Source organism: Neomonachus schauinslandi, chromosome 5 (assembly GCF_002201575.2).
Source record: "Neomonachus schauinslandi chromosome 5, ASM220157v2, whole genome shotgun sequence".
Taxonomy (NCBI): Eukaryota; Metazoa; Chordata; class Mammalia; order Carnivora; family Phocidae; genus Neomonachus; species Neomonachus schauinslandi.
In genome coordinates, this window is record NC_058407.1 from 103842740 (window position 1) to 103906718 (window position 63979).

The 63979-nt window shown below is 41.5% G+C and overlaps 2 protein-coding genes across 5 annotated transcripts in view; both read left to right on the forward strand.

Moving 5' to 3' along the window:
* The window catches only part of PEX26 (peroxisomal biogenesis factor 26), a 10442-nt gene extending 2269 nt beyond the window's left edge, over positions 1–8173 (forward strand). Inside the window, exons 3-6 of one of the 2 annotated variants that reach the window (XM_021690687.1) lie at positions 362–502; positions 965–1260; positions 2867–3013; positions 5930–8173. In XM_021690687.1, the coding sequence (XP_021546362.1) occupies positions 362–502; positions 965–1260; positions 2867–3013; positions 5930–5988 (643 nt within the window). In that variant the 3' untranslated portion in view covers positions 5989–8173. The remainder of the gene's footprint in view (positions 1–361; positions 503–964; positions 1261–2866; positions 3014–5929) is intronic. The other variant, XM_021690689.1, reaches the window with a different exon arrangement.
* A 16999-nt stretch (positions 8174–25172) lies between these two features.
* TUBA8 (tubulin alpha 8) lies at positions 25173–45293 on the forward strand. Of its 3 annotated transcripts, XM_021690472.2 has the most exons (5): positions 25173–25353; positions 35694–35916; positions 37448–37596; positions 39033–39713; positions 42927–45293. In XM_021690472.2, the coding sequence occupies exons 1-5, from the start codon at positions 25351–25353 to the stop codon at positions 43218–43220; spliced, it is 1350 nt and encodes a 449-aa protein (XP_021546147.1). In that variant the 5' UTR covers positions 25173–25350; the 3' UTR covers positions 43221–45293. The 3 variants fall into 3 exon arrangements, with proteins under 3 accessions (XP_021546147.1, XP_044771421.1, XP_044771420.1); XM_044915486.1 differs by lacking the exon at positions 35694–35916 and having other exon boundaries at positions 25250–25353; XM_044915485.1 differs by lacking the exons at positions 25173–25353; positions 35694–35916 and adding an exon at positions 36470–36617.
* The last annotated feature ends 18686 nt before the right edge of the window (positions 45294–63979 follow it).

Genomic DNA, 63979 nt, shown 5'->3' on the forward strand with positions numbered 1-63979 from the left:
CTTCCTTCCTTCCTTCCTTCCTTCCTTCCTTCCTTCCTTCCTTCCTTCCTTCCTTCCCTTTCCTTTCCTTTCCTTTCCTTTCCTTTCCTTTCCTTTTCTTTCTTTCTTTCCTCCTTCCTTCCTTTCTTTTTTAAGATTTTTATTTATTTATTTAGAGAGCTTGTAAGAGCGGGGGTAGGGACAGAGGGAGAGGGTAAGAATCTCCAGCAGACTCTGCACTGAGCTGGAGCGCAGAGCCAGATGCAGGGCTTGATCCCACAACCCCGAGATCATGACCTGAGCAGAAACCAAGAGTCACCTATTAACAGGTGCCCCTGGAGGGGAACCACTTCTAAACCTGAATTGGTTTTTCTGCTGGCAGCTCCTTGGAGGTGAAATGCTCCCTGTGTGTTGTGGGGATCCAGGCCCTGGCAGAAATGAATCGGTGGCAGGAAGTCCTGTCCTGGGTTCTTCAGTATTACCAGGTCCCTGAAAAGCTACCTCCCAAAGTCCTGGAACTATGGTAGGTCCTTGTTCTGGCTCATTGGATCAGTTCAGGAACAAGAGGATTTTCATGTCCTTTTTTGAATCAGTGCCTAATATCTTCTCTTTCTCTCTTCCCTACCATTTCCCTCTATATCTAATTCTTTCCCTGTTTGTTTTGTTTTGTTTTTGACCTCAAAACCTAGCTATAAAAGATGAGGAAGGGGGAATTTAGGAGTGGGGTAGAGGGAAAGAGGAGGAGAGGGCACAGTGGGAATAGGAGATGTGAAGTGGGATGACAGAAGTGGAGTATGTCCTAGCTGAGAGAGCTTCTTGCTACTTCCTAGGAATTCCTAATTCTTATCAATGTCCTCATCCCATAGGGAAGGCCTGGAGGACACAGGGGAGGGATTGGGTGGGAGAGGGTGGTAGTTATGAGAGGTGAACCAACCATGGAGCACTGACTGTCTTTTTTTTGAAATTGGGTTATTTGGGGCTGCAGTGTTCTTTTATACAGCAAAATGCAAGAGCCTGGAGCTGTGCTAGAAGTGGTCAGTGCTTGGCTACAAGACCCCGCCAATCAGGGCCTTCCAGAATACAGAGCCTTGGCAGAACTTCACCTGCAGCGGGTGCTGCTGCCTCTGGGCTGCTTGTCAGAGGCTGAGGAGCTCGTGGTGGGCTCTGCAGCCTTCAGTGAGGAAGAGCGGCTGGACGTACTCCAGACCATGAATAAGGCAAGGCAACAGCAGAAACACCAACACTCAGGCTCTGAGGAGGCCCAGAAGCTAAACCAGGAAGGTAGGACATTATCCTTCTATCCCTCTATAAAGTAGAGTTGTGGGCTTTCCCTTATACCTTGGGGTTTGTCATGACATTCCTGGGAGCTTGGGAGCAATTATTTGTATGAGCAACTCCCAAATCGCAGAATAGGAAACCTGTTAATTGATTAAAAAGCCAAGCCCTGACCCTTTGTAGTTGGCAGTGGAAGGAGAATCTCTGGGAGGTGTCACTGAATCTCAGAACCTTAACTCTTATCTCTTGAAAGCCACCTTCTTCTTAGGGTCCTCTCACTAGATCTCTTGTCTCTATCATGCTGGCCTGAGTGGGATGTTATTCCTCCTTTAAAGGCTGGCCCAAATACAGACACAGCTGAGGTATGCTGTGGGATAGCCAAAGGAAAATAAGCTGACACAATAACTTGGTAACTTGACTTAGATAAAAATTACTTATCTTCAGCTTGGGCCCCACTGCCCAGCCTCCTGTCTGCCTTTACTTACTAGATCTCCTGGGTATGTTCTTCAGTGTTTGATGTCCCCCTTTAAGGGGCAGCCCACCTCTGCCCATTGGAGTGCAGTTTCACACAATGGCTTTTTAGGGAAACTATTTTAAGACCCAACATCGTACACCTATTATCCTACAAGGGATGCCTACATAGGGGTGGGTGTAGGTGTAGGGGTTATTTCGTTATAAGGGAATTTAAAGATCCTCTACTCCAGACCCTTCCCTGGTCTTTGAATCCTTTTCATCCTCTTTTCCTCAAGTAATCATCTAGTCTATGCAAGGATAGGAAATTCACTGTCTCCAGAAGCAGCTCATTCCATCTATGGACAGTTCTATAGGGAAGTTCTTCCTGATGCTGAATTTAAGTTTTTTCTTAGTAGTTTTTAGCCACTGTTCTTTGATTTTTCTCTTGGTACATACAGAATAGGCCTGATCCTTCTTTTTTATATGGAGTTCTTTAACCAACTATAATCCTTTTCTCCAAAGTGTTTTTTTCTTTGTGTGCTAAAGAGGATGAACCTCCTGAGGTAGAATCACTTCTTTGCAAACAGGTTGTTGGCTTTAGGAATTGACTGTGGCTAACCAAGCCCTCTGCCCCTCCATCTCCTGGGGAAGAAAGGATGGGGAAAGGGTTTGATGGCAAGTTCAGAGTGTTCTATCAGGACTTGGCACCACTTGTTCTTGAGTTGATGGTGTTCATATTTAAAATCTAAGACTTTTGAATTCTTTATTATATATATTAAGTGCCTTTCGTTTTCCTGCATTAATGTGATAATCAAGAACTATTGCTCTGTGTAACTCTCTGTACATATCTTAGGCCAAAATATAAAGAATGCTATAAAATAATATTTTAAAAGTACACTAAATATGCCAGGTTTACCCAGTTGAGTAGATATTGTCTTTTAAAAGTCTCTCCTAAGGAGATCACATTCTAGCGATGTAGTCTTTCCTTAAAACATTTTTGGGGCTTTTGGAATCTCTTTTAGAACCACTTTATGAACTACAGGAGTGAACTAGTCTTGTTACCTTTTGCTCAACTCTCATAATCCAGCTCAAAGCTCAGAGTCAGGGAAGCTGGTTCTCGTGGAGTTACCCTGCAGTTATGCTCTGTCTCCCTGACCAGGCTCCTCCTCCCACAAGTTCCTGTCACTAATGGTGTTGCTTCGCCGGCTTTGGGATTCTACAGTGAGCCACTTCTTTTCCATGCCCTTCAGAAAGAGCCTCCTGGCCGCCTTGATCCTCTGCCTCTTGGTGGTAAGGTTTGATCCAGGTGAGTAATGAAGCCTGTCTTCTCTCCTGCCCTTCCATGGAGGCATCTCTGGTGCCACTTCTCCCTGAGTCTCTTCTATAAGGAGGGACTGTTAGACCTCAGTGAGAGCCAGCTCAGCCCACCTAGGAGAGAATAGCCCTGGAGTCCATGAGAGCAGTCTGGAGGAAATTCACTCTACTCTGTTGACCCTTGAACACTGACTTTGAGTCATTGTCATCTACTTTATCCAAGGGTGAACTCTGACCAGAATGTGAGAATTTAAAAAAAAATTTTCTTCGTCGTAATACCTAAAAAATTGTGCTAAAATGTAAATGAAATACATGTATATTTTAGAAAATGTGGAAAATAGAGAAAAGTATAAAGAAGAAAACAGAAATCACCTATAAGTTTGTTATTGTAATGGTTGTACTGTAGTCTTTTTCTATATGGATACAGATGCAATTTTGCATATTATAAATATCTTTTAAAAACATGGCTTTAGATGGCTAAATAATATTCCAGTTTATAGAAACTTCCATGATTGATTAATAACCCCCATTGTTGAACATTTTGATTATTTCTTTTTTTTTTAAGATTTTTTTATTTATTTGACAGAGAGAGACACAGCGAGAGAGGGAACACAAACAGGGGGAGTGGGAGAGGGAGAAGCAGGCTTCCCGCTGAGCAGGGAGCCCGATGCGGGGCTCGATCCCAGGACCCTGAGATCATGAACTGAGCCGAAAGCAGATGCTTAATGACTGAGCCACCCAGGTGCCCCACATTTTGATTATTTCTTACTCTGTTTTCTACAGTGCTATGAAGGAGACATGAGCTCCCTGAGTGCTATTTGGGAACAACCCTGGTTATTTCCTGAGGATTAACTCCTCAAAACTAAGTGCTGGACCAAAGATTAGGAGCACATTCTTTTAGATTTTTATGTTCGTGTGTTACTCTATGTGAGTTATGATCTAATCACTACTCTTCTCATGAATTTAGACTTAGAATAGAATTATATAACTTTCAAAACTGCAGGGAAAACTGGAAACCCTTATTCCAGTCCCTTCATATTCTTTTTCTTTCTTTTTTTGATCAAGAAACCTAAGAACTACAAAAAAAAGTAACTAGCCTAGGGTCATACAAATAATTTGTCTATTTTAAAAACTGCCAGTTCTTGGAACACTTAGGTGGCTCAGTTGGTTAAGTGTCAGATTCTTGGTTTCAGCTCAGGTCATGATCTCAGGGTTGTGAGATCCAGCCCCACATGGAGCTCATGTGGGCTCTGAGCTCAGCGGGGGAGTCTGCTTGAGATTCTCTCTCTCTGACCCTTCTCCCACTTGTGAACGTATATGCATGCTCTTGTGCATGTGTGCTCTCCCTCAAAGAAATAAATAAATCTTTAAAACAAAACGAAAACGAAAACTGCCAGTTCTTGTCTTAATCTTTAGGTCTTTCCCATTTTCCCCATTCCCCTTTCTCTTATTCAGTGAGCTTTTTTTGCACAGCTCAAAGTTGTCCTTTTCACTTTGCTGAACACTGAGCCGGAATTCCCTCTGAATAGCTCTGTTTGCTTAAGGAAAGAGTCCTGAGTTAGTTCTCAGGAAAGCTGAGGATAGTTTGTGTTCATTCCAGTCCACTCTCTGACTTCTTTTTTTTTTTTTTTTAAAGATTTTATTTATTTATTTGACAAAGAGAGAGAGTTAGTGAGAGCAGGAACACAGGTGGGGGACTGGGAGAGGGAGAAGCAGGCTTCCCGCAGAGCAGGGAGCCCGATGCGGGGCTCCATCCCAGGACGCTGGGATCATGACCTGAGCCGAAGGCAGATGCTTAACAACTGAGCCACCCAGGCGCCCCCACTCTCTGACTTCTACTTTGTTCCAGAGACTTGATAAAAATTTAGAATTTTTTTTTTTTTTTATGGTGCTTGTAAGTCCTGCTCTTCTGAGTGGGGACAGCAAGAGGCAGTTTGAGCTTGCTGCCTCCAAGGCTGCGCAGAGCTTCTTCCCGGTGTCCTGGCCTGGCACTGCTCACCCCTAGTGGCGGACTTGACTCATTGCAGTGGTGGTGCGGTGGGAGAGGAGAGCCCATGACCAGGCAGCAGCTAGAACTATCTAGGAAGGATATAAAAAGAGTAGATTGTCAGTAGCTTTCTTTAAAAATAACAGTTTTCTGGGCGCCTGGGTGGCTCAGTTGGTTAAGCGACTGCCTTCGGCTCAGGTCATGATCCTGGAGTCCCGGGATCGAGTCCCGCATCGGGCTCCCTGCTCGGCAGGGAGTCTGCTTCTCCCTCTGACCCTCCTCCCTCTCATGCTCTCTGTCTCTCATTCTCTCTCTCTCAAAAAAAAAAAAAAAAAAAAAAAAAAAAATCTAAAAAAAAAAATAACAGTTTTCTTTTTAAGAAAGAAAAAAAAATCAGTTAAAAAAAAATCAGTAATCAAATAAGGAAAAACCAACCAATCAACTCAGCCCTAATTCCCAAGAGGTAGATTGTACTTTATTTTCAGTATGATTAACTTAGGATAAAAATAGGTAATACTGTCACTTGGCTCCAGGTTGAGAAGGTATGAAAAGAAATGTAGTGAAGTCTCTTCTCAAATTTATCTTCCCAGAGACAGCCACCATTACCAGTTTTTTGTGTGTGTATCATAAAGCTAGGCTAAAACATAATAAGTTTGGATCTTTTTCTCAGCAAACTTAAGGTCACTGTAATCCAAGTGAAGAAAATATATCCCAGAGAATATATCCTAGAGAAAATGAAAGTTTTCTTTATTGTTGAGAAGGGGAGGAAGAGCAAATAACATTAAGCATCAACATATGCTTTACAAAGATCACGCATACTCCCAAAGTGGTAGGGTTTCCAAGGGAAGGGACTTGAGGCTGAGGGGAAGAGGAGGGGAGTAAAGGCAGGCACACTGACAACAATCTTCCTTTTTCCTGCAGCTTCTCCTTCTTCCTTGCCCTTCCTCTACAAGCTGGCTCAGCTCTTCCATCGGATCTAGGAGGCCATGTTTTCGCTCTACCGGCTTCCTATCCACGACTGAGTGGTCTTTCCCATTCCACTCAACCTCTCACTCACCAGGTTGGCTGTGACAGAAGCAGAGTAACTCATCCATGGCAGCCCACCTGTTGCTGGCTGGGCCCCCTCAGGAGTGGGGCCAGCCCCAATTCTAGAAAGACCTGATCCAGTCTGGTGAACTGTGTTTTGCCACCTGAATGTTATCCCCCTTGCACCCCACTTTGGCTGGTATTGGTAGGTAATGTGGGAACAAAGTGGGGCCAGAGAGCACAAGTCCTCCAGAATAATACTCCCTTATACCCAGAGGCCCCTTCTAAAGGAGGGGTTTGGGAAAGGAGAGTGTGTCCATGAAATACTCCTTCTTCTTGGCAAAGGCAAGGGATTGATTTTTCAGGTCAGGGTGTTAATGAAGCTGGAAGTTCAGAAAACTGATAGAATGACCGTTGGCCTTTCACTTCTGTGGAAAACTTACCTCTGAAAATTGCCTCACAGGGTAGGCCCTTAATTAGGCAAAGTGAGGATCTGAGAGGGCCTTTTAATTCTCCTCTTTATTCTCCTTTCCACCAAATCTGTGCATAGAGAAGTTATTTATCAATACACCATTCCTGTGGTTTTGCAATGGGCTTGAAACTGCTTGGGCCCTCTCTTTTCAGACCAGGATGTGGCTTTCAGAACCACCCAGGTAACTGTTGAAAGCAAAATAAGGCGGCTCTGCTCTTCTCACTGGGTAAAGTAATCTTGTTTGGTGCCTCTTGGGCTTCAGCTCAATTTTGCAGGTTGTCAGTGGCCAAGTCCTGCTCTATTACACACTCAGTATTCCTGTGTTCTCTTTCTTCCTGTCAGTTCCTTCTCACTGCCCTGCAATAGTACTTTTGTACTTTGTCCAATGGCTGTTTCACCAGGTTCTGCCCTCCATCCTTGCCTCCTTGGTATACACCGTTGCTGGTCCCCCTCCCCCTTCTATGTCCTGTTGTTCTAGCTATAGTCTATTGTTTGTATAATGTACAGGTTTTTCCGCTCGTGTGGCCTTGAAAAGTAGGCCAGGCTCAGAGGCTGATGAGCTGAAAATGGAACTGGGTAATCAGGTGAGCTGGAAGGGATGTGTAGAGGGAGTTGGGCAGAGGGGAGATATGGGTTTTGAAGGCAATAAACAATTCATTGTTAGGGGGAGGAGGCACTGGGGCCATAGCATTTGGGTATTTGAAATGTTTCAGTGTTTTCTGTCACTAGCCGCAAGAATCTTACATGTTACTGTGCAAGTAAACGTAAAACACTACTATGCTGTCGGAGTTGTAAAAGGCTTCCCGAAGGGGCTAGCCTTTTTGAGGCTGAAGGCCAAGCAAACTGCCCCCAGCTGGGGTTTCAGGCAGTGTTGATGCCAGGAATAGAGGAGGTGCTTAGTAGTTTCCCAGAGGTTGGTTTTCAGGAGTTCCAAGTGAACAATTCTCTTTAGTGAAGTGGGTAGAAGGAGTAAACCTCACAGGCCCTTGGGAGGTAAGTCCCTAGGGTGTGGTCCACCTCTGTAGGAAACAAATCTGTGCTTTTACATATGGGCTTTTAAATAGAGTTAAGAACCCTGGGGAGAGGAGAGGAGACAGATAAGCTTTGAGATCTGTTAGAATGATTTCTCAAAATGAAAATCCGGTCCTTCGCTACCCTAGATAAAACTCTTTAATGTCTTCCCATGCCTCGCATGGCATTTCTTCTTAAATTTGTCATGGAATTTAAGGCCCCTTATGCACTGGTCTTGGCTAACACCTCCACTTTGATACGGGGACTCTGTTCCTCATGCACGCTGCCCTCCAGCTGCCCAGCCAGTCAGTTTTCTGAACGTTTCATGCTCCTTCACACCACTGTAACTTTAGCACCTGCTGTTCCCTCTGGAAGGCCCAGCTTCCACTTTTTGCCTGGTTAGCTCCTCGAATTTCCGGACTTACTCAACGGTTACCTTTGGGAATCCTGTCCTGACGTCCTCTGCTTCCACCTTTTTGTGGTAGTGACCCCATGGCCTTATAATTGTGAAGTCCTTTGTTACCTCCAGTAACTGTGAGCTCTTTGAAGCTGGGGAATGTGGCTCATTGCAGTGTTTAAGAATCAGGTTTGGGGGGCACCTGTGTGGCTCAGTCGTTAAGCGTCTGCTTTCAGCTCAGGTCATGATCCCAGGGTCCTGGGATCAAGCCCCGCATTGGGCTCCCTGCTCTGCAGGAGGCCTGCTTCTCCCTCTCCCTCTCCCCCTGCTTGTGCTCTCTCTCTCGTTGTCTCTCTCTGTCAAATAAATAAGTAAAATCTTTAAAAAAAAAAAAAGAATCAGGTTTGGATCCCTGCTCTACCACTCCTGAGGCATGTGACTGTTGGAAAGTGACCTATCCTTTCTCAGCCTCAATGTCCTCATCTGTTAGTGAGTTATTATCTTGTAGGGACTTTTAGGCCTAGCCGAGGACATATGAAGGTATTAGAGGTGTTTAAATGAATGAACTGATACAGCTGCCATGACAAAAGATCCGTGTGCTTTTGGTGTATTTTGTATTGTGAAAAGTCTGAGTAAAAAGAAGTCTGTCTGTCCCTTGAAGTTCCTCCATATTATTCAGCTTGTAGGCCTCTTGGTTCTCTGTTTGATGTTTGTCTTGAACTCTGCAGTGCTCTCTGGTCACCAGCCCCAGCTACCTTCCTAGTGAGTCAAGGAACTCAGAACCAAAACTGCTCTGATGACTTTGACCTTTTCTAAGAATGGAGGCAGGTATTCATATCAGTCTTCAAGTCTGGGCTTAAGGAGGTCGGAAATGAAGGGAAGGCTTCCTTGTTAGACTTAGAGCTGTGCTGTCCAATATGGTAGCCATTAGCCACAGGTGGCTTTTGAGCACTTGAAATGTGGCTGGTCCAAATCGAGATGTTCTGTAAATGTAAAATACTCACTGGATTTTGAAGATTTAGTACTAAAAAAATGAAAATTCAATAATTTTTATATTGATTGCATGTTGAAATGATAATATTTTGGGTATATTGGGTTAAATAAAATCTATTAAAATTAATTTCAGCTGTTTCTTTTTACTTTTTGTGAGGTTACTAGAATGTTTAAAATGACATATATGACTCACACTATATTTCTTTCGGGCAGTGCTGTTGAACACACACAGTACACATCAAGTTCAGAGGGGATGGCAATCAGCATTGTATGATGGGATTTTGTAGAGTGTTAGATCTGGGAAGATCATCTCTTATAGCCCCCCCCCCCCCTTTTTAAGTTAAGGAAATTGAGACCCAGAGAGGTGAAGTGATTTGCCCTGAGTAGAATAGCCTGAATAAGATCAAGGTCTCCTGGGGGTGCCTGGGTGGCTCAGTCAGTTGGGCGGCTGCCTTCGGCTCAGGTCATGATCCCAGGGTCCTGGGATCGAGTCCCACATCGGGCTCCCTGCTCTGCGGGGAGCCTGCTTCTCAACCTCTCCCACTCCCCCTGCTTGTGTTCCCTCTCTCACTGTGTCTCTCTCTGTCAAATAAATAAATAAAATCTTTAAAAAAAAAAAAAAAAAAAGATCAAGGTCTCCTGATCTCAACTCCGGTATTCCTTTCACTGGCGCTATGATTCTGTCTCACTTGCCCTAAAATCAGTCACTCTCTGGCTGAAATTCACTGTTAATATGCAAACATATCCTGGGAGGGGTAACTTTAGCTGGAGTTAGTTGATTAGTTTTACAGGGTTTTGAGAGAATACAACATAGAACATATTTTAAAATATAGGGATGCTGAGGAGAGCAGCAATGGATAATGCTATTCTGTGGTCAGAGAGGAGGCTGGGGAGGTTGGGGTGAGGTGGAGAGATGGAATTAAGCTACTGTGGGCAATCACAGGGGTGGAGGTGGATGGGCCAGCGAAGGACATAGTTGTTCTAGAAAGCAGCTTTAAGGGACTGAGGAAGTATGTCATAGCTTTTTGCAGGTGATCTGCACTCTTGCATGTATGTGTTTGTACCATGTGTGCATGTAGACCATTTAAAAATGATACTGAAGTTTTATATATATGGTACAGAATTCAAATGTTTCAAAAGGATATTCATAGAAAAGAATATCCTTTTTTTGCACCCCCAGTTTCCTGCCCAGAGGCCACCACCGTTAATTAATTAATCTTGGATGATTGTTCCTCATCAGCTCATTCTTACTAGCTATTCAGTATTCCATTGTGTGATAGGATCACAGTGTAGAAAACCTCCATGCTTTCCCTTTTTAATATATTGAAACCTCTCAACCCTCTCCTAAGCCTAGAAACACAGCAACTCTGAGTTTGAGATTAACAGGTACTGGTCCTGCTTCTTTACTGTCACTTCCTTGCAAACATGGAGCAGTCTGCTCAGCCTGTCTGGTAACTACCACAGCCACAGTGGGCAGATAAGAGCAGGCCCTTGCTCACCCTGGACATTCAATTTTTCTGAATCTGGACTGGCACTCAAGCATCTTCTGCCATCTGCTGGAAAGAACCAGAGGAAATGGCAGAAAGAGAAAGGCCTGACATGAGTTGCAAATAGACACCTACTCACTACCTTGCCCTCTTTCCCTTCTGGCGTGGAGGAGTCCCAGGGCCACTGGAATTCGACCTCTGACATGCACAGGTGAGGCCTGTTTTAATTCTGCTAATTTTACTCTCCGGCTTAGGCAAGCTCCCTGCCATAGCACCCCTTTGGAATTTAATACATGAAGTGTTTACTAGAAGAAAGTAGGGCCCTTTTGCTTCCCTCCCTCTGGAAACCTTAGTTTTATGGACTGGTAAGAAGTGAAGTTAAAGGCAGTGTGCACAGTGCTGTCAGCAGCCTATGAAATCCCTCTCTGTGCCATTCCTCCAATAGTAACGTAGGGATCCAGATATTGTTTGCTGGCCTCTAGGCCTCCAGGCCTCCTGATAAAACAATGACTATATTGTTCTTGTGTTAAAGCAATGCATATATATTTTGGAAAATTTTAATAATTGCATAGAAGCAAATATGGGACTCATGACCCCACTACTCAGAGATAACCACTGTTAATATTGATTGATTTTCTTTGTTGTTTTTTTTTTTAAGATTTTATTTATTTGTCAGAGAGAGAGCAAGCACAAGAAGGGGGAGCAGGCAGAGGGAGAAGCAGGCTCCCCGCTGACCCAGGAGCTGGATGTGGGGCTCAATCCCAGGACCCCGGGATCATGACCTGAGCCGGTTATATATATATAACGCTTAACTGACTGAGCCACCCAGGTGCCCTCAGTTTTTTTAAGCATCTAACCCTCTTGGTAGCCCAGGTGCTTGAAAAGCTGTGAAAAAATGGAAATTTCCAGACAGAATGGTTTGTGCATGAGTGGGACTAACTGGCTCAGCTGGGTTCCTTCTTCTTTTTTTTTTTTTAATTTTATTTTATTATGTTAGTCACCATACATTACATCATTAGTTTTTGATGTAGTGTTCCATGATTCATTGTTCGCGTATAACACCCAGTGCTCCATTCAGTACGTGCCCTCTTTAATACCCATCACCAGGCTAACCCATCTCCCCCCACCCTCCCCTCTAAAACCCTCAGTTTGTTTCTCAGAGTCCATAGTCTCTCATGGATCATCTCCCCCTCCGATTTCTCCCCCTTCATTTTTCCCTTCCTACTACCTTCTTTTTTTTTCTTAACATATAATGTATTATTTGTTTCAGAGGTACAGGTCTCTGATTCAACAGTCTTACACAATTCATAGCGCTCACCATAGCATGTACCCTCCCCAGTGTCCATCACCCAGCCACCCCATCCCTCCCACCCCCCACCACTCCAGCAACCCTCAGTTTGTTTCCTGAGATTAAAAGAGTCTCTTATGGTTGGGGCGCCTGGGTGGCTCAGTCGTTGAGCATCTGCCTTGGGCTCAGGTCATGGTCCCGGGGTCCTGGGATCGAGTCCCACATCCGGCTCCCTGCTCGGCAGGAAGCCTGCTTCTCCCTCTTCCGCTCCCCCTGCTTGTGTTCCTGCTCTCGCTATCTCTCTCTGTCAAATAAATAAATAAAATCTTTAAAAAAAAAAAAAAGAGTCTCTTATGGTTTGTGTCCCTCTCTGGTTTCATCTTGTTTCATTTTTTCCTCCCTTCCCCTATGATCCTCTGTCTTATTTCTCAAATTCTACATATGAGTAAGATCATATGATACTTGTCTTTCTCTGATTGACTTATTTTGCTTAGCATAATACCCTCTAGTTCCATCCACGTCGTTGCAAATGGCAAGATTTCATTTTTTTGATGGCTGATAATATTCCTGTGTGTGTGTGTGTGTGTGTGTGTACCACACCTTCTTTATCCATTCATCTGTTGATGGACATCTTGACTCTTTCCATAGTTTGGCTGTTGTGGACATTGCTGTTATAAACATCGGGGTGCACGTACCCCTTCGGATCACTACATTTGTATCTTTGGGGTAAATACCCAGTAGTGCAATTGCTGGGTTGTAGGGTATCAGCTGGGTGCCTTCTACTAAAGAGAGTAGAAATGATCTAGGAAAGGTCAGGCTGGGGGAGAAGAGGCCACGCAGCCAATTGTTCTGTGGTGGCTAAATAACTTGAGGCATAAAGGAATGGTGAAATGTCCACTAATGCGTGCTTTCACCAACACTGCCAGATCCCAATAGGTAGGGTTGGGATCTTATTACCTACTTCTAATTTTAATACTGACCCAGGCTCATATTTAACACAATTTCCAAGCTCCTATTTCTCTGAAACACTTAACATCCCCTTGTCCCTATTATACTATCTGAGGTAGGGACTGACACACATAAGATAGTATTTAGAGACTTGGTTGAAAAAAGGAGTTTTGTAGAAGTATGTCACTATAGAAAAAAGTCACTTTATTTTATTTTTTTAACAACATATTGTTTTTTTTTAAGATTTTATTTATTTAAGAGAGACAGAGAGCACAAGCTGGGGGAGTGGGAGTGGGAGAGGGAGAAGCAGACTCCTCACTGAGCAGAGAGCCTGATGTGGGGCTCAATCCTAGGACCCTGGGATCATGACCTGAGCTGAACTCAGATGTTTGACTGAGCCGCCCAGATGCCCCAACAATATATTGTTTTTAAGATTTTATTTATTTATTTGAGAGAGAGAGAGAGAATGAGAGGAGAGTGTCAAGAAGCAGACTCCCCACTGAGTGGGGAGCCTGATGCTGGGCTCGATCCTGGGACTCTAGGATCATGACCTGACCAAAGGCAGACACTTAACCGACTGAGCCACCCAGGTGTCCCCCAAAAAGTCACTTTAATAATAATAACATCAGGGCACCTGGTGGCTGTCGGTTAAGCTTCTGCCTTCGGCTCAGGCCATGATCCCCGGGTCCTGGGATGGAACCCTGCATCGGGCTCCTTGCTGGGGCGGGAGCCTGCTTCTCCCTCTCCCTCTGTGTGTGCTCTCTCTCAAATAATAAAATCTTAAAATAATAATAATAACATCAATATTATTTATACGTAGAAATACCTTGGGCAGAAAACCAAATTGATGGTCCTTAGAATGTAACCAACAGGTTCTCATCCTCAGAGATAAGTTACATTCTAAGAAAAAAAACATTCACACTTATATGCAAAAGGCTTATTTTCCAAATGCAATAGAGTACTATCTCTTGGTTGGCTCCTTTATCTGTCTCTAGCTTCTCTGACTCCACCTTTGTTGTTTCTTTGGCTGGTTTCTCTTTTTCTTTTGGCCTTCAAACTTGAAGTGAATGTATCCTCAAGGCTCTGCCCATAGCTCTTCTCTTTCTACATATTTTCTCTTGGTGAGTTTTTCTACTCTCATGGATTCAAGTACCTATCTGAATGACCCCCAGTCTCCAACTCTGTCTCTGATTTTCAGGGTTTGTCTAATTATATTTCCAACTGCAGAGAAAACCTGGACCCACATTACTTCTCTCCTCCTCCTCAAGTCCCCCATCCAGACTCTTGGTCTTCATTCTTATTGGTGGAGGTGGAGGTAGAAAGAGAAGTAAGGACACAGGACTTTGGCACCTGTTTTAGCAGTATCATTGCTCAGCTCACTGCAGAGAGAAAGAGCAGGAGGTATTCCTTCTCAAGTGTATCAGTGATGACAAAGACAGTCTGGCAGGTGTCCTTCAGTGTAGATATAAATACAAGCTTGTGGTTCTATCAGATAACTTATATGGATAAGCCAGGCTCTTGGTTACCAGCAGACTCAGCTGGATCCCAAGGAATGGGCTGCTTTCTCTGAAAGGAAGCTACTCTGTTTCTTTGATCCCTTTCAAAGTGTTGTCTGAGAGTTTTGCTCACCCTTCCTAATCCATTGCCAAGCTGGAATGCTGCTAAAATTGACTTGTTACCCTAAAAGAGTCACCCTACCCACTCCAGATCTCCAGCATTTAGTCTCTTGACTGGATGGCAGCCTCCTCCCAGCAGGTACCTACTGCTCTGGAACATTCTGAAGATCCTACCCCCTTCCCTCTTAGTATTCATTACAATTCTGTCCTATTTGTGGATTTCATCATCTCCTAGGTGACAGCTGTTTTAGAGGTGCTAAAGACAATGGTTAAAAGATATGCCCCATGAATCCTCCCAAGAAACACAGGGAATTTTACAAAGCTTTTTTTTTTTTTTTTTTAAAGAGATCAGACTTAAACCCAATGGGATAATTTTGCTGTATAAGTGAGAGGCAGTGTGGGATGGTGTTTGAGAGTGTGGGCCCTGCGACCCTAATACCTGAGTTTATATCTTGGTTTCCTAACTTTGACCTTGGGCAAACTGTCTTTCCTGTGCCTTACTTTCTTCATCTGCAAAATGATATAAATTATATTTACTTCATTGGTTTGTTGTGAAGATTAAATGGTGCTAACATGTAAAAAAATTCATAGCATAAAGTGAGCAGGTGCTTGTTATTCTTACCATTACCATTAATTAAGTGTGAGATGTGGGAGGGGAGAGTCAGTAGAGTTAGATCATCCATTCATTCATAGTGTTAAATCATTCATCATCATCAAACTGTGAACAGGTAGCCTCCCCCAATTCCTGGTTCTCAGCTCAGGAACTAGGCTTTGCAGGTGACTCTAACTACTTAAAGAAGAGCCAAGCCTTTTTTGTATGTTTATTTAAGAACATATTTAGTTTTCTGAATATGCAGTATAGTCATACAGTTTTTTAAAAAGTATGAAAAGGCCTAGTGTGAAGAACCTTCCATTCCTGTCTATCATCCAGCAAGTTCCTTCCTCTCCCAAGTACTGGCTACTGCTATTCATTTTTGAATTTCTTCTAGAGTTTCTTTGTACATATATTAAAAAATATATGGGTATAGATCCTATTTTTTCTTTTTTTACAAACACAGTAGTAGTATGTTATATACACTGTTTTATTCCTTGTTTTTTATTTTTTCAAAGAATTAGAATGATTTTGAGGGAGATAAAGGAAGATATGTTACTATAATGTGGATCTTTGGAAATAGGACTAGGCTGGTTTTGGTTCTGGCTCTGCTATTAACTTGCTCTATAACTGCAAAAATCACTTAATCTTGGGTCACAATTTTCTCACTTCAAAGATGGCAATAAAAATTACCTGCCTTAGGGCGCCTGGGTGGCTCAGTCGTTGAGCGTCTGCCTTCGGCTCAGGTCATGATCCCAGGGTCCTGGGATCGAGTCCCACATCGGGCTCCCTGCTCTGCGGGAAGCCTGCTTCTCCCTCTCCCACTCCCCCGGCTTGTGTTCCTGCTCTCGCTATGTCTCTCTCTGTCAAATAAATAAATAAAATCTTTCTTTAAAAAAAAAAAAAAAAAAAAAAAAAAAAAAATTACCTGCCTTATAATATTTTGTTTCAAGTGATCAAAAGTCTATAAAAACTGTGAAAAGTATTAAGTGTTATACATGGGTGGAGTACTGAAAACACTACATAATATTTAATATTATAAAATAGGATGGTTAAGTCTTTTTACTAAAATAGGTTGAAAATTTTTGAGCTTGGGTCGTGATCCTGGCGTCCTGGGATTGAGTCCTGTGTCAGGCTCCCTGCTCAGTGGGGAATCTGCTTCTCCCTCTCCCTGGTCTTCTGCTCCTGCTCTCTCTCCCTCCCTCTCAAATAAATAAATAAATAAATAAATAAATAAATAAATAAAATCTTTTAAAAAGAGAAAATATTTGAAATAGATGCATGAAGTAGGAAGGCTAAATAGATACTGACTTTTCATATAGGCCCATTTAGTTGAATTAAGTAAGACTTAAATGATCTACTAGAGAACTGTGTATAGTTACATAGGCAACTACAAATTAACACTTTCTCTGAACTATTTAAAATAATCAGGTAATAGGGAAAAAAATAATATGCTGTCTGCCTTACCTTTACTTAGGAGAGTGAGGACTGGTGAGTGAGGAGGTAATTGAGTTTGTGAGTGAATTTTTTTTTCAAACTAGTACTATATATATATACACATATATATATTTCCATTTTTTTTAATTGAAGTATAGGTGACACACAATGTTATATGAATTTCAGGTGTACAACATAGTGATTTGACAGCTTATGCTATGGTTATGCTGTGCTCACCACAAATGTAGTTACCATCTGTCACCACACAATGCTATTCAATACCATTGACTATATTCCCTATGCTGTACTTTTTATTCCCATGACTTATTCCATAACTGAAAACCTATATCTCCCACTCCCCTTCATCTATTTTGCCCCTCTCCTCACTCCCCTTCCCTTTGGCAACCATCAGTTTGTCCTCTGTATTTATGGGTCTGTTTTTGCTTTTTGTTTATTCATTTGTTTTGTTTTTTAGATTCCACATATAAATAAAATCACTCTAGGTCCATCCATGTTGTCACAAATGGCAAGATCTCATTCTTTTTTATGGCTGAGTAATATTCCATTGCATTATGTATGTATGTATGTATGTATGTATGTATATATACCACATCTTCTTTTATCATTCACCTATTGTTGGATACTTGGGTTGTTTCCATTATCTTGGCTATTATAAATAATGCTGCAATAAACATAGGGGTACATACATCTTTTTCAAATTAGTATTTCCTTTTTTTAAAAATTTTTTTTAAAGATTTTATTTATTTATTTGAGAGAGAGAGAATGAGAGACAGAGAGCATGAGAGGGAGGAGGGTCAGAGGAAGAAGCAGACTCCCTGCCGAGCAGGGAGCCCGATGCGGGACTCGATCCTGGGACTCCAGGATCATGACCTGAGCCGAAGGCAGTCGCTTAACCAACTGAGCCACCCAGGCGCCCCTTTTTTGTTTTTGTTTTTTTAAGATTTTATTTATTTATCTGAGAGAGAGAGAATGAGAGACAGAGAGCATGAGAGGGAGGAGGGTCAGAGGGAGGAGCAGACTCCCTGCCGAGCAGGGAGCCCGATGCGGGACTCGATCCCGGGACTCCAGGATCATGACCTGAGCCGAAGGCAGTCACTTAACCAACTGAGCCACCCAGGCGCCCCAAATTAGTATTTTCATTTGTTTGGGTAAATACCCAGTAGTAGAATTACTGGATCACATGGTAATTCTGTTTTTAATTTTTTGAGGAACCTCCATACTATTTTCCATAGTGGCTGCACCAGTTTATGTTCCCACCAACAGTGCACAAGGGTTCCTTTTGTGAGAGAATATTTTGTTTGGCTAAAGACAAAGGCTGGGGCATCTGGACCAAGAGGGGTAAATCTACTTTATCTTTATAAACAAGAGTCCATGACAGGGAAGCAGGTACAGGTGGATAAGGTTTTGGTGGGTACTTGAGTTTTAAAAATGGATTCATGAGGCAATATTGCTGGGGTCAAAAACCAAAAATCAAATTGACTGGAGTGAAAAATAGCCTGGGTCCTCACCTGGCTCTGGTGCTACATGGAATGGACTTAATTTTTAGGTTTGTTTTTTTTTTTAAGATTTATTTGTTTGACAGAGAGGGACATAGTGAAAGAGGGAACACAAGCAGGGGGAGATGCAGATGGAGAGGGAGAAGCAGGCTTCCCACCGAGCAGGGAGCCCAATGCGGGGCTCGATCCCAGGACCCTGGGATCATGACTTGAGCTGAAGGCAGATGCTTAACGACTGAGCCACCCAGGTGCTCCTAACAGTCCGTATTACTTATTATATTTTTAACATATCAAATATTTTCTATTTATTCAAACAACTTTACTAAAAAATACCCATGAAAATTAGTCTAAATCTTCTCTGTGATATACATTCATATTTGTTTATCATAAGCACATACGGACTACTTTGAGTTCTGCAGCTTTTTCATTTAATATTATCATCTACTCAGTTTCCAACATTATCTACTTCCTTTCCATCTGTGTTTGTTGCCTAGGGTGGCTGTCACAGACTACCACAAACTGGGTAGCTTAAAATAACAGAACTTTATTCTCTCATAGCTCTGGAGACCAGGAGTCCAAAATTAAGGCGTCTCTGTCTCTGAAAGCTGTAGGAGAGAATCCTTCCTTGCCTTTTTCAGGTCTGAGTGGCTCCTCACATGGAGAGGGAGGAAGATGGTGGAGGAGTAGGGGACCTTAGTTTTGTCTGGCCTTTGGAATTCAGCTAGATAGCTATCAAATCATTCTGAACACCTGTGAATTCAACTGGAGCTCTAAGATAATTGCTGCAATTCTACAAATAGAAAAGGGACCACTTTCTGCAAGAATGACAAGATTGAAAAACTCGCCCCAAAAAAGAGAAGAAGAGGCAGTACTGACTGCCAGGGACCTAATTAGTATGGATATAAGTAAGATGTCGGAACTAGAGTTCAGAATAATGATTATAAAGATACTACCTGGGCTTGAAAAAAGCATAGACAACACTAGAGAATCCCTTTCTGGAGAAATGAGTGGCTCCTCATGTTCACTGCTTTGGGGCAGCATAACTCCCATCTCTGCGTCCATTTTCATTTGGCCTTCTGTGTTTCTATCTTCTTTTCTGATGCTTATAAGGGAACTTGTCATTGAATTTAGGACCCACCCTAATCCAGATGATTGCATCTTGATACATCTTAATTGCATCTAAAAAGACTGGTATCCCAAATAACAGTGTGAGGTTCCGAGTGGACATGTCTTTTGGGGACCACAATTCAATCCACTGCTGTACATTAGTAGCCATATAGTATTCCTTCCTATTTTTTTTTTAAAGATTTTATTTATTTACTTGAGAGAGAGAGAGAGAGAGCAAGCACAGAGGGAGAGGGAGAAGCAGACCCCTGCTGAGCAAGGAGCCCGACATGGGGCTTGATCCCAGGACTCTGGGATCATGACCTGAGCTGAAGGCAGATGCTTCACCGACTGAGCCACCCAGGTGCCCCGTATTCCTTCCTATTAATATGTTGGCCATTTCAGTTCTTTCTGACTTTTTTGCTAATATGAATAGCTCTAAACGGATGCATATGAAAATGCCACGTGACAGTACTATTATTTTCCTTGTCTGTTATTTTCTTGGGATAATTTTCCAAAGTCAATTTATAACGTCAGTGGTGAGAACAGGTTTCCAGCTCTTTTAACATACTGCCAGGGTGTGGTCCAGAGAGATTGGATCACTTTGCAATACTCATGGCAATATGTGAAATAACTGGACAAAAAAAAGAGATAACTAATTGTTTCAGTGTCCAACAGGAGGCAAATATCTAACAAGTAAAGAATTAACTATAGACAGAATAGTCTATAGTTAAGACTCAAGAAGGTAATGACTCAACTGCCTTATCTTTCCTATGGTGCCACTTTATCCCACACAGATCTGTTGATGCTTTTTTAGGGGCTGGCAGCTGAAGAAAGTGGTTACCTGATCTGTAACAGAACCTTAGCTGCAATGAGGGTAAGGGCTTCCACATTGGCCTCTAATCAGCTTGAACCCACTTGTGAGGGAAATTAGTTTTTCTTAGTTTCCCATCCTCAGTGTTCTTTCCAATTTGCTAGTCTGTCTATGACCCCCAGGCCTAAGTGCCCACTGCCTCACATTCTCACTGCCTCATCTTTCTGCTGAATTCTATGTGGCTGGCTGATGTTAGCCTAAAAGGCTGCCCACTCCCAGGACAGCTAAGTTTAACAGGGATTAAAAGCTAAAGTTATGGAGATGATGCACTGAAAGGTGCTATTTCTGGCATCAACCAGTTGGGAGAAGTGTGAGCAGGGGAAGAATCAGGGCCAAGAGGAAAATACTGCCTTCCCCAGCTTAAAACAAAACAACCCAGACTCTAAAGTTGATTTTGAAAGGAGACTTGCCCGGGAGAAGGTAAGCTGGATTGTGTGACTCCAAATTTATCCTGAGACTCACCTTCTTGATGGTCTCTTGATGATTATGGTGGCTGCAACCATGCAGACCTCAAAGGGACCCACTTCATCTGTGATTACTGTGGCCAAAGATTCCCATCCTTCTTTTAGTACCAGGCAGCAGAGGAGAAACGGCTTGGACTATTAATATGTATGTGCAAGTGTACTTAAGGCTAGAGGATAACCAAAGTTAAGTAAATATGGTGAATACCTAAATTTAGATAATCTGATGATAAAATCTAATCTTCTCTCTGGAATTTGTAATCTCACATCAGTGTAGGTGCCTGGAAATTAACAGATCTTTTTTTATATCTCTTCCTCTGGGTTCCCAGTCTTCCTCCACATGGGAACTCCATCTTTAATACATGACCCCTGGGAGCACCAACCTAGATATGTGGACTCTCAAAGTCTAAGCTAAGAGAATGAGGAGAAGTCCTCTCTACCTGCAGTTTGCCCTTCCAATTCCAGTTTATAGGTAATGATGGAACATTTGAGCTTAGCCTTTAGTACCAGACTCCCTGAGTACAAACCCCAACTCTACCTCTTAAGAGTTGTGATCAGGATTCAGTTAACATTTCTTTTTATTATTATTATTATTAATTTATTTGAGGGGGGAGGGGCAGAAAGAGAGAGAGAATCTCAAGCAGACTCCCAATGAGCAAAGAGCCCAACGCGGGGCTCAATCCCACGAACCTGAGATCATGACCTGAGCTGAAATCAAAAGTCCGATGCTTTAGCGACTGAGCCACCCAGGCACCCCACGATTGACATTAACATTTCTTTTTTTTTTTTTTTTAATTTTTATTTATTTGAGACAGAATGAGAGAGAAACCACATGAGAGGGGGGAGGGTCAGAGGGACAAGAAGACTCCCTGCTGAGCAGGGAGCCCGATGCGGGACTCGATCCAGGGACTCCAGGACCATGACCTGAGCCGAAGGCAGTCGCTTAACCAACTGAGCCACCCAGGCGCCTGACATTAACATTTCTAAGTCAGATTCTTCATCTGTAAAATGGGATAATAAAATTTTTAATTTCAGAAGTTTGTGGTAAGGAATAAAAGAGATAAGTCCTTAGCATAGTGTTCGGCACATAGAAAGTGCTCAGTGTCAGCAAATATTAGATGTAAGCGTAAATAAATATTATATAAATAATAAATATATAAATATCATGAAGACTAACTCTTCTCTTGGGTGACTGATAGAAATTACCTTACCTCCTACTCATATTGATGTGGCTCAACTTTTTAGGCTATCACAATAATGATTATATTTGAGAATGTGACTTCACAGCCCAAAAATTCATACAAGAAATACACTTATATTTAGTAACTGGGATGTGGAGTAATTTCTTTATGAGGCCTAAATTACGCTGAATAGGAACTTGTTTTCTCATAAATATAAATATAATCACTAGTATTTTTGTTATCATTTTTATCGAGAGGGAGAGAGAGAGAAAAGTATTTACTTAAAGAATTGGCTCACAAGATTATGTGAGCTGACAGGTCCCAAGATCTGCAGTCAGCAAGCTGGAGACCCAGGAGAGCTGATGGTATAGTTCTAGTCCAAGGGCAAGAGACTAATGTCCTGGCCCAGCAGTCAGGTAGGCAGATGTTCTCTCTTACTTAGCTTTCTGTTCTCTTCAAGTCTTCATGTGATTGGGTGAAACCCACCACATTATCAAGGGCAGTCTGCTTTACTCAGTCTACTGATTCACATGTTAATCTCATTCAGAAATACCCTCGCAGACACACCCATAATAATTTTCTGACCAAATATCTGGGAATCCTATGACCCAGTAAAGTTGACACATAATAATCATCACAGGGACTGAAAAAACATGTCCTTCCTCCTTTCCAAACTTCTACTTAGGGATAAAAGGCATAGAGTGGAAGTGGGATGGGGATTTATCAGTGAGATCTGGGTTACCACAAGTGAAATAATTTTAAGACCGAGGACTTAAAAACTAAAAGGAAACAAGCTTTTTTTTTTTTTTTATTCCAAAGACTCAAGGCCACAGTCTTAGTCTGCTCCAGCTGCCATAACAAAATATCACACACTGGGTAGCTTAAACAGAAATGAATTTTCTCACAGCTCTGGAGCCTGGAAATCCAAGACTAACATCTAGCAGGGTCAGTTTCTGGTGAGACCTCTCTTTCTGACTTATATACAGCCTCCTTTTCATGTCCTCACATGGCCTTCCTCTGTGCATGTGCACTCCTGGTGTCACTTCATCTTCCTACAAGGACACCAGACTATTGGATTAGGGCCCCACTCTTAGTGACTTCATTTAACCTTAATTACCTTCCTAATGGCCTTGTCTCCAAATAGTCACAGTGGGGATTAGGGCTTCAACATAGGAATGGGGGGGGGGCACAATCCAGCATTTATGGGGTAGTCATGGCTCCCTCCAGCCCAAACCCCATAAAGGGAAGGATGACAAAGTTCAAAGGACATCATCATAATCACTAGTATTGTCATAATGAGACATTAAGAACCTGGTTCTTAATTTAGTGGTTCACAAAGAGAACTCAAAAATCATTTTATTCAACAATGTTTATTGAGCATCTTTGATACACTCAACTAGCTACTTTTTTTTTGTCTGATGCATTTATTTCTATATCCCCCACCTAGACAGTATCTGACACATTGTAGATACTCAATAAATATCAGTGAAATTGATTGAAAGGGTAAGTGCTCAGGAGCTTTGAGAGGTCCGGATCTCCCAGACAGCTCTCTCCCACCCCCAGCCTCTGCTATGTCCGTGCCTGGCTCATGGACACTGACCCTTGGGCAGCTCATCATGGGCTTGTTGATCTAACAACCACTCAACTTTGCTCCCTGCATTCTGTCTTGGCCTCTGTCCCAGAACTTCCAGGAAATCCAAACCCAGCTGTTCTCAGTCTTGTCTTTGCTATTCCTTACTGATCTCTGTAACTTGTGGGGCTCTTGCTCCTCTGTGTGGCAGATACATGAACGGCCAGTCATATTGGGTCTGTTGTCAATCCTATGGCCACATAGCAGGTCTTTTTTTAATGTAAATTTTAATTAGTGAACATATAGTGCAATATTGATTTCTGGAATAGAATTCAGTGATTCATCACTTACATACAACACCAATGCTCATCACAGCAAGTGCCCTCTTTAATACACATCACTTGTCTAGCCCATGCCCCACCCGCCTCCCTCCATCAACCCTCAGTTTGTTCTCTGTTAAGTGTCTCTATGGTTTGTTTCCCTCTCTCCCTTTTTTCCTTTCCCCTTCCCATATGTTCATCTATTTTGTTTCTTAAATTCCACATATGAGTGAGATCATATGATATTTATCTTTCTCTGACTGACTTATTTCAGCATAATACACTCTAGCTCCATCCATGTCATTGCAAATGGCAAGATTTCATTCTTTAGATGATTGAGTAATTTTCCATTGTATATATACACCACATTTTCTTTATTCTTCAGTTGATGGACATTTGGGCTCTCTCCATAGTTTGGCTATTGTTGATAATGTTGCTATAAACATCAAGGTGCATGTACCCCTTCGAATCTGTAATTTTGTATCCTTTGAGTAAATACCTAGGCTCAACTAGCTACTTTTGATGGGGAGGACAACACAACCCTTGCCTTTAAGGTGTTCCAATTTTGTAGGAACGTTTAAGCACATGCACACCCACACATATCTAGAATCCAAAGTGGAAAGTAATAAATGTAATGGAAGAAGTAATGGAATATGCTATGGGATTTGGAAGAGAAAGAAATATATAGTTAGTAATAGTCATCCTTTATTGAGCATTTACCATTATATGCTTGGGAGTTAGCTTAATCATGATTCTCAATTTTCAGGATCTTACATTATAAGACAGACAAAAATTCAACTCATAATCTAATAAGTACTGTATGTATCAGTGAGTAAAGTGTAGTACTTTTGTCAAAGCAGCTCTGTGTAGTAGTATCATGCAGAAAAGCCATTAATTTGCCTGGAGTGACTCGATGGTTGGTGGTCAGGTGCCTGATAAAAGTGGGATGTGAGACTGGGTTTCATGTTTTAGCAGGGATTGATTGGCCTCTGCTGGGGAAAGTGGATGGAGGTTTAATAATGTTGCCAACATCTGAAGTGTAAAAAGAGGGGCTCTTACCAAGGCCAGACCCAGTTGCCCCCAGCCCTCTCCAACTAGAAAGTAGAGGAAATCCCTTGCCCTTCAACATCATTGTGGCTACCAAGAGGAGGTCCTATTATTGGGCAAAGAGGAAGCCAGAACTCTTGTATCATTTAGTACATTCTGGGCTTAAAAGTAGGAAGAGGGAGTGATGATAAATGGATCAAGAAAGAGATTTGAAAATAATGGTGGAGGAGTGATGTACACTGATAGAGCAGTAGAAACAGAAACAGCTTAAGTATCGAGCACCTGCTGTGTACCAGGAGCTTTATGGCTTTATATATGTTATCTCAGTTAACTCTCCAGTGACCACATAGGCTTTGATGGAAGTAGAAACAGGTTACTAGAGCAGAGGCTCAGCAACTTGCTCAAGCACAGGCAGGTAAGAAACAGAGCTGAGCTTGGAAGCCTGCTCCTAGCAGTGAGGCTTGCGCTCTCCTGGGTTTAGGGTGACTGCAGTCAACTAAACCCCAGTCAGGTGGCTAGTGTTTGGCAGCAGGAAGAGAATGAAAGTTTGGGCAGTGATGAACATTTTGTTTAGCAGCACTTTTACATTTCTTTCCTAAGCAGCTTTCCAGCTAATGGCCGATCACACAGAGTGTACAAGTGCGCTTTGCTAATAAATAGGACTGCCTCCCCCACCGAGCCACGGAAGCGCTAGGAACCCAACCGTGCAATTCCCGGCACAACAGCGCCCAAGATGCCTGAGGGTGGACCCAGAGGTGGGGTGGGGCCACCTCTGCTGCCCCGGGATTTGAGCCGGGGGTGGGCGGGGAGGAGCAATTGTGACCTGCCCCGGTCCCTCCCCTCCCTGGGCACTGTGATGCTGCAGGGCAGCTGCTGGCCCAGCATGTCTGTCCCCGGCCCCCTCCCGCCCGGTGTGTCACAACAGCGGAGGCGGCTGTATCTAGAGCAGTTGGGGTGGGCAGGCCCAGCTGGGAGGCAAGCCGGCGAGGAGAGCAGCCGCGATGGTGAGCCTTTCCAGGGCCCGGGGCTGGGGGCCGGAGATCTGGGGCGCGGGGCTGGCACCCAGCGGAGAGCCATATCTACGCGGGGGCTAATGGATCTATCGCTTTGGATCTGCAGAGTTTGAAGTCTCTTGGGGTGTCAGTTCAGGGTCGAGGGGGTCCGTAACCTCGGGCGGAGGACACTCGTGCCAGTACCCTTTATAATACACATGAAGTAGAGACCTGAGGCGAATCGTCCCCCAAAGAGACCTAAGGGAGATTTGCGCACGCAGGTGAGGAGAGGGAGGACTTGGGAAGCCCGCGCCGAAGAGGTGAGATTCTGAGGGATCCCCAGACGGGCAGCTCAGGGTCTAGAGTGGGGTAAGTAGGAGACAATCCAGGGATTCCAGATGGGTGAGCTGGCCCCAGCGGCTGGGGGAGTGGGTGCAGTTAGGTCCCCAAATCCAATCAAATGTGAGAGAGCCCCAGAATGTGACAGAGGACTTAGGGCGTCACAGTCTCCCCACGCTTGAGGTTGTTCTCCTTTCTCGTCTCTGAACATTAGCTTGCGTTTGAGGGGCATTTAAAACTCGAGTGCTCTCAGCCTCCCAGACACCTGGCACCCACTCCAACTCCCCAGTTTTTCCAGCTGTCGAAATGGGAAGGTTTTTGGCACACAGAAGTCTCCCTCCCGAAGGCAAGGGGACCTCAGACTTCTCTTTTTGTTTACTATCATGGTTAAGGCTCAGCGGCGGCTCCTTTCTCCCTCCCCGAAATCTATCTCCTTTTGCAGACGCAGATCTTAACTTGCTGGAGGGGGCCTCTCCAGGCCCTCTAGAATCCCCCCCCCCCCGCCCCGCTCTCCCCCGGGAGTGGGTAAAATTGTTCCCGATCCACTTCCCTGAATGCCTGAAAACCCAGACTCTCCTTGTTCAGAGCCCTGGTATTTTGGTAGCGGGGAGGTGGGTTGGGAGGGTTGGGTGGAGGAGGGGGACAGAATAAGCAAGTCTTGTAAGCCAAGGTCAGGTTCTCTGGGCACTCTTGCTCTAGGTGTCAGGTGACCGAGCAGGGCAGGCGAGAAAACTCCGCTCCTCCCCCAGCCTCTGCTGTGTTTGGAAAGTGCCCAGGGCCTCTAGCTCTGGCTCCAGCCCTGTTTCTAGCTAGAGGTCTGTCCAGCAGCCTCTCTCTCTGGAGCATGCTGGCAGACCCACCTGGGAGCTTGAAGAACTTGGGGGATATTGGTGATAGTGGCCAAAGGAATCCATTCCTGTCCGAAGTCCCTGATGTGAGGCCATAGAAGAAGCCCAGAGAAGAATTTTGACTCCTGGCTCTGCAGCGAGCTTCAAGAAGGTCGATTAACCTCTCTAGACTGGTTTTCTCATCCACAAAATGAAGAGGGGTTATGGTTACAATTTCCAAGGCTCCACCTAGCTTTACTATTTTAAACTTCTTATTGTGGAGAATTTCAAACATATACAAAAGGGGAGAGAATGATATAATGAACCCCAGTATATGCCTCATCCAATTTCAACAATTATCTACTTAGGACAAGTCTTGCTTCATTTATTCCCCTTTCCCTCATTTACTATTATTCTGAAGCAAATCCCAGGCAGCATACTCAGAATTTGATATTTAATATTTATAATATCTAGAATGTAGTGCTCTATAATTTTCAAAGTGTTTTCTCTTGCATGTTTTAATTTTGACCTGAATGCCGTAGTGACTCTCAGAGTAGAGCCTAAAGGAGGCTTACAGGGGAGTCAAGGATCGTAATCTAGCCCTCTGAACAAACTTTGATATATATTCAATAGGCAAGTTTCTGAAAATATCTGGTAAATAAAAATTTTTAATAGTAAAACCTTATTTTAAATGTGGCTGTTTAACTGAAAACCTGTGGTTGAATATTTTGAAAAGAGAATATCTTTTATTTATTTTGAAACTGAATTTTGTAAAACAGGTTGTGTTTAAAATATTTAGTTACATGGGCAGCATTGTCTTAATGGGAAAACATTTTTTATTGGCCATTTCCTACTCATAGAACCTCTTTTTAAAAATCTCTTGACCCATTCCTGAAAGGCTAGGATGACACATCTAATAAACGAAGACCCAAAGAATCCTACCCTTGCAGAAAGAACTTTACTTTAACAGATTGTTTCAGGCAGCCACCCTCCAGGATTCCCTTCCCTTGTGGGGGTTGGAGGGAGAAGGCTGCTTCTGTGTGAAGAAGAATTAGATTCAGCATTTCTGTAGGTTCTGAGTAAGAAATGTATAACTAATCCTATAACTGAGCATTCCCATCTACTCCCAGTGTCCTTCCAGTAAGCAGTTCTTCTGGGAACTGAGACTAGGACACCTTTGGAGAAAGTGGGATGGAGACTCCTGGCCAGGTGTCCCAAGCCAAGCCCATGTCAAAGATACCAGGGCACAGAGAGAGTGTCTGGGTTTATGGGGAGGTGAGAACATCTGCAGCACAGCCTCCTTAACTGCATTCCTTCTGAACCAGGGAGCACTGGTTCAGATGGGGATAGGCATGAAGTGGCAACAAAGAGCCTGTTTCCTCAAAAAAATAGAGGGGAGGGGAGAGTGTCTGGGGGGGGCGGCGAGAGGGACACTGCTTCTGTGTCTGCAGTCCTCTGCAAACTGCCCCCATGTAGGCAGGTGTGGCTGAGCTCTGCAGGGTCCATACTTATTTTCTGACCTCAGACCACTTCTGGAGTCACTGCTGCATCTGCCCTTCCCATTACTAAGGACAGATTCCCCCAGACGTTGTGGGGGTACATGCCTCTGAACAGCAGAGGAGCCCTGATGACCAGAACTTCCCTCGGCAGTGGCTAGGGCACAGGTGCTGGCTAAATGAGGAGGAGTTTTCATAGGAAGCTTCCAGGCTCAGGTCAGGCCATGCAGAGCTAGAGGGCCACTGCTGTTGCTGAGTTTCCTTTCTGAGGGGGCTTCTGAGTGACCTTGAGAGGAAGATGAAAAGTTAAAAATAACTTCTGAGGGGGAAATAACTGGTGAATTCAGGACCCATGATGGGGGTGGGTGGACCCAACTGCTCCTTCCTTGGGAGCGGAAGTGGACCAACTGCTCCTTTTCCCTTTGGCCACCAAGGGACCAGTAACGCTATCTGTGGCCATTGTTGACATTTCCCCTGTCTGTGTCTTCCTGTTAGAATTTCTCCCACATAATGAACTGTGGAAGAATGGGAAAATGGAGTAGGTGGTTATGCACCAGATTAAAACTCCTTAACTGTCTCCCACACTTGCCCCTGAGGTCAGCTAAAGCCTAAGGGCCTTCGGACACCAGTGGGTCTCTTAGGCTGGGAGTCTACTTACCGCACACCTCTGCCATTCCTAAAGGTGGTCTTATGTCATCCCTATTGCTGCCCTAAATGCAGTGCCTATAATCTGAGCCCCCTCTCTTGAGCTACTTTCACTCACTGATGTTAATTTAGGTCAAGTTTTTGTTCTTGCTGTTTCTGGCTTGCTATCTTTTCTTTGTTCTGAGTGATTACAAATATGCTGTAATTGAAGGGTTTTGAGCAGAGATAATTCAAGCAATCTTTTATGAATCACATTTCTTCTTACTTTAGTTATTCCTCCGTAACACTGTGGATCTACTTTTTATTTGCATCTTTGACCTAGATCCTAAAATATAGGTAATTTGTTAGCCCAACCTGACAACTAGACATAATTTGGTAATAATATGCTTCCTGAAAGCAACTGTGTGGCATTGGACCACCGGGGATGTGGACTGGTCTCAGATTTTCACATGGCATATACCACTGGTCTGTGTCAGTTCCTTTCCTAGATAATATGCCAGTTTTACGATACTTCAGAATGATTTTTGAAGCTACAAAGCCTCCTTCTACAGAGGGTCCTAATTAGCTGATCTTAGTCCTCTGAGAGCAAAACAAAAGGGAATGACTAATATTAAGTAGAAATATAAGATTGATATAAGAAGAGGTTTCTTATAGTGGAATTATAAAAGGACTGTAAGGTTCTAGAATTTCTTTTTGATATACTGCAAAACATAGGGTCCCCTCCCCGTGGAAGATGAAGGTAGGTGGCACAGATGTCTCATCTGCTCTGCTTTTCATGAGCCTACACGTCAGGCAAACTGTGCTGTTTGTGGGACTTGCCCTAAATTTTCCTGCCTCTTGTTCACATTGCTCCTAAGCTCAACTAAAATGATCATTTTGGCATGTCTAAATTCGTCAAGGTCACTGCAAATATTCCGTTCCAGGAAACCAAGCCAGAGTTGTTTTTTTCTCCTTTGAACTCCCATTGTGTCTTTGGCACTGGCTATTCTCTTGTTAAATAGATTATAAGACCCCTCAGTGCAGAGTTTTCATTCTAATCATCCCTACATTTATTGAGCACTCACTACATTCAAGCATTGTGCTTGATGCTGGGGATGCACTGAGTAAGTAAGAGTTCCTTGCCCTCATAGAACTTATTCTCTCTGCTAGGTAAGTCAGAAAATTGAACAAGCAGCCATAATATGGTATGATAAATACAATGATAGGGAAGAAGAGGATTGTGGGAGCACATAATAGGGGCCCTGTGCTGGTTTGTGGTTTTCCAGACTTCCTGTAAGAAGTGACATTTAATGAATAGGATGAGTAGAAGTTAGCCTAGTACCTTTTGATACCTTCTTACACATAATAATACAATAAATATTTGTTGTAGGAATGAACAGAGTGGGTAACTCTTGTAGTTATACCAGCACTAGGTCTGTAAAGATATGTGATACTTTTCTTGAGGAAAGGAAACTCCTTTATTAGGTCTCTCCATCTCCCTCATCTTCACCTTCTGGATTGCTGGGCAGAGAGGTTCAGCAGCACACAGAGGACCCCCTTCACCTCCCAGCATCCCTGGAGCACAGAAGTGGTCTGAGGTCTACAAGCCCAGATTCAAAGTGGAACTGAGAGAGAGAAATAGTGTGAAAGAGAAAACATGAGCTCTGATTGGCTAGAGAGGGGAATCTGAAATCTGAGTTTGGAGCAAATTTAGGACTTAAATATCCCCTGCTGGGTCAGCTGCTTCTATACTTCGGCCCCCTCCCTCTCCTTGTACACACCAGCCCTGAGAAACAGATTCCTGGTTCTATCAGAGAAGGATGACCCATTTTCAAAGAGGCTACCACCATAAGCCATTCTCAGTTTCTCTCTGCGCTGGAGCTTTTTTCTGTTTGGAGTTTTGCTATACAAGCTTGGCCTTGCTATATACACTCTCAGGCTCACACTGATGTAGATGTGGGCATACCCCAGGGCCCTGGAAGTTCAGAGTGCAAGTGAGGCTGGTGGTTGTGTTGTATAAAGGAAAGAACTCAGGCTGAGGTCAGAAGACCTGGATTCCAGTCTGGGCTCTTGCTGCAGAGCTGTGAAATCTTGAATCTGTCCCTTTACCTTTCTGAGCCTCAGATTTTTCATCTGTAAAATGGGGAGGGAATCATATTTGGTGATCCATGAGGCCAGTCTGGTTCTAGTGTCCTAAACATTTACAGTTGACATAACATCCCTGGTTATGCCAGATGGATGACCTCTCTTTGGCATGAGGGGTGACCTCACAAGGCCATCAGCACTGGGTCTGCTCTGTGTTTATCTATGTAGAACTTCTACGGAGGAAGTGGGGGATGGTGATCAGGCAGTGACTGGAGAAGGCTAGCTCAGTGCCCTGACAAATTAGTTCTTAATATTGTTAGTTGAATAAATGACTAAGTGAAATGGGACAGGAAGAGCCTGGGCCCTGCAGGATAAGGTAATTATGGTGAGTGGAATCTTTACTCCCATTCTTCCTCTAGTTCCTTTCTTTAATTTTTTTCTTTTTAGTATGAAAAATTTTAAATATCTGGAATAGTACTATAATGCCACCCATACATATATGATCTAGATTTAATAATAATAATAATTTTTCTGCCATTTTTACTTTACCTGCTGTGTTTGTTGAAGTATTTTAAAGTAAAAAACAGACGTCATGGCATTTTGCCCCAAATGCTTTAGAAGTGACCCTCAAAAACTAATGATGTACTATATGTTGGCTAACTGAACATAATAAAAAAAAAAGTGACCCTAAAGAATAAGGATATTGTCATACCTAACTATACTTTCATTATCATGCTTAACAAAGTTAATCAATTTCTCTATTTGTCCCCCAAATAATTTTGATTTGTTCAAACCAGAATTCAGGCAAAATGCACATACTACATGTGGATTTATGTTTCTGGAATTTCTTTTGATATGGAACAGTCTCTCCTTTTATCTTTATTTTTTATGAACTAAAAAGATTGTATCAGTTGCCCTGTAGAATGTTTCACCTTCTGGATTTATTTTATTGTTTTCTCAATACGTCACTTATCACTCTGATCCTGGTGTTTTCTGTAATGTGGAAACTAAATTTAAAGTGTTTAATAGATTAAGGATGAGTATTTTTTGTTTTGTTTTGTTTTTGTTTTTTTTAGAAAGAGAGTGAGTGCATGCGCAAGACTGAGTGGGGCGGGGAGGGGCAGAAGGAGAGGGAGAGAGAGAATCCTTGGCAGGCTTCAGGCCCAGTGCAGAGCCTGATGCAGGGCTCGATCTCACAACCCTGAGATCATGACTTGAGCCAAAATCAAGAGTTGGACGCTTAACCAACTGAGCCACCTGGGCATCCCAAGGCTAAGTACAAGAATTCCTCATGGGTGGTGTTGTGTATGTCATGTTGCATCACATAAGGAGGTTCTTAATGTCTGGTTTTCTATCAGTACTGTTAAGATTGATCCCAGTGTTTGGCTAGTAACTGTTGTGGTTACTTTTTCCCCTTGTAACCTGTAAGTAACAGTGATTTTTTGGCGCTATTTGAATATCCATTTCTTTTCCCATCAACCTTTCACTTAATGGTGTTGGCATCTTTGTCCAAATCAATTATGTAATTAAGAACTGTAATATGGAGGGCGCCTGGGTGGCTCAGATGGTTAAGCGTCTGCCTTCGGCTCAGGTCATGATCCCAGGGTCCTGGGATCAAGTCCTGCATCGGGCTCCCTGCTTAGCGGGAAGCCTGCTTCTCCCTCTGCTTCTCTCTCTCTCTCTCTGTGTCTCTCATGAATAAATAAATAAAATCTTAAAAAAAAAAAGAACTGTAATATGGCAACATTTCTTAATATATCATTCCTTGTACATTTATTAGCTGACATTCTTCAGTTTAAAAAAAGAGCTTTCCCTCATCAACAGTGCTGTTTGTGGACAAATGAATTTTGTTTTCTTTTCTTAATAACACTAAGGAGTTGTGGATTTTTATATACATCCTGTTGCAATCAAGTACCATTCTTCTTCTTTTTGATGCTCATACTGTCTCATCTTTGGCAGTGGGAGCTTCTTCAAGTCGGTTTCTGAGATCTTTCGACATCATCCCAGTCTGTGTTAGCTTCTGTGCTTTCAGGCACCATAAGATGTTCCAGGCTCATCTTGTATATTCCTTGCCCCACACCTAGAACTCTTCATTTCTCCCAGGAGCCCTGGTTCCTGTTAGTGGGGAATGGTATTGAGGGAATCTTCCTTTTCTCTTGATTGGTGTAGTGGCTTTTGGGTTTTGGAAGCATCTATGAACGTATCAGTTATTTCGGAGCCTCTTTTATACTTCCAGTTACTCTAAATTAGTTTAACAGGGAAAATAGCTCTTCCTAAGGGGTGTGTATGTATGTGTGTGTGTGAGAGAGAGAGTTTGTGAAGATTGGCATATTTATCAGTATGTGTGAGATTAAAGGGGATATCAAAAGAGGCTGATATCATTAATATCACCATATTGGTAGTTTTCTGGTCCCAAAGAGCCTTTACTCTTCCTCCTATGACCTCTGATCTTTCTGATATATCCCTGCATTCTTGCTGAAAAAGAAAGAGTGTTCCAGGGGTGCCTGGGTGGCTCAGTCATTAAGCGTCTGCCTTCAGCTCAGGTCATGATCCCAGGGTCTTGGGATCGAGCCCCGCGTCGGGCTCCCTGCTCTGCGGGAAGCCTGCTTCTCCCTCTCCCACTCCCCCTGCTTGTGTTCCCTCTCTCACTGTGTCTCTCTGTCAAATAAATAAATAAAATCTTTAAAAAAAAAAAAGAAAGAAAGAGTGTTCCAGAAGGAAGGGCTGACTGGAGCGCAAATAGCACCACAGATAGGCCTGGAGGATAGTTGGGGTGTGGTGGTGGTTGGTGCGGGGGTGCAAGGTTCCAAAGACTGAGGGTCAGGGCCACAGAAGATGCTGTCACCTAGAAGGTGATACATAGGATCAGACTTTTTTTTTTTTTTTAGGTCTCTCCAAAGTCCCATCAGCTTTACATACCTCTTCAGGAAGCCATGGCTGCCTGGATGTGAAAGATGTGGACTGATTGATAACACGCTGGTTGTGGGGTGGTTCCTGGGTGTAGGACACTTTTTTAAAGTCTGAATTAAGACCTAAGGTGAAGGCAGAAAATAGACCTCACAGTAAAGGTGAGTAGAATGAGGACCTGGAGTCTCTAACTTTCCACCTGTGTTTCTGGGTGGAGAATAAAGCTACAAGATAGTATCATAATGAAAATGATAATGCTAAAGGCAAAAACAACTATAATCATGGCTAACTTATTATTTTCAGATGAGGCGAAGTTAGGTAACTCAGCCAAGATCACACAGCACAGCAAGTAAATGGAGAAGGCGAGATTTAAACCCTGGGGTGTGGACAGCTTTGTGAGTGAAGCCTTTCTTTGGCCACCAGATTCATGGAAATATAGCTGGGTTGTATTCCCAGATAGGGCTACTTTTCATACTGGCTGCTGTGAACACCTGTGCCCTATGCTCCCCAAGGCAAGGGCATAGAGACAGGTGTAGGGTAGGTGCCCAGTTCTAAAACTGAATTAGGGAGTAATGGGTCCTGGCACCTCTGGCTCTTTGAGGTGTTATTCAGGGCAGCTGCCCTGTTCCCATGACCAGAGAACCTCCAAGTTCCCTCTGACTCCGTGTGTTTCAATGCCAAGCCAAATTCTCTGGAGGCCCTTCTTCTGGCTTGGGTTACCTAGCTGGAAAATGCCAGGTCAGGTCATGGATAAGAATAGAACCCATGGACGAAGCACATGCTTCCCAGCTGGACTCTAGCAGACATCACAGGCACAGAGCCACGTGTGCTGGCCACTGCTTCCTCACAGGTGGGTATATGGAGGTGATGCGGCCATGCTTTCTGGTAAAACCCCAGCTTTTGTTAATACACACACATTCTCTCTCTCTCTCTCTCATGCACACACACACACACACACACACACACCCATTCTCATCCTCAACTATTAGTATTATGACCAATCAGGTAATTGTGGCTTCATACCAGAGTAACAAAGAGGTGAGGACCCTGTAAAAGTCAGCTTTAATATGTGGCCTGACATAGGCAAAGGAGCAGATTATGATGGCTACAAAGAAATTTTCCAACTTCAGGAAGAGCCTAATTTATATACTCCCAATTCTCCTTTGCTGATGTAACAATCCTTTCTTCTTCCTACATTTGTGACCAGAATACTAAAGACACCCATGATACCTACTTACAAAGTATTTTCCTTCCATGAGTGTTTATCTCTTCTATGATAGTCTGAGTGTGTGAGCATGTGTGTGTGTGTGTGTGTGTGTGTGCGCGCGCGCATGCATGAGAGAGAGAGGGAAAGGGAGGGAGGGGAGGGAGGGAAAGAGAGAAAGAAAAGGAGAAAGAGAGAGATTGAGAGGGGCTGTTGTCTAGGAAGGTCAGGGTTTAGGCATGAATATGAAAGCTGACACTGTGTATGGTAGTGAATTTATGGACAGTTTCTTTTTTTTTTTTTTTAAAGATTTTATTTATTTATTTGAGACAGAGAGAATGAGAGAGACAGAGAGCATATGAGAGAGGGGAGGGTCAGAGGGAGAAGCAGGCTCCCTGCCGAGCAGGGAGCCCGATGCGGGACTCGATCCCGGGACTCCAGGATCATGACCTGAGCCGAAGGCAGTCGCTTAACCAACTGAGCCACCCAGGCGCCCCTATGGACAGTTTCTGCTGTTATCATTGATTCATCCTTTGACCTCCTTCATCAGTACAGGAATTTCATGGTTTGGAATTAGCCCCTTGTTTTATCAGTATAGCTGTCCTCTTTTTCCTTTTCTTGGCACAAAGGATTAACCCTGGGAAACAACCTTTAGAGCAAGCCTCAGAGCCTAGTCTCAGTCCAGATGCAGTGGTGCCCAGACACCTGACACCTCAGACACCACTTGGTTTTATATGGCATGGTTGTAGGGACGGATATCCTGCGAGTTGAATGACAGGGAGAAACAAGTCCTCAGATGTGCAGGATATAGCATAAGGGCATGACGAAGGCCTAGGACTCTCTGACCTTGATTCTGCACTCTCCTCACAGCGGGAGTGCATATCAGTCCACGTGGGTCAAGCAGGAGTTCAGATTGGCAATGCCTGCTGGGAGCTCTTCTGTCTGGAGCACGGCATCCAGGCGGATGGCACCTTTAGTGTCCAGGCCAGCAAGGTCAACGACGATGACTCATTCACCACCTTTTTCAGTGAGACTGGCAATGGGAAACATGTGCCTCGGGCTGTCATGGTAGATCTGGAGCCTACTGTAGTAGGTGAGTATGGGCTAGGATCCTTTCCACAGAAAACAACATGAAGCTGCAGAGCCTTTGGTCCATAATAGCTAAGGAAGCAGAATCTCTAATTGGAAGGTGGGGGTGGCTCAGCTAGAACCTCCCCACCCCACCCCACACTTATTTCTGCTAGTTTCTTGAAATCTCCACAGTCTGGGGGAGTCTTACAATAGGAATCACAGATCTCTGTTCCCCCATTATAGCTGTAACCTATGCAGAACAAAATACCCTGTACTTAAACCCCTTAAACCTGCTGAGAAAGATCCAAATTGTCAAGATTCTTAACTATATGCTAAGAGTAAAAAATAAAAATAATTTTAGGAATTATGAGAGGTCTCCAAATAGTCAATTTTCCAAAGTATAGGTTTTTGATTCTATAATAATTGCAGTCTTTTCTCATGGGTCTGGCATAACCTTGCATATCTTACAAAAAATGGAATAATAGCAGACACATTCTCTTACAGCCAGAGGTTGCTGTAGTTCTAGAATGAACCTCTTTGGGATCCTAGAAAACAAGACTTCTGATTTGTGTTGAGACAGGGTTCTTGGTTCTTCACCTTTCCCTTGATTTCCCCTCCCCTCCCCACCAACATCACTTCCCTTGGGTCTGACTCCTGGGTCAATCCTCAGCTCAACATCAGGATTTCCTTAGCTTCAAGGCTAGTTCACCAAGCAAGGGATGGGTAAGTTTCACAGAGATATCTGGGCTAATGTCTGTAATGCCTAAACACTAATTTCTAGGGGCAACAGGTACACAACCCTTGGGTACTTTGTACAAATACAAAATGTGCAGATTACCCTCCCAGGCACTATGCAAATGGATGATTTCCCTGGGTGGGGGCGTAGAGAAACTCTGAAGGAAAGAGGGCATGTAGTTGGGCCTTGATACATCTTGATCTGCTATATATCTACTTTGTGTGGACCCTTGGAGGTGAGCTGAATAGCCACCCTCTCTAGGGTTCCTGCTCTTCTAGAATCTGGAGCATAGCTCTGCTTCAAAGTCATTCTAAAATATCTCCAGTGCCTGACATATATTAGGTTAGGGGTGGGACAATTCCTGGGAGAGCAGATCACCTAGAATCTTTCTCTGTATCCCTAGAACATTTTAGTGCAAGTGAAATTGGGTTAAAGTTTTGGGTAACCTTGCAGTATGAAAGAAAAAAAAATAAAAAGGAAGACTTGAGGGGCCAAAGTGGAAGGAAAGAGGGGCAATGAACTTTGGTGTTTGGTGAACTTTGTGAACCTGATGCTTTTAAAAGTTCCTGCCAGCAGAGCAGGAAAGCTTCTCTTTGCCTATTTGAGTCTAAGGCTTCTGGTTCTATTAGTGCCTATGTTACCCTGGAATTCTCTTAACCTTTTGCAGATTTATTATAGGGTTGTCTGGTTTTACCTCAGTGGAGTTTTACAGGTAGAGGAAATGGAGACCCAGAAAAGTATTATATGATATTTAATGAGGGACGCATCTCCTCTAGAAACAAGGTAGTAAGACCTGATAGTTTCTGTCTCTTGGTAGATGAAGTTCGGGCAGGAACCTACCGTCAGCTCTTCCATCCAGAGCAGTTGATCACAGGGAAGGAGGATGCAGCTAACAACTATGCCCGGGGCCACTACACAGTGGGCAAGGAGAGCATCGACCTGGTGCTGGACCGCATACGGAAGCTGGTAAGTATTAACAAGGGTAGGGAATTGATGAGTCAGGCTAAAATGGACAGGCCTAAGCCTGAACAGAATTAGTGGAGGCACATGACCCCTGGCTACAGAATAGAGCTCCTAAGATTTGGGAATTTTTGCTTATGTTGTGTGAGAAGCATTCACAGTGATGATGCCCCTTCCTCCACCTGGACATCATGAACTACCCTACAGGCCAATGCCCTACTAATTCTTATTGATACTCTACGGTAGTATCTGGGGGAAATTCCAGGTAAAGGAAGGCTAGCTCTTTGCTTGTTGGAAGCATAGGTTAACACAGAATTTAACTTGGAAGAGAAGAGGAAGAGATTATTGATATATTTGAGCACTTACAAATGCCATTACAAATGTCAATTAGATACGTTCTTCACTTAATTCCCTTAATAATCATACAGAGAAAGAGAAAGTCATTTCCCTGTACTTTACAGATGAAGAAATTGAGGGCCAGGGTGGCTTAATAATTTAGCCTGGGTCACACAACTAGAAAGTGGCAGAGTTAGGATTTGAATCAGGTTGTTTTGGCTAGAAAGCTCTGAGTTGTAGGGTGGGCCACTTTATCTCTTTGAGCTTTCATTTCCTTATCTTTACAATGGAAATGGTTGGACTTGATCAGGGGTTCTTGGGAGCTAAGGATGCCAAATTTTTGTATATGTTCACTTTTTCTGTTTAGTGGGGGGCTCATAGGGGTTATCTGTCTCAAAGCCATGTGTGGGCCCCTAAAGTTCAGAACCAGTATCATAGATCATACCCAATGGGAAAATTTGTGACTGTATGAATTCCTTTAGTTACGATAAGAGAGAGGTAACATTGAGTACTATGTATCAAGTCCTTGCTCAGCATGTCATGCTATCTCATTTGATAATCACAATAACCTTGAGAGATGATTATATTTTTTATTGCCCTACTTTAGTCAGGAAGAAACAGAAATCTAGAGAGGTTCAATAACTTGCTCAAGTTTTTACAACTGGGAAATGACAAAATTGATACTAAAACTCAGGTTCTCTGACTCCGTTTATATTTCTGAAATTGGTACCCTGAGCCACCTTTCAAGGCTCCTTTCAGCAGCTCCCACAAAACCAATGACAAGGGCAGGGAAAATGGGCAAGGAGTTGGGGTTCTCAAAGGGCAAAGTTATTAATCATTGTGGTTCTGAAACTCTTATTCCTGGTTCAACCAAGCCACTGGGCTGGAAACTTCCATGTACCTAGTGGCATGTACCTGTGCTGTTTGCCACCCTATATATTTTACCTAGTCCTCTCAAGATCAATCCAACTCCTTTTATCTTACTTCTTCAAGGCTGTTTTGATTTTACCTACATAAAAATGTTGAGGTTTGCTTGCCTTTGTTGACATGAGGGTATTCTCGTAAACTTGTCTTCATCATTTCTTCTCATGCTCTACTCTCCCCAGACAGATGCCTGCTCTGGCTTGCAGGGCTTTCTGATCTTCCACAGTTTTGGTGGGGGCACTGGCTCTGGCTTCACTTCTCTGCTGATGGAACGGCTCTCCCTGGATTATGGCAAGAAGTCCAAGCTAGAGTTTGCTATCTACCCAGCCCCTCAGGTCTCCACTGCAGTGGTGGAGCCCTACAACTCCATTCTGACCACTCACACCACACTGGAACATTCAGATTGTGCTTTTATGGTGGATAATGAAGCCATCTATGACATCTGCCGCAGGAACCTAGACATCGAGCGCCCCACCTATACCAATCTCAACCGCCTCATCAGCCAGATTGTGTCTTCCATCACTGCCTCTCTCCGCTTTGATGGGGCCCTTAATGTGGACCTCACTGAGTTCCAGACCAATCTGGTGCCCTACCCCCGCATCCACTTCCCACTCGTCACTTATGCACCCATTATATCTGCTGAGAAAGCCTATCATGAACAACTCTCCGTGGCTGAGATAACCAGCTCCTGCTTTGAGCCCAACAGTCAGATGGTGAAGTGTGACCCAAGACATGGGAAGTACATGGCCTGCTGCATGCTCTACCGGGGGGACGTGGTGCCTAAGGATGTGAATGTCGCTATTGCTGCCATCAAAACCAAGAGGACTATTCAGTTTGTAGATTGGTGTCCCACAGGCTTTAAGGTGAGAGCTGATGACTTAGGGAGAAGAGAGACAAATAGAGAAGCAGAGGGAGATTACCAGGGATGGGGGAGGAAGATGTGTAAATTCCAGGGTCTTAGACATACAATTTCATGGGAGCTTCAGGCTTCATGGGATGATATGGGAGGAGGGCTTAAGACAAATATAACCGTAATTTCATTAGTTCATTCATTTTAGGTAAGGAGAGACTTTATTTGAAAGGATTATTGAAAGAAGCAGGAGGAGGACAATTGCAATACTCAGAGGGGCAATACTGCAGTAGGGAGAAGGCTCTTACTGCTCCTGAACCCTAACATCTGCAGGCATCTCAAAGGTCAGGAAGAAAAGGGCTTTTCTCTAGTAAGGAGGACTGAACAGGCTGGAAAGAACCCATGCAGGCAAGTGGGATGAACAGGATGAATGAGTGGAGGTAGATGTAATCTGACAATAGATCAGAGAATGGAGTTAACCAAATTAATTCAAGTTACCAGAGAGATATAATTCCCTCCTTTAACAAAAAATGTGTTCCTCTCCCAATTTATTTTGAAAAGTTAAATATTCATCCTGTAAGTCTTAATTAACTTAGAGTGAGGATAAGAAATTTTATGGTTACTATAGGATTGTGAGTCACTTATTTTGTGAAGCCCTGACATTTTCCATTAACCAGGAGTAAGAAGAAGCTGAAGAAGCCTGTTGTAGATCAGGTGTCCGCACTCTGGAAAATGCCAGACTCTGAGGGTTAGTGGGTAGGTACAATAGCCAGGGAAAACCCATGGATCTCAGGACTAGTGAATGTTGAATGTTAGAAGTCACTCCTTTGAGTTACACTGAGAAGGCATGCAGCTGGCTCTGTGCATGTGAACTGTTTGACCCCTTTGTCCTGTGTTCCCATGGTCTTTAATCAGATTCCATTATCAAAATAATTACCATCATTTACATTAATTAGTAACCCCCAGCCATGCCTTTAATAGTTCAGAGGTTCACTCAGCACCAGGGGTGGTTATACCAGTTGCTAGATATACAGAGATGAGCATGTCTGTTTTTCCCTGATGGTGCTTACAAAAACAAGGCATCATGTGCCAGTCTCTTGACTGACCTATTTGCATATGAGGCTTTGACCTAGCTGATCTCCTTTTGTAGCATTTTCCCTCACTGCTATACTCCTAGCTATATACACAATCTTTCCCTCCTAGACTACACCTATTTTTATGGATCAGTTTTGATCATTCATGTGAAAATTATCAAGATCTTCCAAAATATGGAGTTCTTTTTAAATTTTTAAAATGGAAACAACAAAACAAGCTAGTAGGAAAATGAATAGGAAAAAAGAAAAAATGAGATGTGAGGGTGGTGGGGAAGTTAACAAAAAGGAGATGCCCCTCATTCTCTCTCTTCTGTTTTAAGCTGAAGTTTGGGGATTATGTCCAGAACGATAGGTAGGTCTAGCATCTTTAGCTGCTTTTTGGAAAAGCTTATGTTTGTTGAAATTCATCCTCTCACATCCTCCCCAAGGGAGTTTGTCCCTATTTGACTCAGTTGAAGGGATAATTACTATTTGAGAGAGGAGAGTTGGCTCCAGGCACAAAGTTTTTTGCTGGTCAGGGTCAGATCTAGCAAAATACGTGATACAGCACAGTTTATATTCATTGCCCATCCCCTTCTCATTTTTGGTCCTTTGCCCCTGTCGCAGCCTCACCTCTACCACCAAGATACTACTTTTGTCTAAGAGGAATGATAGATGATTGTAAATTCATTTAATGGGCTACACACTTGGCTATATAGCCTGCTGTAACTCCTCCCTACATCTCAAGAGAACATGCATTTTAAAGCTATGAAATTAAGAGGCTGACAAGTAAGGCATGATGACCTGGGTAGGAGAGGTATTTTTTGGATAGTACTGTGGTTCTATGTCCCATAAATATTATCACAGTTTTACCTTCGACTTCCAGTTTTCTGGGATTGGCTTTGGTTTGGGATATGTGTATGGGGAGAAGGGAGATTTCTCAGTGCCCCTAATATCAGATTGGGTTAGCTTAGAGGACCCTGCCATGCTACCATATCTTGGGAAGTTGGCTTGTCCAGGCAAGAGTTTTAATTAACTTTCTTTGATTGAAGTCCTTGCTTTTCTTCTAACAAGCCTCACTCCCCTGAGACATGGGGCCAGGTTAACACTAACACCATCTCCAGGACCTTTTGGATTTTTAAATTTATTGCTCTGGATTATCTCCATGATCTTTTTTTTTTTAATTTAAATTCAATTAGCCAATGTATAGTACATCATTAGTTTTTGATATAATGTTCAATGATTCATTAGCTGAATATAACACCCAGTGCTCATCATATCATGTGCCCTCTTTAATTCCCATCACCTAGTTACCCCATCCCCCCACCCACCTCCCTGATCTTTAAACAGCCCTTTGCCCTTGGCAGAGAAATTTCCCTAAATTTGTTGACAGTATAACTAAGAAACTTTAGATGACCATCTGGAAAAGAGTAAACTTCAAGTCTAGAAATTAATTTGCCTATAAAGGGGATCTATTTCCCTTTTCAAGATAAACATGTAGTATACACCCCCCACTTAATAATAATCTCATTCATTACCCTCATTTGTCTACTTGAATCTCACCCACTAACATTTCTACCTATTACCAGCCCTGTTCTCCTCCTTTTCTTTTCTTAAAAGATTTTATTTATTTGTTGGGGTGGGGGAGAGAGAGAGAGAGAGAGAGTGAGAGCTCACAAGCAGGGGAGTGGCAGGCAGAGGGAGAAGTAGGCTCCCCATTGAGCAAGGAGCCTGCTGTGGGACTCGATCCCAGGACCCCGGAGTCATGACCTGAGCCAAAGGCAGACACTTAACTGAGCCACCCAGGCATCCCTGTTCTCCTCCTTTTCTTCTGCAGTTTTTATTTTTTTCTTCCAAGTTTTTATTTAAATTCCAGCTAGCCTTTTGCAGTCTTTAGATTTTATAACCCTTCCTTTGAATTTGCCTTCACCCAGTTCTACTCACTTTTAATTTCTCTTCAACACTCACTTCTCTCTACCTGTCTGTTTCTCAAACCTTTTGGTTCCTTCTTTTCACATCTAGGCCTGCTCCCATTCCCACCCCATGACTGTGTCTTGCTACCACACCATGTTACCAAGATAACCCCATCTTGAGTTATCCTTTGGCTGCTCTGCATTTTCTTTTCTTGCTCCTCTTCTTTCTCTGTTCCTCAGGTGGGCATCAACTATCAGCCACCCACCGTGGTGCCAGGAGGGGACCTGGCCAAAGTCCAGCGGGCTGTTTGCATGCTGAGCAACACTACTGCAATTGCGGAGGCCTGGGCCCGCCTAGACCACAAGTTTGACCTCATGTATGCCAAGCGGGCCTTTGTGCATTGGTATGTTGGAGAGGGAATGGAAGAAGGAGAATTTTCTGAGGCCAGGGAGGACCTGGCTGCTCTGGAGAAGGATTATGAAGAAGTGGGGACTGATTCATTTGAAGAAGAAAATGAAGGGGAGGAGTTTTAAATATAACACTTTCCCCTTGGCTGTGTCTCTTTATTTATGCTTCTCCACTCAAAGCACGTTTAACTATTCCAAGAGTAACAGACTATACTCCTAAGCCCAGACTAATTTCTGTTTTCCATTAGAAGAGGTATCTAACACCAGTGCCTGTGGGTGATTGGGCCAAAAATGAATGCTGAGCTGTTCAGACCCTCCCTTGGGTAAAAGCAGCTTTGTGTCACACACACACACAAAAAATGAGTCACTGTCTCTAGTTAGGGTGAAGCCAGGTTACATGTTGTGAAGAGACCTAATCAGGATTTTAAATTCTGGATTAGTCTGGGCCCACCTAAAATGTAGCCTGTTGGCTATGGAAAGATCTGGGCATTGGGAAGATTGAAGGAAGGAAGGGAGTGACACTGTTAGAGAGTGAGAAACAAGACAGACACATTTCCTGCCCTTGTAAAAACACAAATAAATGAACGAGATAATTCAGGTAGTGTTAACTGATATGAAGTAAAAAAAAAAAAACCATGATGAGGGAAAGTGTCTGGGTAAATGCTCCTTTAGACTGGGTAGTCAGAAAAAGCCTCATGGAGACCTGAGTGACAGGAGAGAGCCATCATGTGAAGTTCTGGAGTTAGAGAATGCTGGACATAGAACAAAACACAGATGTGGGAACAAGCTTATGTCCGAAGAACATAAAGGAGGTCAATGTGCCTAGAGGATGGTGTGAGATGGAGATGAGATCCCAGAGCCAAGCTGGGGCCAGAGCATACAGACCATGGTAAGGAGTTTAGATTTTTCTCTAAGTGAAACAAACTATTTGGAAGGTTTTAAGCAGGATATACCATACTTTATATATGTACATACCTTATCTCTAATCCTCCCAAAAATCTCAAATGGATATTCTGCTCATTTTATAGATGAAGAAACTGGGGTTTACAGAGTTGATATGTTGCATATAGTAAGAAAGCTCAGATAACAGGGACTGCCAATTCTATTCTTTTGTCTACCTGCACTGTTTCTATGCCTTGGTATCTGTGCCCAGGTTTCAACTGCTGCTTCATAGAATGATGGATGGAGGAGAAACAAAAGTATATAACATTTACAAAAGAGAGGATGAGTTAATGCATCTCTTCTCTGAAGTTGACAGCTCTGGTAGGATTTTAGGAAAATCAAAAAGCTGTTCTTATGCAACTACTATTGGTAAGATACCCAGGGTTGGGACCACAGTAGGTCCCTGTGTATTAAATGTACATCTTGTTAATTGTTGATTTTCCCTAATTTTTATTGTATATTCCTTGGTAGCCCTGAGAAAAATAGAATAAAATGTTCCAAGAAAAGGAAGGTTAGGTAAGAAGTAATGCTAATCACTTCTAGAGGATTGTCTTCAGAGAAACCATACTTCCTTGCTCTTCTATGAAGGAGATCATGGTAAAAAAAAAAAAAAAAAGGAGGTCCAGATCTGCTGTCCATTGTGAGCTCCCTTATCCGAGGATCATTCCTGCACCAAGTCCCATAGGTATCTGCATAGACAAATTTATTAGAGAATTGTATTAGAGAATTAGGGTCAGGAACTCAGGAAGGGGCATATTCTCTCTTGATGCAAGTTGAGAGACCTACCCATGGGATTTCAGATAAGCCTCAAAACTTCCTGGGTGTGTAACTATGACCTCATTAGGGAGAAAATAACACATCCTCAAGGCCAAGGTTTAGGGCTGTGGTAAATCACTCATGGTGTGTTCCTTTCCTTTAGACTTATGTGAATTATGTGAATTATTAGAATTATGTGAAAGCTAATGCATTCAGATAAGGGAAAATAGAAGAATAATAGTTGGAAATGAAGAAGTAAAACTATTTCTATTTGTAAATGATATGATGGTACATTTGGAAAACCCTATTCTATAAGACTAACTTAAACAAAATATGTCAGTATGGTAGCAGGGTATTAGTAGCCTTGATTTCACAAATACAATAATTGGTTAGTGGAGGAAGAAACTTCTGTTAAGAACAGAAACAAAAAGAGAAATACTTAGAAATAAAAATTTAACTAGAAAGGTTTAGAAGCCTTTATGAGAAAACTTTAAACTCAAAGACACAAAAATAGCCTTGAACAAATTTAAAGACATTCCTTATTATTGGATAGTAACTGTCAACAAAATAAATATATTATTCTCCCTAAGGTAATTTATAAATTTGATGTAATCCAATAAAAATGCCCGTTACTTTTTCTTAAAAAACCTTTATTGTGAGATAATTAGGGATTCACAGGAAGTTGCAAAAATGATACAGAGAGGTTTACCCAGTTTCCTCCAACAATCATATTTTACATAATATCAAACTCAGGAAATTGACATTGACACCATTTGTGGGCATATCTCTATGCCATTTTATCACTTGTGTATATTTGTGTAATTACCACTCCAGTCAAGACAAGAAACTGTTCTATCACTACAAAGATCTCTCTCCTGCTACCCCCTTTATTCCTACTCATCCTCCTTCCCCAACCCTTAAACATTGGCCATCACTAATTTTTTTCCCATCTCCATAGTTTTGTTACCTTGAAAATGTTGTACAGGTGGAGTTACATAGTATATAAGCTTACCTGTATTTCTAGTTCTTTAAGAGTTTTAAATCATAAATAGGAGTTGAATTTTGTTAAATGCCATTTTTGCATCAGTTAATTTTGATCACGTGATTTTCTTCTTTAGCCTGCTGATATGGTGGATTACATTGATTTTTGAATATTGAACCGTCTTTGTATCCTTGGAATAAAACCTTACCTGATCAAGGTGTATAATTCTTTTTATATATTGCTGACTTCTATTTGCTAACATTTTGTGAAGAATTTTCACATCAGTATCCATAAAGAATATTGGTCTGCAGTTTTCTTTCCTTTTTGCACTTTGTCTGATTTTGGTATCAGGGTACTATATTACAGGGAAACCAACTGGGCCTGGAGATTTCTTTTTTGAATTGTAAAAATTAAAAGTTCAATTTCTTTAAAACTTATGGAGTTACTCAAACTATCTCATGTTGGTGAGGTATGGTAGTTTGTGCTTTTCAAAGAATTGTTCAGTTCAAATAAGTTGTCAAATTTATGTGTGTATACTTGTTTATAGTATTCTCTTATGCTTTTATATCTGCAGGGTTTGTAATAGCATCTCCTTTTAAATTCCTGATACTGGTAATTTGTATCGTCTCTCTTTTTTCTTTTTTTAAATTTAATTTTATTTAAATTCAACTAAATAACATACAGTGTATTATTAGTTTCAGAGGTAGAAGTCAATGATTCTCTCTTTTTTTTCTTTGTCAGTCTTGCTAGAGGTTTGTCAATTTTACTCATCTTTCAAAAATTACATTTTCTATTTCTCTGATTTTTCTACATTTGTTTTCAATTTCATTGATTTATCCTATATTTCTTCCTTCTTTTTGTTTTCGGTTTCTATTGCTCTTTTTTACTAGTCTCTTACAGTGAGAACTTACCTTACTAATTAGCGACTTTTCTTCTCTAACAAAAACATTTAGTGCTATAAATTTCTTTCTTCCTTTTTTAAAAGATTTTATTCATTTCTTTGACAGAGCGGGAGAGAGAGCAAGAGAAAGCACAAACTGGGGGAGCACTAGAAGGAGAGGGAGAAGCAAGCTCCCCACCGAGCAGGGAGCCCAATGCCGGGCCTGATCCCAGGATCCTGGGATCATGACCTGAGCAGAAAGCAGACGCTTAACTGACTAAGCCACCCAGGAGCCTATATAATTCTTTCTTAGTACTGTTTTAGTTATGACCCACAATTTTTTTAAAAAAAATTTATTAAAATTAATTAATTTTTTAATGGATTAAGAATTAATTTGTTTATTATGTTCAGTTAGCCAACATAGAGTACATCATTAGTGTCTGATGTAGTGTTCAATGATTCATTGGTTACGTATAGCACCCAGTGCTCGTCACAACATGTGCCCTTCTTAATACCATCACTCGGTTACCCCTTCTCCCTCCCCCCTTCCCTCTGTAACCTTCAGTTTGGTTCCTGGAGTCCAGAGTGTCTCATGGTTCCTCTCCCTCTCTGATTTCTTCCCATTCAGTTTTCCCTCCCTTGTCCTGTTGTCCTCTGTGCTATTCCTTATGTTCCATATATGAGTGAAAGCATATGATAATTGCTTTTCTCTACTTGACTTATTTCACTTAGCATAATCCCCTCCAGTTCCATCCATGTCGATGCAAATGGTAGGTATTCATCTTGATGGCTGAATAATATTCCATTGTATATATGAACCACATCTTTATCCATTCATTTGTTGAAGGACATCACGGCTCCTTCCACAGTTTAGCATGAACATTGGGGTGCATGTGCCCCTTCTTTTCACTACATCTGTATCTCTGGGGTAAATACCCAGGAGTGCAATTGCTGGGTTGTAGGGTAGCTCTATTTTGAACATCTTGAGGAACCCCCATACTGTTTTCCAGAGTGGCTGTACCAGCTTGTATTCCCACCAACAGTGTAGGAGGGTTCCCCCTTCTCCGCATCCTCACCAACATTTGTTGTTTCCTGTCTTGTTAATTTTGGCCATTCTAAATGGTGTAAGGTGGTATCTCATTATGGTTTTAATTTGTATTTCCCTGATGGCTAGTGATGCTGAACATTTTTTCATGTGTCTATTAGCCATTTGTATGTCTTCTTTGGAGAAGGGTTTGTTCAGGTCTTCTGCCCATTTCTTGACTGAATTATTTGTTTTTTGGATGTTGAGTTTGAGAATTTCTTTATAGATCTTGGATACCAGCCCTTTACCTGATAAGACATGTGCAAATATCTTCTCCCATTCTGTGGGTTGCCTCTTAGCTTTGTTGACTGTTCCCTTTGCTGTGCAGAAGCTTTTTATCTTGATGAAGTCCCAAAAGTTCATTTTTGCCTTTGTTTCCCTTGCCTTTGAAGACGTGTCTAGCAAGAAGTTGCTGTGGTTGAGGTCAAAGAGGTTACTGCCTATGTTCTCCTCTAAGACTTTGATGAATTCCTGTCTCACATTTAGGTCTTTCATTCATTTTGAATTTATTTTTGTGTATGGTGTAAGAAAGTGGTCCAGTTTCATTCTTCTGCATGTGGCTGTCCAATTTTCCCGCCACCATTTGTTGAAGAGACTATCTTCTTGCCGTTGGATATTCTTTCCTGCTTTGTCATTCTGGTTCCATACAAAATTTAGGATTGTTTGGCCCAGCTCTATGAAAAATGTCGATGGTATTTTGATAGGGATTGCACTGAATGTGTAGATTGCTCTGGGCAGCATGGACATTTTCACAATGTTTATTCTTCCAATCCATGAACATGGAATGTTTTTCCATCTCTTTGTGCCTTCCTCAATTTCTTTCATAAGTGTTCTGTAGTTTCTAGAGTATAGATCCTTTACCTCTTTGGTTAGGTTTATTCCTAGGTAACATGGTTTTGGGGGCTATTGTAAATGGAATCGATTCCTTAATCTCTTCCTTCAGTCACATTGTTAGTGTATAGAAATGCAACTGATTTTTGTGCATTGATTTTATATCCTGCCACTTTACTGAATTCCTGTGTGAGTTCTAGCAATTTTGTGGTGGAGTTTTTTGGGTTTTCTACATAGAGTATCATGTCATCAGCCAAGAGTGAAAATTTGACTTCTTTGCCAATTTGGATGCCTTTTATTTCTTTTTGTTGCCTGATTGCTGAGGCTAGGACTACCAGTACTATGTTTAACAACAGTGGTGACAGTGGGCATCCCTGTCATGATCCTGACCTTAGGGGAAAAGCTCTCAGTTTTTCCCTGTTGAGGATGATATTCACTGTCGGTTTTTCTTATATGGCTTTTATGATATTGTGTTTTGTTCCCTCTATGCCTGCACTGCAGAGAGTTTTTTATCAAGAACAGATGCTGTAGTTTGTCAAATGCTTGTTCTGCATCTATTCAGAGGATCATATGGTTCTTGTCCTTTCCTTTATTAATATAGTATATCACATTGATTGATTTGTGGATGTTGAACCATCCTTGCATCCCAGGAATAAATCCCACTTGGTCCTGGTGAATAATCCTTTGAATGTACTGTTGGATCCTATTAGCTAGTATCTTGGTGAGAATTTTTGCATCCATGTTCATCAGGGATACTGGTCTGTAATTCTCCTTTTTGATGGGGTCTTTGTCTGGTTTGGGGATAAGGGTAATGCTGGCCTCATAGAATGACTTTGGAAGTTATCCTTCCATTTCTATTTTTTGAACCAGCTTCAGAAAAATAGGTATTAATTCTTCTTTAAATGATTGGTAGAATTCCCCTGGGAAGTCATCCAGCTCTGGATTCTTGTTTTTTGGGAGATTTTTGATTACTGTGTCAATTTCCTTGCTGGTTATGGATCTGTTCAGGTTTTCTATTTCTTCCTTGTTCAGTTTTGGTAGTTTATATGTTTCTAGGAATGCATCCATTTCATCCAGATTGCCTAATTTGTTGGCATATTGTTGCTCATAATATGTTCTTATAATTGTATTTCTTTGGGGTTGGTTGTGATCTCTCCTCTTTCATTCATGATTTTGTTAATTTGGGGCTTTCCTCTTTTCTTTTTGATAAGTCTGGCTAGGGGTTTATCGATCTTAATTCTTTCTAAGAACCAGCTCCTAGTTTCATTGATCTGTTCTACTGATCTGTTCAACTGATCTGTTGTTGTTGTTGTTGTTTTAGTTTCTATGTCATTGATTTCTGCTCTCATCTTTATTAATTCTCTTCTCCTGCTGGATTTAGGCTTTATTTGCTGTTCTTTCTCCAACTCCTTTAGGTGTAAGGTTAGGTTGTGTATTTGAGACTTTTCTTGTTTCTTGAGGAAGGCCTGTATTGCTATATACTACCCTGCTAGGACCATCTTTGCTGCATCCCAAAAGTTCTGAACTGTCATGTTTTCATTTTCATTTACTTCCATGTATTTTTTTTTTTTAATTCTTCTTCAGTTTCCTGGCTGACCCATTCATTCTTTATTAGGATGCTCTTTAACTTCCATGTATTTGTGGTCTTTCCAAATGTTTTCTTGTAGTTGACTTCAAGTTTTAAAGCATTGTGGTCTGAAAATATGCATGGAATAATCTCGATCTTTTGGTACTGGTTGACACTTGACTTGTGACCCAGTATGTAATCTATTCTGGAGAATATGCACTTGGAGTGTACTTGAGAAGAAAGTGTATTCTGCTGTTTTAGGATGAAATGCTCTGAATATATCTGTGAAATCCATCTGGTCCAGTGTGTCATTCAAAGCCCTTGTTTCCTTGCTGATCTTTTTTGTAGATGATCTGTGTATTGCTGTGAGGTGTTAAAGTCCCCTACTATTATTGTATTATTATCAATGTATTTCTTTAATTTTGTTATTAATTAGTTTATATAATTGGCTGCTTCCAAGTTAGGGGCATAAATATTTACAACTGCTAGATCTTCTTGTTGGATAGGCCCTTTTATTATGATAGAGTGTCCTTCTTCATCTCTTATTACAGTCTTTGGTTTAAAATCTAGTTTGATATAAGGATGGCTACTTTAGCTGTCTTTGGATGTCCATTGGCATGATAAATGGTTCCCCACCCCCCTCACTTTCTTTTTTTTTTAAAGATTTTATTTATTTATTTGACAGAGAGAGACACAGTGAGAGAGGGACACAAGCAGGGGGAGTGGGAGAGGGTGAAGCAGGCTCCCCACTGAGCAGGCAGCCTGATGCGGGGCTCAATCCCAGGACCCTGGGATCATGACCTGAGCCGAAGGCAGACACTTAATGAGAGAGCCACCCAGGCGCCCCATCCACCCCCTCACTTTCAATCTGGAGGTGTCTTTGGGTCTAAAATAAGTCTCTTATAGACAGCATATCAATGGGTCTTGTGTTTTTATCCTTTCTGATACCCTATGTCTTTTGATTGGAGCATTTAGTCTATTTACATTCAGAGTGATTATTGAAAGATATGAAGTGAGTGCCATTGTATTACCTGTAAAGTCACTGTTTCTCTAGATTATCTCTGTTCCTTTCTGTTCTTTGTTACTTTGGGACTCTCTCTTTGCTCAAAGGATCCCCTTTAATAATTCTTGCAGGGCTGGTTTAGTGTTCAGAAATTCCTTTAGTTTTTGTTTGTCGTGGAAACTCTTTATCTCTCCTTCTATTCTGAATGACAGCCTTGCTGGATAAAGTATTCTTGGCCTCATATTTTTCCCCTTTAGCATGTTGAATATATAATTCCAGTCCTTTCTGGCCTGCCAGGTCTCTATGGACAGGTCTGCTGCCAGCCTTATGTTTCTACCCTTGTAGGTTAAGGACCTATTGTCCTGAGCTGCTTTTAGGGTTTTCTCTTTATCTTTGAAATTTGCAAGCTTCAATATTATATGTTGAGGTGTTGACCTATTTTTGTTGATTTTGAGGGGGGTTCTCTGGGCCTCCTGCACTTGAATGCCTGTTTCCTTCCACAGATTTGGGAAGTTCTCAGCTATAATTTGTTCAAATAAACCTTCTGCCGCTCTCTCTCCTCCTCCTCCTCCTCTTCTGGAACCCCTATTATTTGAATATTATTTTGCTTTATTGAATCATTGAGTTCTCGAATTCTTCCCTCATGATCCAGTAGTTGTTTTTCTTGCTTTTCCACAGCTTCCTTATTCTCCATCATTTTGTCTTCTATATCACTGACTCTGCCTCATTTATCCTAGCAGTTAGAGCCTCCATTTGGGACTGTATCTCAGTAATAGCATTTTTAATTTTGGCCTGATTAGATTCCTTTATTTCTTTTATTTTTATTTTTTTAAAACATTTTATTTATTTATTTGACAGAGAGAGACACAGCAAGAGAAGGAACACAAGCAGGGGGAGTGGGAGAGGGAGAAGCAGGCTTCCTGCTGAGCAGGAAGACCAATGCGGGGCTCTATCCCAGGACCCTGGGATCATGACTTGAGCCGAAGGCAGATGCTTAACGACTGAGCTACCCAGGCGCCCCTAGATTCTTTTATTTCTACAGTGAAGGATTCTTTACTCTTTTCTATGTTTTCTCAAGCCCAGCTAGTATCTTTATAATCATTGTTTTGAATTCTAGTTCTGACATCTTAGTTATATCCATATTGATTAAATCCCTGGCAGTGAGTACTACTTCTTGTTCTTTCTTTTGGGGTGAGTTTCTCCATCTCATCATTTTGTCCAGAAAAGAATAGAAGAAAGAAAGAGAAAAGACAACAATAACAACCACAACAACAGAAAAAGAACAAAACAAACCAGAAAAAAACACAAAAATAGACTCAAAATGGTTGGAAGACCTAAATGTGAGACAGGAATCCATCAAAATCCTACAAGAGAACATAGACAACAATCTCTTTGACCTTGGCCCCAGCAACTTCTTGCTAGACATGTCTTCAAAGGCCAGGTAAACAAAGGCAAAAATGAACTTTTGGGACTTCATCAAGATAAAAAGCTTCTGCACACCAAAAGAAACAGTCGACTAAATTGAAAGACAACATACAGAGTGGGAGAAGATATTTGCACATGTCTTATCAGATAAAGGGCTGGTATCCAAGATCTATAAAGAAATTCTCAAACTCAACATCCAAAAAACAAATAATTCAGTCAAGAAATGGGCAGAAGACCTGAACAAACCCTTCTCCAAAGAAGACATACAAATGGCCAACAGACACATGAAAAAATGCTCCACATCACTCGGCATCAGGGAAATACAGATCAAAACCACAATGAGATACCACCTCACAGTTGGTCAGAATGGCTAAAATGAACAACTCAAGAAACAACAGATGTTGGCAAGGATGCAGAGAAAGGGGAACCCTCTTACTGGTACAGCCACTCTGGAAAACAGTGTGGAGTTTCCTTAAAAAGTTAAAAATAGAGCTACCCTATGACCCAGCAATTGCACTACTAAGTATTTATCCAAAGGATACGAACATAGAGATTTGAAGGGGTACCTGCACCCCAATGTTTATAGCAGGAATGTCCACAATGGCCAAACAATGGAAAGACCTGAGATGTCCTCGACATGGATAAAGAAGTTGTGTACACACACACACACACAGGAATATTACTCAGCCATCAAAAAGAATGAAATCTTGCCATTTGCAAGGACGTGGATAGAACTAGAGGGTGTTATGCTAAGCGAAATAAGTCAGTCAGGGAAAGACAAATACCATATGATTGCATTCATATGTGGAATTTAAGAAACAGAACAGATGAACATAGCGGAAGGGAAGGAAAAATAAAATAAGATAAAAGCAGAGAGGGAGGCAAACTGTAAGAGACTCAACTCTAGGGAACAAACTGAGTGTTGCTGGAGGGGAGGTGGATGGGGGAATGGGATAACTCGGTAATGGGCATTTAGGAGCACACTTAAAGTAATGAGCACTGGGTGTTGTATACAACTGATGAATCACTGAATTCTCCCTCTGAATCCTATAAAAAAACTGGAAATAATCCAGATATTCTTCAACAAATGAATTGTTAAACTGTGGTGCAATATAATACTACTGAGCAATAAAAAGGAGCAAACTATTGATATATTCAACAATCTGGATAAATCTCAAGAGAATTATACCACATGGAAAAAAAGAAAAAACTTTTCCAAAGGTTTATACACTGTGTGATTACAAATACATAACATTTTTGAAATGACAAATTAGTGAAAAGGAGAACAGATGAGTAATGTCAGATGAGGAGGGAGCAGGGCTGGAAGGAAGTAAGTGTGGGTATAATAGTGCAACATGAAGGATTCTTGTGGTGATGGGAATGTCCTGCATTGACAGTGACTACATTGGTGTCAATATCCTGGTTGTGACGTGTGCTATCGTTTTACAGGTTAGGAAAACTGCGATTTCTCTGTTGTATTTGTTACAACTGCATGTGACCCTACAATTATCTCAAAATAAAATATTTAATAATAAAAAACCCCAAATGAATAATATTACAGCTTGGATTCTGTGTTGGTAAAAAAGAGTTAATATAAAGGACAAGTTGGGATAATTGTCAACATTTAAATATTTACTGTATGTGTTAGAAAATTGTATTTTATCAATATTAAATTTTCTGATTTTGACAATTGCCCTCACTTTATGTAAGAAAATTTCTTTGGTTTTAGGAGATGCATTGGATTATTATGGGTGGTGAATCTTGATATGCAATTTCCTCTCAAGTAGTTCAGCAACAAACAAAAGAACACTGACTTAAAATATATACATACAGGGTTTGTGTGTGTGTGTGTGCGTACACAAGAGAAAAAAGTAATAAAGCAACTGTGCCACAATGTTAACAGTGAGTAAAGAGTATATGGGGTCATTGTAATATTTTTGTAACTTCTCTGTATGTTTAAATTTATTTTCCAAAAATAAAATATTTAATTAAAAAAAGTCCTCCATTAAGGCAACAAATTGCCAGAGGATAGAGAATAATTTAGGAAAGGTAACAGATGCCAATTCATAATCTGTTTTAGTTCTACCCTGAAATCCATGCCAGGAAATTGAAACTTAAGAGTTCTGTTTGCTTCAATTTATCTCCACTCACTCCTTAAAAGATTGTGTTTGCCCAAAGGAGTTCTATGGGAGAGATTCAATCTACACACCTAAAAAGAAAACTTGTAATTTATTTTTGGAACCATACAAAATAAAATAAAGTTTAAAAATAAAAAAAGCATATCTTGATAAAATGCAGAGGAAAATAGACAAGGGAAAGAGTTGTGGAGGAGAATGAGCAAACAAGTCACATGAAACCAGAAGTGTTTGTGGAGAAATGAGCTATGTGAAGTACTAATATATATTTTATTAGTCATTGATTTTTCCCCCTTTTTCTTAAAACACCACTTGCCCTTATCCCATGCAACAAAGCCTGTCCTTTTCCTAGAACAAAAATTAGCATCAGGTTCTATAAATTGTTCCTCAACTTGTACAAAGAGCTTTTCTCTAAAAGTAGCTTTCCACAGTAAAGGAGAACTGGATAATCCCATAAAGTCAGCCAAACGTCTTCCTCTATGACTAAATTTTTAAGCAGAATTTTCAAGTGAGGCAGTTAGGTATGGCTTCTCGTCTGGCACTTCAAATTAAAAAGGAAAAAGAGAAGGAAATCCATCTTCAATTTTCAGCGAAACCATGCAAGCTACAGAAAATGCTTCTTAGGGCACAAACTTTTTCTTTCTTTCTTCCTTCCTTCCTTTCTTTCTTTCTTCTTTCTTTCTCTTTTTCTTCCTTCCTTCCTCTTTTTTAAGATTTCATTTATTTATTTGAGAGAGAGTGAGAGAGAGAGCACAAGCTGGGGAGGGGCAGAGTGAGAGGGAGAACCAGGCTCCTCGCTGAGCAGGGAGCCGGTTGCAGGACTTGATCCCAGGACTCCAGGATCATGACTCCAGCCAAAGGCAGACGCTTAAGGGACTGAGCCACCCAGGTACCCCCCAAACTTTATTTTGAAGCAACTATTACGCAGTTTCAATTTAAACTCTTACTTGCTTCGTTTTGAGAAATGTCAACCAATGCTTTCAGAGAGCACCATCTTGTTAGATCTTCCCATTTTAAGTTCTGAGGAATAAACAGTTTACTTTCTTTACCCTTTGTGCACCCCTACTCACCATGTCTGTCCTCTTCTGCTGGCTCCGCAGAACAGCAGCAGAACAAAGGAATAAGGACTTTATACCTGTGTGCCACATTTCATTGAATCTACAAGTCATCGATTTTAAGATACATAATTTTAGAAATTACGAAAGACAAAATGTTATGTATACTATGAAACACCAAACGACTGTAAGACATATCCTTTTTTTAATATTTAAATTCTCTTAGCCCACTTATAGTACATCATTAGTTTCACGTGTAGTGTTCAATAATTTATCAGTTTCTGTAACACTCAGTGCTCATCACATTACATGCCCTCCTCAATGATGCATGATCATAAAAAGCCAGATAAAAAGACCCATGTATTTGGAATCGTAGGCAAAGGGCAAGTACCAGAAGCATAGCATACATCTTCAAAAGCCAAAATCCCCCGCGGCTCGCTGGGTCTCCCGAGCTCCCGGGTGGGGGCGTGCATCGCTCCTCCTCCCCGCGCCGAGGTAGCGGCGCAGCCCGCCTCTCGCTGAGTTTCACTTTCCATTCAGTGGGAAACGAAAGCTGGGCGGCCGCGGTGCGTGGGCGGGGCCTGAGCCAACCGGGGAAGAGCGGCCTGCGATCTAGCGCTAGGCCAGATGACTTGAGGACCCCGCCGCAGATCCGCCGCCCTTGTGCATTCTCCGCCGAGCTCGGTGCCAGCAAGGTTAGAGAAGCTTTTTCTGAGTTTCCCTAACATCGAACTTCGCAGAGGAGGTTTGACGCTTCCGTGGAAATTGAGGCAAGTTTGGTGTTAATTTTGGAAGCCTTCTTTCCAGGGAAGACGTCTAAGGGGGCTTTGCTCAGATGCCACCTGGGCAATCAAGGAATTTATTTGGATTTTGCAAATTATAATAATGGTCTATATTCATTACATACATATATTGGACCCATGATTTTTTTGCAACCTGATATATTTATTTGGACTTCTTGCGTTTTGTTTTTAATTTAAAAAGAAATTCCAAAAGTGTTGCAACCTTGTAAAAAATTTTGAAAAAAATGCAGACAGATGAGTAGAGTAGAAACCGAAATTTCTCTTACTCCTCAATTCAGTATCATTTTTCTGTATACTTTACCAGAAATTTTCATCCATACAAGTCATTAAAATTATTTTGTAATTTGCCTTTTCCCACTTAACAGTATATGATGGACCTCTTTTCATTGCAAAACATATAGATATGTCAACCTCATTTTTAAAAAATTGATGTATAATATGGCAAGTACATCATTTATTTAAATAATTCGTAAGCATTTATGTTGTTTCTAGTTTTTACTGGTATAGATGCAGCACTACACGTTTATGTACACATTCATGTGAATATATTGTGAAAAATTCCTAGAAGTGGAATTGCTGGGTCAGTGAGCATATATATTGAGAAATTTGAAAGATTTTGTCAAATTGTGCAAATCAGAGTGTTTTAGTCTTAATCCCCCTCCAACCTCCTCTCCTTTTTTTTCCTGGAAGAAAGCTAAATTTAGATGTTTAAACATAAAACTTCATTCTATGACTCTTGAAAATCTGGGTTCAAAGTGTTTGAAAATTAAAACAGTGGCTGTAACTGCATGTTTTATAGCATTGAGGTAGTTATACTTTGAAATTGTTTCAGAAAACAAGGCAAATTATTTGTATTTTGTTTATTTTTATTTTATTTTTATAACTATTATTTATTTATTTATTTATTTATTTTGAGGGGGGAGAAGGCCACCAGAAGAGAGAGAATCTCAAGCAGGCTCCATGCTCAGTGCAGAGCCTGACCCGGGGCTCAATCTCAGGACCCTGCAATCATGACTTGACCCAAAATCAAGAGTCGGACACTTAACCAACTGAGCCACCCAGGCGCCCCTTAAACAAGGCAAATGTTTTAAAACCTTTAAAAACATTTCTTTATAGTGTTATGTAGTGGCAGAGTGAGGCGGGAGGAGGGTGTTTAAATCTAGATATCTAGGCTATCTAACGTGTTCATAGGAACAAAATGGGTAGAATAACATAGGTATATAGTTCCATCTTTCTTTATGGAGCACTATCAAAGAACTAAAAAAAAACGTTTTTTGTTTTGTTTTTCCTTTTTCACTATTAAAAATGTGTTGTGGTTTTGGCACTTCTACTTTTTTTAAATTTTTTAAATTTTAAATTTTTTATTATTATGTTCAGTTAGCCAACATATAGTATGTCATTAGTTTTTGATGCAGTGTTCAAGGATTCATTAGTTGCGTATTATACCCAGTGCTCATCACAACACGTGCTTCTGGCACTTTTACACAATGATGGGCTTGCAAAGGGGAAATACTTAACATGTACACAGCCTCAGAAGGTAAGTCCTAATGCCTTCCACATGGGCTGTTTCTTTTAGAGAGAGTAGTCCCAAGATTCATTCCCTCCTATTTGGGGTTTCATCTGGTATGTTCTAATCCGTGTACAGAGCACATTACCATTACTCAAGAAACATACAACAAATGATTAAAGATGAAGTCTAAATTTGTTGTTGCCATGATGGGTTGGATTTGAAAGACTGTGCTGCGAGGTGGTTTGTATCATGTTCTATGCATGTTAATTTTGTTCCTCTTAGGGCATTTAAAGACAGTCGTTTTCTTTATGGAGAGTCCAGTTGTGGGTAAAGAGCTCAGTTAGCGACCCAGGCCACCCAGGTTTCCTGCATCACATTTTTTGCTCTTTCTTGGAAGACCCTGATTGATTCTGTCGCTACAGTGATGGTGGACTTAGACCTGCTTCTCTCATTCACATCTACTTATTTTAAGGGTAAAAATTTGGGGAAGGTTGGGAGCTAGGTTGGTTTAGTTCTTTGGAACCAAAAAGCATTTAAAAAATAATAGACTATTTTTTAGAGCAATTTTAGGGTTACAGCAAATGTGAGTGGGAAGTACAGAGTTCCCATATACCCTGTCTCTCCCCCCACCTTCATCTCAACCATTGTCAATATCTGGCACCAGAGTGGTATATTTGCTGCAGTTGATGAGCCTACACTGATAAATCATTATCATCAAAAGTTCATACTTTACAATGGGGTTCACTCTTGGTGTTGTACATTATATGAGTTTTGACAAATGTATAATGACGTGTATCCACCATTATAATATCATACAGAAGAATTTCAGTGCCCTAAAAATCCTCTTTTGGGGCCAGTTTTTTGAGTCAAGGCTTGAGTTTGGAAATTCAGCTTCCTTGGAATAAAACCATCCTTTTTTCTTTGGTGTGTGCCTATCACCACCTGCTTAGCTCAACTGCATGTTCTCTGCCAACTCCGTCTTTCTCCATCCTTAGATCTCTAGGTTTCATTTCTTTTTTTTAATTTTAAAGATTTTATTTATTTATTTGAGAGAGAGAATGAGAGAGAGAGAGAGCATGAGAAGGTGGAGGGTCAGAGGGAGAAGCAGACTCCCCGCTGAGCAGGGAGCCCGATGCGGGACTCCATCCCAGGACTCCAGGATCATGACCTGAGCCGAAGGCAGGGGCCTAACCAACTGAGCCACCCAGGCACCCTAGGTTTCATTTTCCTTCCTTTTGTAGCCACACCTACCTGTTTCCCCTTTGTGATCAGCTCTGAAGATTTTCCGTTTGGAATCTGGCCTGCCAGCCCACCCAAATGATACTCTCCACTGGGTTTTACTGCTGCTATATTTGGCTGACATAAGTAGTTTTGAGGTTTTTTTTTTTAAGATTTTATTTATTTGCCAGAGAGAGCACGAGAGAGAGTGAGAGCACAAGCCGGCAGAACTGCAGGCAGAGGGAGAGGGAGAAGCAGGCTTCCCGATAAGCAGGGAGCCGGATGCGGGGCTTGACCGTGGGATCATGACATAAGCTGAAGGCAGACAGACGCTTAACCAGCTGAGCCACCCAGGCATCCCAGTTTTGAGTCTTGATAGAGTAGAGAACAATGTATCTGGAAAACACAGGCTGGTCCTTTTCTACTCTGTTTCATCAGATTTCCCTCAGTGTCGTCTTAAAATCCTATTTCTTGCTCATGGAATTACCAACTGCCATCATTTCTCTCTTAGTTTAACCTTTCAGGCTGAGCCTCATAAGACTATGAGATTGTTTTTATTTATTTAATTTATTAAGAGACTATTAAGACTGTTTATGACTACTGAAAATAAATACTAAGTAAAAGAGGTTATTATCTGAGTCATTTAACATGATTTATTAATATATGCCATTTATATACTTAGGTGTTTCCCAACTTCCAATTTTCACCTTTGCTTCATATCTTATAAAAGAATTAAAAAGAAATTTGAACAGTTCTTCTCATCCCTAATTTGTTAATTTTTTGGATCTTGAAATAGGAACACTATTGCCAACAAAGGTTCCCTTAAGAGATATTAAATCTATCCCCTACATGAATTACTGCCTATTTAAAAATTGCATATTAGTTAATTACAAGAAGTTTGGAAATTAAGAGAAAAAAAATGAAAAGAGTGATTTGTAATCCCACTAATGAGAGTTACTTTTTTTTTTTAAAGATTTTATTTATTTATTTGAGAGAGAGAGAATGAGAGAGAGCACATGAGAGGGGGGAGGGTCAGAGGGAGAAGCAGACTCCCTGCTGAGCAGGGAGCCCGATGCGGGACTCGATCCTGGGACTCCAGGATCATGACCTGAGCTGAAGGCAGTGGCTTAACCAACTGAGCCACCCAGGCGCCCGAGAGTTACTTTTTAATGACATTTTTGGTATATTTCATCCCAGTCTTTCCTCTCTCTCTCTCTCTCTCTGTAGTTATATTTATGTTTTAAAAAATTAGGTTCATACCATATGATTTTTTTATAATTTCTTTTTTTATTTAATGAAATGTTATAGTCATTTCCCCATCTTTCTTACTCTAAAATGATTGTAATGTCACCATAGTATTTCATTTTATGAGTGTGTCATAATTTACTTATCTTTTATTGTTGCATTTCCTTTTTTTTTTGCCATTGTAAATAGTGCTTCAGCTCTTGAATTTGAAAGCATCCTTTTATTTTTTGGCAGTTGACAACAACAAAAAAATCCCCCTTTGAAAAATCATCTAGTGTTAATTAAGGAGGAACAAAAAGATATTTAAAAGAATAGACAAAATGGTAATGGAATGATTTCACCCCATTTTCCTAAATGCTGCACTTTTCCTCATCAGTATTTCATTTTATTTGTAAAACACTTAAGGAAAAGAGGCCATAAAAGTGCAACTCTTACATAGAGCTTTATATGTATCTCTGATTATTTTTTATTTATTAAGTTTTAATTTTAATTCCAGTATAGTTAACATACAGTGTTTTATATTAATTTTAGGTGTACAGTATAGTGATTCAATCATTCCATACATCATCCAGCGCTCATCATGACGAGTGCACTCCTTAATCCCCATCACCTATTTCACCCATTATTTTCTTTATTTAGTATTAATTGGTACTCTTTCAGCTACAAGTGACAGAAAGCCTTTTCAAACTAATTTTAAAAACAGCAGAGGAGGGGCATCTGGGTGGCTCAGTTGGTTAAGTGTCTCCCTTCAGCTCAGGTCATGGTCTCAGGGTCCTGGGATAGTATCAGAGTATGAAAATGGAGATAGTTTTTTTTTTTTTTATTATTATATTCAATTAGCCAACATATGGTACATCGTTAGTTTTTGATGGAGTGTTCAACAATTCATTAGTTTTTAAAAGGAAAATGTGATTCAGCTACCAAAAGGAGGGGCAGTGGGCTGGCATAAATGACAGATGTTCACTATGATCATTGTTGAGGTTGTGATAAGTGTTGCCAAATTTGTGTCAAGGCCGGCTATAGCAGCTTTTACTCCCAATGCCAAAGTATGGAATGCTTGTGCGGTGGAAGTATGGAAAGCTGGTTGGTGCTGGTAGACCTGGACCAATTGTGTTCTATCTTCCATATCTCCATAAATAAGCAACATAAGGTTTTCACTAATGACTTCCTTAAATGCAAATAAAGCAACCAGGAAATCGTGCACTTTTAGGGAAACTAATACAGAAGATTCTTCATGAAACTAATTAAAGGTTGTTGTCTTGCGTTGAAACCTGTATGTCACTGGTCAACCCTTGACATCCTAAGCTTCTTTAGTACTTGTTGTCTAGAACATCTTCTCAAACTTTAATGCATATATAGATAGCCAGGAATCTTGTGAAAATGCAGATTTAATTCAGTAGGTCTGCAGTGGGGCCTAATATTCTGTCTTTTTAATAGACTTCCAGGTGATGCTGATGCTGCTGGCCCAGAGACCTGCTTTTCTTTTCTTTTTTTAAAGTTTTTAATTTAAATTTGATTTAGTTAACATATAGTATATTATTAGTTTCAATATGTAGTATATTATTATTTTCAGGTAGTTATTCATCAGTTGCATATGACGCCCAGTGCTCATCACATCAAGTGCCTTCCTTAATGCTCATCACCCAATCACTGCATCTTCCCCCGCCACCTCCCCTCCAGCACCCTCAATTTGTGCCCTAGAGTTAAGAGTCTCTTATGGTTTGCCTCCCTCTCTGTTTTTATCTTATTTTATTTTTCCTTCCCTTCCCCTATGTTCATCTGTTCTGTCTCTTAAATTCCATATATTAGTGAAATCATATGGTATTTCTCTTTTTCTGACTGACTTATTTTGCTTAGTATAATACTAATTCCATCCACGTTGATGGAAGTAAATGGTAAGTATTTTTTTTTGATGGTTGAGTAATATTCCATTGTATATATATACTACTCTTTATCCATTCATCTGTCGATGGACATCTCGGCTCTTGCCATTGTTTGGCTACTGTGGACATTGCTGCTATAAACATTGGGGTGTATGTGCCCTTTCGAATCACTATGTTTGTATCCTTTGGATAAATACCTAGTAGTGTAATTGCTGGGTCATAGGGTATCTCTATTTTTAACTTTTTAAGGAACCTCCACACTGTTTTCCAGAGTGGCTGTATCAGTTTGCATTCCCACCAACAGTGTAAGAGGGTTCCCCTTTCTCCACATCCTCACCAACATCTGTTGTTTCTTGAGTTGTTCATTTTAGCCATTCTGACCACTGTTAGGTGGTATCTCATTGTGGTTTTGATCTATATTTTCTTGATGCCAAGGGGTGTGGAGCATCTTTTCATGTGTCTGTTGGCCATTTGGGATGTCTTCTTTGGAGAAATGTTCATGTCTTCTGCCCATTACTTGACTGGATTATTTGTTCTTTGGGTGTTGAGCTTGAAAAGTTCTTTATAGATTTTGGATACTAGCCCTTTATCTGATTTGCCATTTGCAAATATCTTCTCCCATTCTCTATGTTGTCTTTCAGTTTAGTGGACTGTTTCCTTCGCTGTGCAAGAGCTTTTTATCTTGATGAAGTCCCAAAAGTTCATTTTTGCTTTTGTTTCCCTTGCCTTTGGAGACGTGTCTAGCAAGAAGTTGCTGGGGCTGAGGTAGAAGAATTTGCTGCCTGTGCTGAATTCACCATTAATCCATCATGCTCTTAAATTTAAAAAAGACTCTGGTTGTTTCTGCCTGTTCAGATAGATACCTGATGTACATGATATAGAAATGGCACATTTAAAATTGCCAGTTTTTTTGTGCGTGGCCAGCAGAATATAATTCAGGAAAATTATTTTTAGGGGAATATTTTATTTATTTAAATTAACATATAATGTATTACTTATTTCAGGGATACAGGTCTGTGATTCATCAGTCTTATACCATTCACAGCACTCACCATAGCACATACCCTCCCCAGTGTCCATCACCCAGCCACCCCATCCCTCCCACCCCCCTCCACTCCAGCAACCCTCAGTTTGTTTCCTGAGATTAAGAGTCTCTTATGGTTTGTCTCCCTCTCTGGTTTCATCTTTTTCATTTTTCCCTCCCTTCCCCTATGATCCTCTGCCTTGTTTGTCAAATTCTACATATCAGTGAGGTCATCTAATAATTGTCTTTCTCTGATTGACTTATTTCGCTTAGCATAATACCCTCTAGTTCCATCCATGTCATTTGCAAATGGCAAGATTTCATTTTTTGATGGCTGCATAATACTCCATTGTATATATACACCACATCTTCTTTATCCATTCATCTGTTGATGGACATCTAGGCTCTTTCCATAGTTTGGCTATTGTGGACATTGCTGCTATAAACGTTGGGGTGCACGTACCCCTTCGGATCACTACATTTGTATCTTTGGGGTAAATATCCAGTAGTGTAATTGCTGGGTCATAAGGTAGCTCTATTTT

What these genes read in the sequence shown, in the direction of transcription:
- TUBA8 (XM_021690472.2), top strand. An exon ending in TGGACCGCATACGGAAGCTG is followed by an intron (nt 37,597 to 39,032) that starts GTAAGTATTAAC and finishes TACTCTCCCCAG; the next exon opens with ACAGATGCCTGCTCTGGCTT. An exon ending in GGTGTCCCACAGGCTTTAAG is followed by an intron (nt 39,714 to 42,926) that starts GTGAGAGCTGAT and finishes TCTGTTCCTCAG; the next exon opens with GTGGGCATCAACTATCAGCC.